Consider the following 72,089-nt stretch of genomic DNA (forward strand, 5'->3'; position numbering starts at 1 on the left):
TCACTTGGTTTGCGGGAACCATTCTGAATTAATTTCATACAGTAGATGCATTGGACAACTATTGGTAATATTTTAATTATTTTAGGTACCATTTAATAAAAACATTCTGCTTCTGTAGCATTCTCATCTCTCAATAACTCAAACTTACTGTTTGAATTCAGAATGGTCCTTCCTAATGCAGTTGCACTAGAACTAATTTGTGCTTCTCACTCTTTCCTTCAATGTTCTGGTTTTATTTCTAGATAAATGGCAGTGCAAAGTGGGAAGTAGTTCCTCTGAAGGAAATCAAAAACTGAGAAGACAATCTTAAACTCTTCCATGGACCCACACCAATGTATGTTAAACTGTCTTCTTTCTCCTCAGCTTCCTTTTCCTCTTTTCTCCTCAGTTTGCTTGCTTACTGTAAGTCATCACTAATGCCTTCCAAAACTTTATCATAACTGGTGAAAGAGCTTTGTGTAAACTACAAGCAGTAACGTCTAATGCTGAAAGCACATCCAGACACAGTCTATAATATATTAAAATGAGATAGCAGATTTGGATCCAACTATTAAAAATTGACTTCATTTTTCATCTGCCTCTCTTGAATCATTAAATCACGTAGATTATATCAGTGTTTGAAAATATGGGGTATAATGATTCATTAACACTAGTGCTTTCTGTTATGAAAATCTTCTCTTGGACTCCACAAGAGCTGCAGAAATGCTAACCACCTGTCAAGATCAAGCCTTGGGGAACTGAAACTGCAACTCGTCTTCAAGTAAACGTACAGGTTTGGGATCTGGCACATGTTCTTTTGCTTCTTGAACTTTGTACTCTGGCTCTGTGATGTCTTTCCTTTCATTAACAACGGTACTTGTACACTTGCATTAATGTTAATTCCTTTTTATTCAATGTTTTGATGTTATTTCTATTTGCTTCAGCACCTCAAGTCAGAGTTTTCTACAACTAGACAAATCTTCAGTTTTACCTGACTGCAAATGATTCATCCTTTCTTTAACAATAATATTTATCTCGACATTCATTTTATAAGGTCTTAGTCTGTTGACACCAGCATGGTACCATTACCAATATATAAACAAAGAAAAATTATCAGACTGAGACTGAACCAAACTCATGTTGTAGTGTCTGTGGTTAAATTTTAAGTGGATGCAGCTCCAGAGGGCTGATCCACATAAAAGTAATAATTAACATTCCTGAAGTAATAACTACTGGGCCACATTTCATATTGCTAGCTCAGACATTTGCATGCTTCCAATATGAGCACGATATGGCTCAGCCTTAAAGCTGCCAAAGCACAGCAGGTTACTCAGCATGCATAAAAAGAACTGACATTACATTCGGCATAGACTTTATCTTGTTTGAATAATCCTCTCTACAAGATTACTTCAGCATGCGATGTGTTTCATTTAAGCAAAGTCAGAGAATGCAAAATAATATGAAATAATTGTACTATTAAGTGTTGCTATTCCTTTTTTTTACACCTTCTATCTCTGCATAAATAGTTTGCTTAAAACTAAAAATTGCCAACAGCAACTGCACCTCTTGAGTAACCTTATTAAAATCAGTGAAATTGCCTAAAGATTGAGGTTGGTCCTTTATATCATTATGCTGAGAAGTAGAAGAAACAGAGGAATATGTTCTTCACTTCCCATCAATATTAGCTTGAATTTCTAGAACACCTCGACTTGAAATTCTCATTAAAATTCTTGTCATTTTGCAAATCTCTTCATAATAAAATAGTCTTGTTTACCGGCATCTAGCAAATAGCTAGTAATGCCTCTTATGGAAAGATTCATAGCTGCAATTGTGTTCTGGAGATTAGCACCTGATCTAGATGTGTCGATGTCAACAACTTTGGTTAGGACCTCATCAAGCTCTTTAAGATAAACTAATCTGGTCAGTAAACACAAATGACTCTCCCAGGTAGCTTTAAAGAGAAACTGATGCCTAATGTTCCCCAGTAATTTGTGTTTTGAAAAGCCCTCCCAGAGAGGCTAATTAACTGCAATTCTGTAGTTTCAAATTCATCCCTAGCGCTCAGTCCAGGCATTACACTGCAGGAGAACTTCCTAGGTAAATATGAAGGTAAATATGACCTTCTCAGGTCTGATGACAATCTCTTACAGAAAAATGTAATGAAGTAACAGGTTTATTAGTGACTGTGGATTATTCACCTGGTAGATTGTAATTATCTCTGATAGGTCTTTGATGATAAGCTATGTTCAACATGAGTTTGTAATCTCCTTTCTTCTTACTGAACAGAATACTGCAGTGGAGCACTACACTGAAAGAGCAGCTATTGCTGTTTTTATTGGAAGTCCCAAGGGGGCCTTCTGGTCTTAAATACAGTCCATTCGTAGCCAAGATCAAGGTATCCTGGGGAAAGTAAGAGAGAAGAAACTCAGCCAGGGTTCCCAGTTGACAACAATATAATCTTACTGCTGTCCACACAGAAGTTCATAAGTACTATGTTCACTTCTAGAAGTTATAGTACTTTTTAACAGTTTAATACAAACACTTTTTTGCCTTCTTATATTACTTTCTATTTAATTTCACAATTTTTTCTAGTATATAAGCCCACACTGGAAAACATTCTTTATAAGTATGTCATATATTGCTGTGACAATGTCACATCACTTGTTGTAGAACTGACTGGTCGATGACAGCTAGGATTTATTAGCTGGCAGGCTACTTACTAAGTCCACCGGTGAAAAATCCTATTTCAGACTTTGTGAATGACTGTATTATCCAGTGAATACCATTTGAGCAGTTATGCAGAGCCAGTCTGCTTGTACCAGCTGATATGAATGTGTCAATCTGGTAAAGCATTAATACGTGTATGTAAAGTTAAGCTCCTGAGCAATTACATATGAGCTCAAGTGCTGTGTTGGATTGGAGCCACAGGATCTGAACCAAAACTCATGGAACTTGATCAGAGTATTTTAAATAACTTCAGTGGATTTTGGATCAGGTCCATGCTGTCTGCTAGAGGTATTGGCTACATTTTTCCAAATAAAAGAAGTTAGGAATAATACATCAAAACCTTTGATCCAGGACTAGCAGGCCCAGGAATTAAGGTTCAGTCCCTTTATATGATGAATTTACAGATTTTCTGACTTAGGAAAGTATGAAAAACACTGACAAATACTTATGTTGACATACAAATAAGTACAGGAGACCAAAGGGTAGAAAAGGTATTTTAATCCTCTAAAAATATTGAACTATTCCAGAGCAGAGAGGGTCTAATGATTTCAATCCACAGTTGTTTGTATAGTCCTAAACCCTGTATCCAAGATGACATTTCATTTTACATCATTTGTTTCTTTAATCAGTTGTATTTCATAAAAGCACTCTTTCAGCCAGGTCAGCAGGGAATGTGCTGAGCTACCATTAGCAACGACTAGAGTCACTGATTTCATTTGCCTGCTTAGTGGACTGAACATGTCAGAGCGATCAGGCCTCAGCTGCATGGGGATCTCTGTCTGAAGTCTGCATGTATCCCAATCCATTATCCAGCTCAGGCTTTCAACAGCAAGATGTGTTTATTCATCCCTGACTGTTGGTTTAAGAATACTCTAAAATACGGTTGGGCTTTTTTTATTTAATCCTTTCCAACTGGGCCTTCCAAACTGAACTCATGCAGACATCTTTTTAACGCTGGAGGAACCCTTTGTCTGCCCGAAGAGTGCAGCGTTTGACCCTGTCCCGTATTCCTCGCGTTGGTCCTTCTAGCATGATAACCACTGCAGTCTTTGAGTGCCTTGCAATACCGTTAAATAATGTGACAATATCTCTTATGTGTTGTTTCTCCTTCCATCTTCCCCCAAAGGAGATATGAATGCAGCAGAGCCTCTAGAATGCAATGTCTGTAGCTTGATGTTATATGTTTTTACAGTTTTCTCAGGGGGTGTTTCTCTTATACTGTGAATTTTGAGGCCCAAATGGTGTAACTCTCTAACAAGCTAGCTGGCTATACTGAGGATGCTTCATTCACCAAAAGCACTTATCCTCATTAAAATAGGCTAACAGTATGAGCAACTCAACATAAAACAATATATTTTTAAAGGATTAGTTAAGGTTTCTTTAAAAAATAAGAATCTAACATGCCCCTTAGATTTTCTTTAATGGGTCAGCTACTAATCAGTGCTTATAGCTGCTAACAAAAATGTTTTTGGCATTGAACCAAACAATCCCTTGGCTCCAATTACTGTTACCCAGAGAGCAGCTTAGAAGGTGGCAGCCACAAAGAAAGGAGGCCAGATGGAAAAGGAGGAAAATAATTTATTGATTCTTCTGACCCCTCTTAGCCTCTTATTACAGCTAGATAGTTTGAGGGGAAACATCCCAGCTTCTCCTGCCTCTACCTTCTGCTTGTTCAGATTTCTCCAGAACTGCTCTTCTTAAAAACAGCCAGCAAATAACTACCTATGTATTTGGAAAGGGGGGGAGGCAGTTAAACAAAATGACATCCAGCCAACCATCTCCTTTAGCAGGGTGAATGCTTGCTTCTGCCAAGTATTATGAAATTCCTTCCATCTTCTGCCATCACACCTGATTAAACATCACATACATACTGTATTTCATATATTTATATTATTTTTATGCTAATCACTTGCATGCTGATACTAATCCAAAGGCTCCAGCTGCAATGGCAAAAACACTGACCTTACCATAAAATGCAAACAGAAAGATGATTTCTGCTCCAAAAACTGTACCTGATTTAAATTGGACATAGACAAATGTCTTAATCTCTCCTCTGCTGTCCTTGCCCGCATGACCTCCAGCATAGCTTTGGTGGCCTGAAGCTTCTCCAAAAGCCCTACAGCCCCTCGTGACTATTTTGAGGCAGCCGCAGTGGCTGTACAAAGCCCTCTTGCTGCTGAGCCTCCTGTTGAACTCGCCTCCCTTTCCCAAACGCAGGGGCATGGCTTGGCACAGGGACGGTTAATCTGACACGTCTAAGGCTTTCAAGTCTGTATCAATTTCATGTTTGATTTACAGTTGGAGTCAATGGGCGGGAACTTTTTTCCTGGAAAATTAACTTTGTGATTTTAACACAAGATTGCTGACTAAGAAGAGGAAATAGAGTTCAGTCTTTTATCAGGATTATTTTGGTTGCATCTTGATACCAAGTAGTAAAACTAAATAAAATGCATCTCTCCCTGAGTACAAAATGTGTTTTTTTGCCTAACGTGTTAACATTCTGATATCTGATGGGAATAGAAAAGCTGGGATGAAAAATTCAAGATCCAATTTCCTGTATTTTAAAACCTTTCTAAACTGTTTAAAAGGCAAAAATACTACTTATGTTTTAGCTTAATAGTTAACTTTTATACCTACCTGCCTTGAAAAAATACTGAATCTACTGCTTTTGTTTGGCCTGCTGCCTACTTTTTGGTCATTTGTTTCTTTTGGTATTTTGATAAAATGTCATGCTTCCTCTGAAAAATCTCAAAGATATAAAACACAGTTGTATATTTCCCGAGTCTAAAATGACATTTTCTCAGATGGCGATGCTATCAGCATGTGGTACAAATACACCAGAGAGAAATGTTGCCCAAATGGCATTGAAGAATCTGAAAGGAACTCAGGGAGATGCAAAACTCGCTCGTTTATATGCTTGGGTTGCATTTGCAAACTATAGTAGCAAGCAGTTAGTGTTTACTAGATTTCTACCCATTGTCTAGAGCTTGCACAGGTGTCAGAGGGCAATATTTGGCCTGCAGGCGCTTTATTACTGTTAAAGATGACTGAGGGGGTAGAATGCCATGTAACCTCGGTGACATGCATTTATCAAACTGGCAGCTAAGAGAAATCTATTTATAGGGTTGTACAAAGATCTGGAAGATAACAAACATTCAAACCCACAAGCTCGTTTTTGTCATTGTTTTTCAAAGCAAGGCTGTACTCCAAGGCTGGGAAGTCCATGAGAGACCATAGGAGTGTTTCCATGGAGTTTCGTGGGCTTTGGCTCAAGCCCTAAATATCTAAGTCAATGACAATATGGAAAACAAAAGATGGCCAAATGCCCAATGAAATCATCTAGTGCCTGGATGAGCTGGAGATAAGGCTAATGTGACATTCAAGATAAAGTAAATGCAACATTTTAGTTAACGCATTTTTAGCTCCTATCACAAAGCTGCGCTTGCCTTCATAATGGAATACAACCTTGGTTTTAAAATGAGCTTTCTCTCAATCAAAGTAGCTTTCAGTAACCAATTATGGGGGGAAAAAAAACACGTATTATGTTTTAATAAAATAGAACTAGCAGACATAAAAATATGGATTTTGAAAGCCAAGCCTTGGTCTCCCAGTGGGAGGAAGCTCAAGTGCGCCGATTTCCAATAGCTCTGGGTTTGGATGCTGTGAGCATGCCTGGTGTTTATTGACTTCTAAATTAAAGCAGTCAATCTCAAGGAAAAGCAGAGTAATAGAGGCCATTCCTTCTGCTTCACACCGTGTGTGTAAAATAGCAACAATCAGCAAAGCTTTGCTAAATGAACTGCCACCAGCGCCGACATAAGATATTCTGGAACAGGAAAACACCACCAGGCCAAATGTGCCACCCCTTATTTGTTTTTCTTATTCTACTTTTCTGTTTTTTTCACTCAATCAATCCCATCCTTCTCCACAGCTAATAAATAATCCTACTTGTCTCTTGGATTGATTTATATTTATTACTGACTTCAGTCATTCTCGTTCATTTGCTAACTTTTTCCAGGTGACTGTTAGTAAAGCTGTGTGCATCGTTCACAATGAATAAATTTATAAGCAAATGTACCTTCTTGTTCTATGCAGGTTTCCTCCAACAGGTTCTTTATCAGGAAGTGTTCACCCACTATGGGCTTGCATGGTCGGTAAATGCTTGTGTAACTGCAAAACAGTGCAGTTAAGCTGGAAATGTAGCAGAGGTCCCAGGCTTATCTTTGAGGCAAGACTATTGCCCACCAATTATCAAGAAAAGAAAATCAGTTGAGATATCTGAATGCTGCTCCCCAAAACTTTTCTCATCTGAGGCAGATGAGGAGAACATGCCCTTTGCCTTTAGACTATCTCTCCACTCCTGTTATACCCCAGCCCAGATCTTACAACCTCTGATATCTTTGCCTTGTCACACTCTACTACCTTCCATTTAAGCTGTGCTGATTAGTTTTGAGAGGATGTCAAAGCTACCAGCAGGCTCCCTTCTGTTGTATTATCATGGCTTAGAATCACACAGGCACAAAGCCAAAATTTGCTTTCCACAATATTGTGCAGTTTCCTGCTTCCATGACTGTTCCTATTAGAAATTCGAATATTCAGGCTAAGTAAATAGAAAACACAAGGGAATGAACACAGAGCCCATTGAAGTTGTTATTTCAGTGAGTTTTTTCCTAGTTATTGCTCTGATAAATGCCTGGCTTTGTCCATTTGTTTTTTTTATAAAATAATATACATAGCATCTGCATCAGTTTCCTCACTCCTGTGTAACAAGAGGAAATTCTGTACTGCTCTGAAACCTCATTCATATCAATAAGATCACACAGTGAAGATGCATCTCCATCATCCTTAAAACTCCCTTTTTTATTTTCCCAAGGTTCTTCTCTAATCTTTGAATGAGAAGTTTTTGCAGTTTATACCTTCTTATTTTACGCAATTTGTAGAAAATTAAGATGTGCTAGAAAGGCAGGCACTGTAGATATTACAGCATTCCTCAGAGAATATATTACTTACATGTCCTGTGACATACATTGCTTAGGAATAATTAGCCAAGCCTATCCTCGACTACATCTGTGTGTGACCTCCCTCCACTTGCACATTGGAGGCAGGGCAACAAGAAGCTACTTATTTATTAGATGGGCTATATCTCCTAATACAGTGACGTATTTGATCTAACATGAACCCGGGCAGCTGGACTTTGTCAGCCATAGTACAGACAGATGAGCTGGTGGCACACCCAGAATCTAGTTTCTACTCACAGGTGAATGTTTGGATTTCATAATGTGTTGGTTTGCCAAAAGTCATGCATGCATGAAGGGGAGAGTGGAAATGGAGATCACCTTCAGTTCTCCACTTAGCTAATCCTTCTCTCCCACAAACACTGTACTAGGAGTTTAGGACCCCCCAAAAAAGTCATTCTCCCCACCTTGACTCCTTGACCTCATTTCTAAGTACCATATTTTCCATCCTTGTTCAAAAATAATATGACAGCCCTCTCTGACGACTGTTTGGTCTGGAACTAGATGTCATTCTGTAGGTTTGGGGGCATTTGTTGGGTCTGCAACTGGTATTAGCCATGGTATTGGAACTGCTCAGTGGAAAACGAACAGGTTGATTGCCAGGCCTGTCACTCTAAAGCTTGCTGAATATGAAGCTTAAAAAATTTCTGTTGCTATCTAATTATGTAGCATGTGTTACTTTGGTAGAAAATAGACATGACATTGAATAGAGCAATAGAAGAGAAGCCAAGCATATCCCAGTTTGGTTCAATAGGTCATGATTTGCAGTCATTTATTTCTGTATTAAATAAGCCACCACCACCAAGCCCTACACTGGATAAGTGTATTTCAGTGGAACAGACTTCCAGCTCTGGTTACTGGAGAGAAGCTGGCATTACTTCAGATTTACATGAAAGGAACTCCGAAAACCTTTTGTTTGTACAACTTTCAAATTTAGTTTGTATTTCAGAAGAGCTATTGTGATTTTCATAGAAACTTTACACAGAATTTTGGACATGTTATTTGCACAAACAAAATATTGGAAATGTTATTTGTATGCAACAAATTATAGAAGATGATTCTGCCGTGGTTGGATAGGTAACACTCTTACATATAGAAGATTGTTCCATGATACATAAACAAGGCAGAATAAATACGTCTTTGGCCCTCCTTCCTTCAGCTTCAATAAACAGGTGTGGTTATGTTTAAAAGAAACAGCCTGAGTCTCTGTTCTGCTATTGACTCATTAAATGGTGTTTAGGAAACATTCAAAGGTAATTCAACATGGAACAGCCTGTGGTTAGGAAATTCACTGGGAAGGATAGGTCTCTGCTCCAAAACCTATTTACACATTTTAATCAGTGACCATAAAAATCATAAACATTTATTTAATGAGGGACTAGGTCTTCACCCTGTCATCTAGCTAACCTAAGCGGTGGGGCTACACAGACATGCTTTGCCTTCTCTCATTTCTCCAGATCATAAATTTTTTAATTCTTTCCTTTTTCAGAATAACACAGTGTCATTAAGAGAATTATATGCCACTCATTTCCCCATGGCTTTGTGGTTAGGCACACTTAGACGAGAAATAATGTGGGTTTGAACCTTCTCTGAGGAAAGCAAAAAAGTCCTATCGCCCTCATTTTGGCAAGCAGTCTGACCACGGCATTTGTACATAACCAGTGCATACCATCAGCATGACCATCTCAAGAGAAAGCGACCACAACTACATTTGGTGAGGGACTAGCTCATTTCCCTGCATGAGTGTCTAGAAACACCTAGAAGATAAGGCCCCTCAAGTGACTTCAGCAGAGTAAAACCTATTTTCAGGATCTAATTTGGACTGACTGTGGAGATGATTACTAAACGGGTCAAATAAGGGCTAGTTTGATTTTAGACATCTACAGTGAAGACATTTTAGCTAAAGAATTCATTCCTTGAAACTCTATTAGGCTAGTGGAGAGAAATAGATGTTCTTAGGCTTCCAGTACTTTAGGATGATAAATTATGAACTTTATTTACTTGACTTTATTGTTTTATCATTTTTTTGCTTTTCCATTTATTTCTTTTAGCACCTACTTTAGAAGATGAATCATGCCCTAAAAAAAGAGTTCATTTCTTTCCACTCACTGAAGATAATCTAGCTTACATGCAGTTATCCACAATATTGGCATAAGTATGTTTTGATTAATCCCTCCCTAGACACACAGAGAACTGAAAGGTACTTTACTGCTAGATAGCAGCTGAGCAGGCCTTTTTGAATAGTAGTTTTGGACTTAGACCCTCCAGTTCTATCAAAATCCTGCTTCTAAAACTTAAGTCCTGGACCCAACCTTTGCTGACCTTGGGGAAGAACATTGTGATACATGAATAAAATGGTATATAAGTTCTTATTGTGTAAGTATATATTTCATACAGAAACACTGTATACTGTGTTGACAGAAATTGTGGTGCAATCTTATATTTTATTTCCTAGCATAGGAATAATCATTTCCAGGTTTTCCATTTTCATTGTGACTTAAGCAGTTTTGCTTCATTTGAAGTTCATACGCTGTGGGGATAGACACAGTTTAGAGCGAGAATGACTGTTTTAAGATGATGTTGTGCTAGAATGGAAAATGCTATGTTACTTTAGTAGTTAAGCATCTGAACCTGCTTCCACATGAATTAGACTTTTCCAGAGGCCTTGGCAGACCCCAGCTACACACAATGCTCATTCAGTTAATAAAAAGCACTGCACTTTCTCTCCTGACAAATTTGACTCCTGAGTGCTTATTAATACACCGTGTCGCAACAGCTCACCTTCTAGCTTTCTACTACAAGCCAAAACTGCAGAATATCAATTTATAGAATTTTGTTCATTAAAACCTCACTTGCAAAATGAAAGAAGCCTCTAGTTCCACATTTTTCAGGGCAACTAATGTATAGATTTGCCAGACCTATCATTTTAGCACAGAGCCTGGGTTTGTCCCTTTAACGTCACAAGCATTTGGAACATGCAGCTATAAAATAAAATTCAGATAGCTCTTATGGTAAAGTTTGTCAAGCCATTTTTTTTCCTCCGTAGAAAAAGTATTTACAGGATTGCACAAAAGTTCCACTGAGATGTGAACTGCTGAAGTATCAATGGGCTGGTGAATTTCAAGGAAACACACAATTCTTTATTTTAATCATCTTTTCCTGTGCACTGCTTACCTTTATAAGCATATTTGATTTGGAAGCACTCATAGTTTTCATACCTTCATTAATCATTTGGAACGAACACTGGGGAGCTTTTGGGAAATTTAATGGGATGACATCATCACCAGTATCCTGAAAATAATAATTAAAAATGACAGGTGAGCACAGCTGGGAAATAGAGCTAAATTGATAACATATTTTGTCTGACTAATTACAACTTTTTAAGCCACAAACCACAGCGAAATTATTAAAATACTGCAGTGCAGTTCCTCTTCTATAAGTACATCTTCAGTATGAAACTATATGGAAGATATAGATAAAATAAACAAAACGTTGGTAAGAATGGATCTAGCCTGTGAAAATTAAGTTCAATGTCTTCCTGGCTATAAGTCATCCTTATAAAGTTAAGGTAGCCTTATAAGGTTAAGGTAAAGTCAACTCCATCTGTGTAGTGAATTTATTAAATGATCCAGTCCTGTGTTTGTATTTCTTGTTCTCCCCACAGAACCAAAAGAAGCAGTTTGCCTTCTCCCTGTCCTCTTCACTAGTTGCACTGAATCTTACAGTAGGAGCATTCAGAAGAAATGAGAACTACTTATAGGGGAAAATGGCAATATTTTTACTACAAGAAAATGTCTTGGGTACCTGCATGCAGTACATTGTATCCAGCAGTACGAATTACAGGTCTCTGAACTGGCCTATAAACAAACAGTTGTTTAACAAAACTAGTAGTTAATGCTCCTCTTATCATAAATGACATCATGAGCATTTCTAGAATTCTTAACTGAGCAGAGAATAGTTGATCCATCCTGCATAGAAATATAGCTGAAAAGCATCCAAGATTTTATTACTTTTCCAGAAGAATAATATGTCCTAGTTTTTCCAGCTGGAGACTGGGAAAATTCCATTTAATGAATGTTTTTAAATCTCCCAAGTATTAACATTAGAACAAACACAAGATTCATTAGCTTATTGTAGTTTCTAGAGGTGCACTTGATGGGACACAAGCTCATCCATGATGCTCAGAGGACATGGCAGATTACTATTCGTACAAAGGGCAACTATTTGGTAACGTATTAGGAGACTGTGGAGCTAGCAGTTGAGATTCAGGACAAAACTGTATCTAAATAAATGGTAAAGTTTTAACATTCTGACATTGCTCTCAATTTTCTTGGGTTTTCATCCAGAAAGCAGTGATTTAAAGACTAAAGGCTCTGTTTAAGAAGAATGTTCCACTGCTTTTGCAATGCTTTAGCCAAGAAGGTCATGGAACAGGTTTTTGGCACCCAGATGAGCCATTAAGCAAGCAGCTCAGCTGGGACCCCAAACCAGGTGCCTCCTGCAGAGAGCACTCAGGAGGTAGTGTTTTCATGTTAACAGCTCTCCCCAGCCTCGCTCTCCTCCCAAACTTCATTCAGGAGTGCAAACTCCATCTGCAAAAGCACTTTTCAGAAAGTAACCTAGTCAGAGACAAACAGTCTTCCTCTGCAGCTCCATGCCATCAGTTATGTGACCAGGCTGACTTCCTCCCTAAGATACCCACCCTAATTTCCTTCTTGCTACTGTGATTCCTCCTGGCTGTTTACACATGCTGGGTAATTGCACAGACTGAAATCAGCATGACTTCTGGATGTGAGTAGAGTGGTGGTTAATCTGCAGCTACTCCAGAGACCTGCCTGCCCCCTGAGCTGAGCTCTATGCACATTCTGAGAGTGTTCAATGGGGCCCATTTAGTCTTTTTATCATTAGCCAAATTTCATGTAGTCACGAGGAGAGGCAAATCAAAAGAGTTCTTATGAAAAAAATGAATATAAGAAAAAATAAAGTCTTAGTTTCACAACTATGATTAAATAAAAGAAACACTTCTCCCATTTGATTAGATGTGAAGGAATACTTCCAAAAATACTTGCTGACAGTCATCTAAAGATTTCAGCTGGGGGAAAGGGTGCTGGGAGGCTTAATGAGCCTGCGTTGTTTGTGTTTTTGACCTTTTTTCATTTTCTGGAAATATGTTTCAGCAGCATTTGTCAAAGTAGTAGGCTGTAAATCAGTATCACACAACATTTACAGAATGGCAGATTCAGGATTGCGAGTGTTCACATGTGAAATTATGTAGAACAGTCAGGCTTATCCAGGAACCAGGAGACTGTTGGTGTCTCCTCAAAATACCTTCTGTTCTGAAATGTTCCGCATTTTACCTTACAGATAAAGCTATAATGATTTTAGTATAGAAGACACTGTTACAACAGGCTGGTGGGAGCGTTAACACGTAACTGAAAGTGTTTTCTATCTTCTGTTCCTCTTAAGAGAGTTACAGTCTTCAATTGGGAACATCTTTGAATTTAACATTGATACATTACTCTGGGAAAATGCTCTTGGATTTGTTAAAGTTTTCAGCTCAAAACAGGAATACTTGAGAAAATTAATCACTGTCCAAGCAGACAGGTGGTAGGACAAAGCTTTTTTCAAGAAGGGCCATATTAGAAGAGGAAGCAATTTAATTTGTTTTAGTGCCAATCAGTATTACTTTCATGGAAGAGTGTAAACAGAGGACTCCCAGGCCCTTGCTAATTAATTCACTTAGAGCTATTGCTAACAGGTGGTAAACATATGATTAGTCATGGCATACGAAAAGGACTGTTCCATCAGCTGCAAGAATTGTACAGTCCTCAAATTATTTGCAACCTGTAATGTATTCCTGTAGTTAGCAATGATAGCGTTGCCCTGCAGAAGTTTGGGTGCCAGGAGAAGATCGTTCTGGCTGGCAACTTGAGAACTGCTCCGAGCAGGGCAAACACATGTATTTACAAATGCCTCTGCCTTTGGAAAAGCAGTTAGGTCCAATCAACTCCATTTTCTGTTGTGAGATAAATGTCCTTTGCTTAAGTGCTCTGTTGTGAATGTCCCTACGTTGTTTCCTCTGTTCAGAGACATGGTGAAACGGGCAGACCAGCCGATACAGCTCACGCGGGCAGACTGCCTGCCAGCCCGGGCTTCATCTCTGTGCCGAGAGCACACACAGGGAGCTCCAAAGCATCAAAGGCTCTTTTTAGAAGTCTGATCCTGCTCTATAGACCAGCTCCTAAAAAGCATGTAAAATAGGAGTAAGTGGAGCCCAGTCTGGCAGCTGTGGAAACCTCCTCTGCTAGGGCAGCCCAAGCTGATGCTTCGGCTGCGAGCGGCATTCAGCAGAGCAGCCGCAGACTTGCGGGTCGTCTCAACACTGTTGTCCAGGGTGGCAGACAGGGGAGACAGCTGTGTGCCCTGTCCACTCTGCCAGCGTTTAGGTATGTTGTATTTGGGAGTTGTTTTCGTAAAGCGACAGAACTGGGAAAGCACATGATAATAAATCTGGCACATTTCAGGAGGAAGATATTTAAAAGAAACAGCATATAACTAGATGACAGCTCAAGTGAGCCCAACCTTCTTTAGCATATAAACCATACACCAAGCCCTCGTATGGCTGAAAGCCATGAAACACGCACCACAGACCTCAGAGAGGAGACGAGGGCCTCCTGAGTGAAGTAATGGTGGTCCTCTGGGAGCCCCTTGGCTCCTTCCCGGGATGGTCCAGGCTCAGCACGCAGCGGGGTCTGGGGTGACCTGGGGATGGCAGTGCTGGCAGCCCCTCTGACTGTCTGCTGACAGCTGTGTTCAGCTGCTCCAGCACACTTCATTGCTGGTTTCTTAATGGCCTCAGAGGAGAAGTTCAAGAGTGAACCACTGCACGTGCACCAGTGTTCAGTCAGCTCTGTTGCGGGGGAATACCTGACCACATTAGTGGCAGGTGAAGAAGAGAAGGCCAAAAGATGAGAAATCTTTGAACTGAAGAGAAAACACTTCTGAAGACACTCACCATGCTCTTTGCAGCTGAGACAGAGCCTGAACCCAGTGGGAATTCTGCTTCAGTGGAGCATGTTTGAGCCTGACACGCTGCTAATACAAAACAGTCACGACAGGCCTGAGCAGGCTGGCTCTCCCACTTGTAGGACAGATGCGGAGAGCAGGATAACAGAAATAGCATGCAGAAGTTAATAGCAGTACCAAGTAGAGGGTGCTTGAATGGGAATGCTGAACATCTTCTGCAAGTCAGACTCCTGCTAGGTCTCTGCTTTATCCAGATCAGTATTAACACATAGATACGTGCATAATATTAAATAAGTTGCAGCTTTATGTACGTTGGTACTCAGTAAGGTAGAATAGTTTCATACGGTAGCTAGTGAATGGCAAAACCACAAGTGGGCTGGGCTTAAGTGAGTCTAACCCATTGCGGAAAAAAGCCATATTTACTCTCCATGGATGGAATATTCCTTTTATATTAGGCTGTGAGGATGTGTGACATGTTTTGCTTTTTCTACTGCTTTAAATGCATATTTTATCATACATTTCCAGGCGATTGCCTATGCAAGTTCAAAGGAGGCTGGAACTGCTGAGCAGAGTTGTTTTTCCTGGGTGATAGGATGAAATATTGGAAATGCCTTGCAAGTCTAGCCAATAAATAATAAGAAAATTCCCATTAAAAGTTCACATTCCAGTCCATAGACTCTATTATAAAAGTAGGAAACAAATGATATATGTAAGATAGTGTGTGTTACAGAAAACGCTAGTAAAGAAGGCTTGTCAGTGACTACCAAAAAGGCATTCCTTTTGCTTTGGAAAGAGTCATTAAAACATTTCATGAGATAATAGAGGACAGTACAGAAGACAACAGGTAAATATGACACAGGCTTTTTCTTCCCCTGTGATCTCTTCTCTGAACAAGTATTTCTAGTTTTCAGCCCCTGTTACCTTTCTTTCCCATACTGGCTCCAGTAATAGTTCTGATTTTTTTTCAGGGTTGGCTAGGAGGAAAGAAGTCACAGACCACCTCTGAGAAGCAGAAGAGAATCAATGTAGCTTTTGTACCTTCTGGCCCTGCAGGCATTGCATTTCCCAGGATGGTCCTTACTGCACCCTTCCAGTGCTAGGTCAAAGAGACTTGGCTGGAGAGGCATTTATGGACATCCTAAAAGCCCACAGCCATTCAGAAAAGGCATTTTTCCCTTCACAGAGAGCTTTAAATATAGCTGCTTTTACTCAGAACGAAACCAGATTTTTGTACTCCTTTCTGGCTGCCTACCTATACACACAGGCTGGGTTAGCTTATCCTCAATATACAGCATTAAAGCTGGTGAGAGAAGAGTTGGCAGTTATGCTCAAGATGTAATGAACAAATCAGGTTGTCATCAGTTTGTAATGGTCCAAACATTTTGAGTATCGCAAGACAGCTTGAATAATATTATGCTCTCCAAAGTAAAATGTTAGCATTGGTTAGTGGCAACAGTGGGTAAAAACGAATTCTTGTTCCTGGAATGTTACATTTCTGTGAGGTTAACCACACTTTGGCCAGAATCAAGCCAGAAATTAGCTGTTGGGCAGCCTGGACGCGCAGTTTCGATAGAGTGGTTCTAGTAGTTTGGGCCGATTCAGAGGTGGGACCAGGGAGTTCAGCATTAATTTGCACTTGTTTAAGCTAGGTCTGCAATTGCCCCCACCCCGTGTTGTAAGTACAGAAATATGGCCTGTCTGCCCACTGTAATTGCGTGTGTTAATCAGAATTCCCGTTCCTGAAATGAATGCGCGTGACGCCGGCGAACGACAGCTGGGGTCGAGTCCGAGCACAAGTGGTTAGAATCAGATTTGCCTTTTAGGCAGAGCTTGTGGAACCGACAGCAGCCAGAGCTCCTCATACCTCCCTTTGTAAGGACCAGCATATTTTTAAATATTTATAAATTTACTAAATTTAAATCGTTCAGGCAGAATAACTTATTGCTGAAAAATTTGTTCTACTTATACGGTTCATTAAAGCAACAAAGTTTTGTATCAAGTGTGCTAGTGTGTGTCTAAAAAATTCAGATCCTACTAATGATCTGGGCAGGGTCACTGATTTTACGGTGAAGAAACATCTGTATTTTGTCTGTTTTCTTTAAACATTTAAAGAATCTACAAGAATTTTTCTACTCTACAACCAATCATTCCCAGCCGGTGACATTACAAAATGTCTGCACATGCTGGGCGCTGTATTCCCAGAGTAGTTCCTTTGAGTCTTCACAGGCCTGCGATTTCTGGTTGCTGATTTAAAAATTACGTTGAAAAGGGAAAACGGTTTTGCTTTCAAGAAGATGAATCATAATCTTAGTTTTAATATAGGTTTCTTTAACTTGAGTGAGAACAGTGGCAACACCTTTGTCATTGCCTTTCTTTCCTAAAAAAAATAGTGCTTACAACTATCTTAATGTTTATCCTAAAGATGATCTGTTATCTTTGATTTGTATCAACCTATCTGAGAATTCTGAATTATGTATGGGAACATACGTGTGGCCATGGTATTGTGTACTTTTGTATTGGTTCAATACTGGTTCAAAACCAGTATTGAGCCTTTTGTATCTAAAGAGGAATTTGTGGTCTGACATACCTGATGAGCAAGCTTAGCAGGTATTAAAGACTTATTATAGGAGAAGGAGTTCACCTAGGTTGTCAAAATTGAACATGCTGATGTTTTTTCTGTCTGCCCTTGTGTTAGGAAAGGACATATTTAATAAGAGAATAGAAGAGAATAAAAACTGCTGGGTTTACTGTTTATTAAAAACAGTCAGCATGTGTGAGACTTTTTGGTAAATCATTAAGCATGCCCTGCAGACATAAAACCAAACCCTGGAATTGTTAGCTGGTCTGTAGCTCTTGGGAGGAAGGAAGGAAGGAAGGAGGGAAGGGAAGGGAAGGGAAGGGAAGGGAAGGGAAGGGAAGGGAAGGGAAGGGAAGGGAAGGGAAGGGAAGGGAAGGGAAGGGAAGAGCTGTATCCTCCCTTACAAAGACAATTGCAAGGAAATAGCTAGAAAAAAACATGGCCATGGGATTACACTTGAGAAAGGCATTTATATGCAGTTTTTATTCTCATAAGGAAAATTCTACAGTACTCTTTTTTTAGATTTTATGAATGATTTAAGAGGGGTTGTAGAAACAAAAAAGGGAAAATGAACTATAAGTGTTCTTAGAAAAATAAACAGACTTGTTGGTAAACAAGGCAATGAGGTATCCAATTTGGACTGATGTTTTTTGAAATTAAAATTCCCTTTGATTTCTGTAGGAGTGAATGAGAGGGAGGAAAATAAATTAGTAATTATGCAGCCCTTTAAAAACTTAGGAAAGATCTTGACCCTACTGAAATTAATTGGAGTTTTGCCATTGACTTCAGCGCAATCAATATCCTACCTGTTCTGTTCAGACAGCTTAATACACTGTAATAAAAGAATTACCTCCATATGCAGACTTAACACAACAGGACACGATATTAATTACCTACAGCATAAGGACTGATCTTAAAATGTGACTCTCTCTATCAGTATTAAGAAAAGAATTTATTCAAGTATCGTTTATATGAGTGTGAGAGACACTAACAGACCCTCTCTAAAAGCTCCCCTCTCAACACCTTGGGCTTAGATGCTTTGAACAAGGAGATTGTATCTGAAAAAAAATGGATTAGTTTTGTTTTGCTTTTAGCAGATGGAGGTCAGATGTGCTTCAGAGTGAATCTGAATGATTTCTACCTACTCATGACAAACCTGCAACATAAAGCAATATCCAGTTAATTTAGAATTACGCCAGTGTAAACGGTGCTCGACTGTCAAAATCTTAGTTAAAAATTTTTAGACTCTCTTTTTAAAAGGCACTTACAGGAAGTAAAATTTCAGTACGTCCTTTTCTCGTTGGTGTCAGATGGAATAGCCCTTCCACTCCTAACTAGGCAGCCACCCAGTCCAAGTGCTCCACTGGGTGTTGGGATCCTTTGCACCACGTATGAACACACAGTGTGGGAACATGCGGCTACTTTTTTTAACCATATGCCAGTCCAACTCTGAACAAAATGAAGAATTCTTTATTCCTCTACAGGTGTTTCTCAGGTGCTTATTGTCATAGGAGCTGAATATTTTATGAGCGTGTCTGAATTTATTTTCCAGCACCTACTGGAGTACGGCATAATGTTGTTTCTGTTTTAAAAACAGTGAACAACCAAAAAGTCTAAATACCTAATGTGAGATGACTTGGACCTGATTTTTCAGTGTGCTTAAGATTTTATAGCATGCTATAGTTTCATAGCAGCACTTCTATTGACTCAGCTGCATTTCTGAGAGCTCAGCACTTCTGAAAGTCAGACCTCAGGTATCTTGAACTGGGCTCTCAGATCTGAGGAAAACACAGTCAGCGACCACCTGTGAAAATTTTGGTGTGTGATTTGCCCACAGCTACCAACAGCTCATTAGAAGGGCAAGCGAGAGAATACAATTCACCAAGGTGGTATCTGTTGTCTAAAATACAAGATTTTCCATTCTCTTTATGAACATCTGCCTTACCTCTTAGCTATATTAAATCATGGGCGGGAGTCCTTTGTAGTAGGTGGCATGCAAACATTGATAGCCACTTTTGCTAAGGGCTATATATTTGATATAGTTTTTTTATGTGATAATACAAAGGTTAAAAAAAAAGAAAAAAAGAGAAAAAACGAAAAAAAAAAAAAAACCTCTGCAAGAGGCTGTGAGCTTTCTACAAGATACCAGGCATGCTCAGTTACTTCTGAGCTTGGCTTGTTGACTACTGCCTCGGTTGTGCTGAATGCAACTTTGCAATTTTGAAAGAAAAACCAGCCCCTGCATTTCACTTGCACAGAGATTAAATATAACACAATCATGCAGAGCTCACGGCAAAAATAAAAATAAGAGGCATTTCTTTGTAACACACCATTACAACAATAGGACTTGATAAATATATGATACAACTGATACAAACATATTCTTTATTTACACAGTAGCAAAAGAAATCAAATTCTACACTGAAGTGATATTTTAATTAAAATATGAATTTATAAAGCCATTTATATAACCTCATAATTGCTTTATAAGAAACCTGAGGACTTCTACTTTGCTGAACATTTTGCGCTGAGTCTTTTCATTTTCACACGCTTGGCTCCTCCTTACACAAATCAGATCTTTTCTGCCAGCAATGGTAGAAGATAATAATAGCAGAGGAACTGGTCAGAGCAATGGCAAGAATAGGTCTGTGGAGACTGCCAGATGCCACATACCTTCACCCGCAACAGATCTCAAACACCCGAGCTACAAAGGACACTCAGTACCTGCTAGCTTAGCTCTGTCACAGCAGCTGTCCCATCTCACCTGTTATTTCCAAATTTCTGAGGCAGAATCTTTAATCTAATTTGGATTCTGTGAATAAATATTTACGTATTCAGCAATGGCTTACATGATGTGCGGATTATTCTTTATGAGCAACTGAGCGGTCTGAACTAAAACCTTTTGAACTCTAAAATCAGGAAAAAAAATGTTAAGATTGCTTATAATAGTCAATACTTTGAGGTAGCGCTGTGGATCTTCTATGCAGATAGCTGAGGGGAAAAGAGTGTTTTCTCTTCAGACACAGCAGAGGGACAGAGGCATTTACTTTCATTAGCCTGCCTTGTCTATGCCCAGTCGGTTAGCCTTATATCACAGGACCCTTGACAGCATAATGAGATAAAATTGTTCAAAATGTAAAGGAAAGCAAACACGTATTTTGAAGAAATATCTGCTTAGCACTCAGTTCAAGTGCCTGCATCCCCGAGCTTGGCAATAGCAAATTATTCCAGAACAAAGTATACATTCTGCTGGAAGGGTGGAAGGGCCATGATGTATATTTCTAGCACATTAAATTCCTACCTTCATGAATCTTAATCTTCACATTAAAGTCACAGGGGCTACTATTGTTCATATACCTTCCATTTTCATCCACCATCTGAATATATTCTTCCATTTGAAAAAAAGAAATAGTAAGAAAGGCCTTGACACATGCCTGGATACAGTGAATTTGAAAGAAAGAAGTTTGGTTGCTATTCCTTCCAGTTGCGAAACAGGAATTGCTTTTATATGAGGCTGGTGAGACTAAACATTTTATAAAATCATGTAGGGATTGAAATATAGCGTTGTGGTTGCTAACATTTTGCAGCAGCATATCGAGTTTCACGTTTCGTCAGCTGAATAGAGCCTGTGTGCCGGGCTATTGTGGTTCGGTAGCTGACAGCAGTCAAGTAAGTGCTGCTCTCTTCCTGGCTTAATCATTTCTATTACACTCAGTGTCAAAACAATAATGTCAGTGAAATGGGCTTGCTGACATTGTAGATTAGAATTGAGTGATTCTGAATGTCCTGTGACTGAATTGCATTTTATTTCTTGAAAATTGCATATTACAATTGCAAATTAAAGAGCTTAGATCTCAACAGGCTGTATCAAGAAATATGTAGCTGCGGACTCCAAGATGCCAGGGAAAGGACCGTCATGAAATCCTTAAGTTTAATGTGTACCAACAAGTGAACGAGCACCCAAATACTCTACCCTGTGTTCAGGGAAGATCTGAAAGAGAATCAGTTTTTTTAGGAGAGCAAGAGAAAAAAGAATCCCTGAGCTAGAGATAACCTCAGAGATATAAAAGATGTTCCAGAAAACCAACAACAACAACAAAATCTCTGTTTTCTTTCTTCCATCTACCAGCCACCGCAGTTTATGAAGTTGTATCTCCTGACCTTCACTTGAGGAACATTTCCACAAATCTGGAGAGCAGTCACAGCAGCAGGCAGCCGAATTGCTGAGTGATTGACAACTACCAAATGACAAGTGGTAGTATTTAATGACAGCAGTCATCAGGGGTCTTCCTGAGGAAAAACAGGGCATTTCTGTCATCTGAGGAGCTGTCCTGTATACGGCATCAAGAATAACTGTATCCCACCGTATTCATGTATAATAGCCCTATAGTAACCAAATTTAAAATATACCTGCAAAAAATACGAAAAGTCTTGAAATATGAGATATACTCCCTCTTTTTCTTTTACTTGAAAATCAGCAAAACAGAAGTTACTCTGGTATTTGTGATATAAAATAAAGTTCCTTGAAATTAGCTAGTGAGATCAAGCTTACTAAAATTACAGTACTCAGTTGCCTTTTAAGGAGAATAAAACAATCAAAGCTTTTGTCTTGTTTTAAAGAAGAAAAAGAGCTGCTGCCAAATAGTGGCATTTATTTCATTTAAAACAAGAAGTGAACTGGAAGCCATACTTCAGGCACTTGTTTTTAAAGAACTGTTGATTCCTTTGAGGAAAGAAAATCTGTAACAGCAGATCTGTAAATTAGAGAGAAGAGGACTGTTAATATCCTTCTTGGAAAAATCATTAACTATTTGATCATAGGCTGAACTGTGAGTCCTTGAAGGAATAAGATTGCATTTCACAGTCTCACATGGCTTCTGCAAGCTTTGAATCCAGGTGGGCAGAAGTAAGTGTAAGATGAAGATTTTTTTGTTCCTTTTCCTCCAGGAAAAGCTGTGAGTATGTGCTAGGGAATAAGTGAAATCTGAGCATCTTTTGCTTTCTTTCCTGGTGGTAGTTCAAGTGTTTTCTTTTATTCTTCTGTGTATTTTCCTTCTCTTCTCCCCCCCTGCCCAAATTTCTCTCCTAACTGATCATTTCAGTGCATTTTAAATATCATTTTCTCATTCCGCTATTTCTCTTCTCTAAAACTGAACATAAACATAAATTCCAAATATATACAAACACATACACATACAATGTTACCTACTTAAGATTTTTTGATCAGAGCAGTGGGTCATTTTTGTGTTCCTCTTACTACCCCATACCCTCCCCAAAATGCACTTTGTGAACATATGGAAGTTCTCAGATGACAAAAAGTGGGAATTTCCAAGTTACACCAATTCTCTCTTTCTTCATTGCTTTATTTTCTTTTCCATTAGCAACTATGCTTTAACTCTATAGTCATAACCAGAAAATGAATTCCCAGCGGCTGCTAGTCTATCAGCTAAGGGAAGATAAATATTACAAAGGTTTATTTGTTTGTTTTTATACACATTCTTCTGTATAAAAAAGGCCAATTCATTTTGCCTGAGCAGTAGGAGTTTCAATTTATTCATAGCCTGTGAAAGTTTGTATGAATTCAAAATATTATTTGCAAAAGCTGCCCTATAAGAAGAAAAAGTGACCATATTATTCATACATGGGAATATATACTTCCAGGAACGAGAAGTAATAAGCCATCCCTTTGAAGGGGAAGCCATCCCTCTGAAAAGTCATTTAACAAGTAAGCAAAAATAATACCACTAAATAAGTAATGAACAACAGATTCTCCAAAAAAAAAACCAAAAAAAATCTACGGAAGTGAGTTTACAAAACTGAAACTAGTAAGGAAAATAAGCAGGAAATAGCTGATCTTAATATATTTTGTTAATTCCTAGAAATATTTCCAAGATTTTAATGTGCAAGTGTCCTGTGAGTAATTTGGAAACAGGAAAGAGATTATGTTTGTGGAATAAATCAGTCATTGTCAATAACATGACAAGGTAACATTTATGAAGAGCAATTAAAGAGAGCTGGAGAGCACAGAAAGAATGTATGAATTCATATAATTCATTGTGTTACAGAATTAATCTTAAAAGCAAATAATCTCTGCTGCATGATGGACGTTGTATAAGTTTATCAGTTAATTCTCATGATTACCAGCCTGGAGTTCAAAAAGCAGGAGTCGGACAGTGAAAAGCACATATTTACCTTTAAAAATTCTTATACTTTTATATTCTTTTCATTTGTTTGATAGTTTCTGATCAAGTAGGACTTGGAGATATATATTCAATATTTTGTCTGCAGTCATAAATGGTAGATACACTTTTAAAAAAATCAAAATCAAGAGGTCAAGTTAATTCACAAATCCAAGATGAAATATACAGATTTATATATAAATATATATATATATATACACACATTTTGTGAGATTCCTGACGTAACTGGGAGAAAAGGAATTCTAGCCTTCTGCCAAAGATCGAAGCGCCAGCTTCCATCCCATGAACTTAAGGATATACATGTTAGTAACATAAGATGCTGACAAATTTGCCAAGTATGTTTTGATATGATTTTTGCAACAGCTTTGTTGCTTTTGCTCAGTGAATGATTGCTAAGAATCCACAGCTTTATCTAGTGATCTGTCTGGCAGCCTCCTCTGTGTAACTGAATGAGGAAGTGTGTCTTCATTTCTAATTTAGCAGCAAACCAGTCATGCACGTGATAAAGGTATAGTTTTTAGCAACGAATTACATTTGCTAGGGACACAAATATTTGTTACGTGTAATCATGGGACATCTGTTGCTCTCTCCCCGTGGGTGGTCCAGCTCCAAAATATCTGCAGCGTTTGCACCTTTTGCTATGTAGCCAACATAAAGTAACTCTATCCAGTATCGTGATTAGTGCTGCTCGCTGTTTTCCTGATTTTCATGGCTGAACCTACTATACAGGGTCAATAATAAATGCAAACACCTCGGGTTAAAACAAGAAATTGCAAAAGGACAATTGGATAAAAATACGTAACCTAGCTATCTCCCACAGGTAGTTTTGACTAATTTATTTTTTCAGTTACAGGTATGACCTCTGTGTTTTCTATCACTGTCTTCCCAGAGTTTTGTCGATAAAGCACTTCTCTTTCTTCTATTCATAACCCTTGTGGTGGTGGTTTTTTAGATCACAGAGTTAAAACTGACCTCACGACGGTAAGTACAATCTGATCTTTAGAAGGAAGATTTAGCATTAACTCTGCCTCTCCCTCAGCCTCTAGCTGTTCTTCCTCTTTATACCTCTCTTCCCCTTGTGTCTTCCCCCTGCTGCTCCATTTGCTTCAGCATTTGCAGGATAGAAGAGGACTCTCCACTCATAGCAGAGCGCTAAAGATCTCTCCAGATCCTGCAGTCATGCAATACCTTGTGGGTATCCCTCTAGAGATGCAATATAAGGACATTTCTTTGTAAGAAAGATGTTAATATTCAGCTTTGTTAGTCAGAGGTTGTTCTTTTTTAGTAAATGTGGCAAACTCAAGAGTAAGAATGATAACAGAACTAATAAGCTATAAGAAATCCCACATTTATGACCTGTAGATTGTGATACTATTTTATTATGAGGATGGGTAATGAGAGAGACCTACTGAATCTTTCAAAATACATAATGCCTGGTTGCAGATGTGCGCAGTGACTGACAGTATACTTATTTTCAGCAAAGGTTTATCAAACCCTTAAGCACTCCTCAAGCACACCCTTGCCCCCACAATCACTCTTGCCTTCTTCCTGGCCCAAAGGTTAGTCCATCCCTTTCCCCTCTCTATTTGTCTCCATCACTCTTCCCCTCATTGAATAGACACAATGAAATCCAGAGGTACTTTGGATAATTTTTGCAACAAATCAGTTTCTCTTCTGGATCATTTCAGGAAGGGGCAGAGAGGCTGAAGTCAGCCCTCGCACTGACCTGCAGTGCCTGGGACAGCTTGCCCAAGTAGCCCACTGACCCACCACAGAGCAGAGGCAAATGCTGGGTCCTGGGGGCTGCCAGGGCTTCAGTGGGACTCTTGGGGTGCCACTAAACAGTGATCTGACTTCCAGTCTTAGCAGGGGTTTTCAGGTCCGGACTGTCCCCCTGGGACCAAGACCCTTTTCAAAATCATCAGATTTCAGAGCAAACTGCAGAAACACATTAACTTTAGGACACGCAGAAAAAAATTACCTTTAAGGAGAAAATCTTTTACATTGAACGAGAGCTTTTTACTCCTTTTACACAAGGAGGGCTCCTGCGCTCCTATAAGGCATTCATTCACATACTAATTGACCAGTCATGTTTTAAACCAGAATCCTAGGAAATCTATAGATTTTCCACTCATTTTAATGAAAAAAATATCCCATTTCATTTTCAAATACAGTATTATGACTGAATTAATCTTTAAAAAATAGAATATAAGAAGCAATGATCTTTTTGGAAAGTCCTAATTAAGACCAGGTATGGAATCTAGGAAATACAGAGCTGTGTAACCTGGTGGAAATGATCATTTTCAATTATCAAGACACTCCTGCTTTTTTTCTCCCCAGTTGAAAATCCATATGGTTTCCATCTGTTCTATATAAAATTGGTTTCTCCCCTTTTCAAACGTGAGCATCATGCTCTCTATGTTTACCCGTGACTCTCCAGCACTTAACTCAATAAAGTCAGCCCCACCTGGAGTAAGGATGCATCAAGATGTAAAAAGGGGAAGGATGTGGGTGTTACAGGAAATTTTTTCTGGTGATGAAGGGACATCACAAACTTCAAAAGGAGGCATCTTAGTTGGCACATGAATATAGCAAGCTTCTCTGATTCAAAACTTAAACTACTTCAGTTTTAATAACTGAATTGTTTGGTTGGCAGCCTTGCACTTTCACATCCTCTGCACAAGTTTTGTGCTCTGTCCTGACAGTATACATCACATGTGACCTGAAAATTTCCCAGGATGAAGGACAGATAATTCTCAATGGCTATCTGTTAGCAGTTCTTCAATTTGTCACCAATAGTGACATTTATTGAAAAGACTGAGTTTTTGAGATCTGATAAAAATATCAAACTCTTCTCAGTTACCCTCATAAAGATATAAAATGATATCTATCTTAAATTCAATATCCAGAATTGGGGTTAATCTTCCTTCAGGAGACATGAAATAATATCCAGCAGGAATATTAAAAGATGGGGTTTTTTTTTAAAAAAAAAAAAAAAAAAAAAACAACAAACAAAACCTAATTACTTTTACAGTCTAGCAAAAAACGTTTCAGAAGTGTGTGTTGAACAGTAATTTACCTTCCTTCCTGGTGGACAGCACTATATGGCATGAGGATGCATATCACTTCCTTGCTATGGGATGCTAAGCTTGATGCAACAAAGGGACCAGCCAATGGGCCATATCAGCAAGGGTGCAGCCAGCAGGGTGAGGGACACGATCCTTCCCCTCTACTTGGCCCTTGTGGGGTTATATCTGGATACTGTGCCTAGATTTGGGCTCTTCAGTACAAGAGAGACATGGACACACTGGAGCAGATCCAGCTACTGAAGACCAAGCTGGTCATGGGGCTGCAGCACACAGCAGGAATGGAGAGGCTGGGGGAGCTGGGTCTCTTCAGCCTTGAGAAGGCCAAGGGGAGATCTTATTGCTGCCTCCAACTACCTGGTGGGAGAGCGTAGAGAAGACAGACCCAGACTCTTCTCGGAGGGATGCAGGGACAGGACAAGGAGCAACTGAAACAAACTGGAAAGTGGGGAATTCTGATTAGCTGCACAGAAAAGTTTATTTACCGTGAGGATGGTCAGACACTGAGAGAGGTTGTGGAGTCTCCTTCCCTGGAGATGTACAAAACTCAGCTGGACAGAGGGCCCCAAATACCCTTAGCTCTGCACAGGGAGGTGGACTGGAGACCTCCAGAGGTTCCTTCCTACCTAGATGATTCTGTGATCTGATTTCCAGGGTGTTTCATTTTCTAGTAAACAAAAATGTAACTGTGAGGCAGACAGTGGTATAAAGATTAGAAAGGTCAAGAATCTTTGTTGGGTCATTTGCTCCCACCCATGGGAGAGTGGTCTCCCCAGAACAGTGTGCAGAAACCAGGCTCATGAGCATAGCACTTTCAAAAATGAAACTGTAGATCCACCCATGTGCCTCAGCATCATGACACTCAACATCACAAAGCTTAAGAAACAAGACAATCACCCGTTAGTTATCACATTCAAGACAGCTGTTTTGCACTGTTCAAGAAAATAAGTTTTACATGTCAGGGATTCTTTATGGGAAAACAGGAGATATGAGGAATGCTAAGGGGAGGGTATTGTCCTTTGGGAACCATCTGGTAACATGGAGGCCCTGACAAGCATCTTTTTTTACTTGATACTGATATGATTGGGTTGATTAAGGAAATCAAAGCTTTTTCAAAGCAGCTGTACTCATACAACCACTGAAATGGGCAAACTGATGCTGCTTTTAAAATATGACTTACTTCTTTTTTCCCTGATGTACCAGATAGTCTTAGAACAGTCCACACCACAGATGTGAGCGATACCGCTTTCCACCGTTGTGATACAGATAAGCCGCTACTATATCTTTGTGCAGGAGGCTCTGCACATGCTATTGCAAATGTCGGCTATCACGATCACACAAAGAGGATTTTTCTCAAAGAACATTTTCTAATTTTCTTTTCCCTATTCAGAGCATGATCTGTGCACACTAGCCAGAGTCTAGCTTGAATAAGAACAGCTCTCAACGCTACCCATGCGACCCTAACACCATGCAAACAGGAAGAGTTCAGCCTCCGAAGACCTAGTGTTGTTGGGAAGGTGGTGGCAGTCCGGGGGAGCTTGCATGCACTGGGAAGCACCTACACCACTTCTGCCCCAGGCAGGGTGAGCACAGCTGCTCCTCCTCCTTCACATGGTATTGCATAACGATGGATTAAAAGGTAAAATCAACTATTGGCCATCAGAGTCAGAATAGGCTTTCACTGATACAGTTTTCCAATCAATCAGTTTATTACAGCGACAGATTACAGATTTGTGATTGCCAGTGATAAGTGCACTTACTGCTCAGAAAATTTCCTACACAAAGGTAAGTCTTATCTAATCCTGAGTTTCTTCTGACAGGGTGGAAGGTGCAAACCTTGCCAAAGAGGCATCTCTACTTGGGAGGGAAGGGAGTGCCAAGCCCATCAACTCAACCTACGCATCCGGAGCTTCCCTTCTCTGACTGTGTTCCTCTTAGTTGCCAAATTTATACTTTTTTTGGAAAGGGAGGAGTGACTGTGGTCAAATATGACCGGTTGGCTTTGTGTATGCTTAGTAGATCTTACCTGTCCATTAGGTTATTAGCATATCATTATGCAGGCTTGAGGTGTGATTTTTAATATGCAAATGCGGGATAATGAAGTTCTTAGGTACTTTCAGTCAAGTTGTGTCACATGATTTTGTGACTTGGTGATGCGTACTTCTCCTGTGGTCAGGGTAGGACCATGCTACTTCAGTATTGCTTCCTCCCCTGCATATGTGACACAGAGAGTAGTTACCTGGCCTCCACGTGACACGTTTCGCAGTGTCAGCCTGAAAGAAGAACATTGCGGCTTTAATCACATTCCCCCGGTTTTCAGCACCTACTCCCCACCCACGGCACCCACTGGATACAGCTGGAATAGGTGCCACCAAGCCAGCTATGAGGGGCTTCGCCAAAGTCAGCGAGGACACCCGAAAAAGAAACAGAACCCAGAGTTTCTAATTTTTACATCCAGTCTTTGGATGTACCTTCCTATTTCCTCACTCTTAACTTGCTCTTCAGAAACTGTGCACCTGCACAGTGAATGAGGTTGTCCTGCCATCAAGTAAACAAGGCAGGGCCTTCTCATGGAAGAGAAAAACTCTGTGATAATTTAAGTAAAAAATATATTGTCAATTCCATGCACAAAGGGGTACAGTTAAGGTGCAGGCTGAACAAAACTGGTTTCTAGGATAAGAGTGATACTCCTGCCAGATTTCTTTGCAGAGGTGCTAGAGCTGTTAAAAAATCTTAAAATCTCGTACATAATAAAAGTATTTTTATCACTTTTCCTAACCTAAAAGCTGTTCAACCTTCCTTAACTTACATTTGAGGAGAAAATTACTCTTTGTCTGAGAGCAAGCATACTGCTGCACAGGTTGAGAGAAATCTAAATGATGTAGAATAGTTGAAAGATAGCAATACTTTTTAGCATACAAGGTAGAAGACTCAGATGGTATACTTCAGATTGTTATAAAGGTTGCTTTTAGAGACCCACATCATTGACATCCGTTGGCACATCTGTATTAGTTCGAATCAGGACCATGTTTTTGAAGAGAACGGTTGCCCTCGGTTGCCTTCATTTAGTGTCCTTTGGTTCACATCATAGAGCAGTCTTGGCATTGGATTTCCTGGATTCATTTCTGAAGATGTGCTCCAGGAGCATACCTGATGCACTCTAGCCAGAAACAGTCATTTGGTCAATGGGACCAGGCTGAAATTAGTCTGAAATTAAGTACCTTGCAACATATATAACATGGACGTCAAGTTCTTGGTATCTGTTGCTTCACTGTACACAGCCCCTCCTATTGCTTCTCAATGCTTGCTAGTGTAGGAATAGCAAATAATAATAATGAATAATGACTGTATGACTATTCCTGATAGCAGTGCATACAATATGGTTTCACATTTGACATTATTAAAAAAAAAATATGTGACAACCACCTTAATTCTCATTATTGTAATAGGGCTCAAAGCGAGTGCACAGGAATAAGTTTATCCATAGGAATGAATGTGGCTGTGGTATTTTTGTTCTGGTGCTAGAAGTCATGGATTTGCTGTATCACAACCCTTTGGAGAGCTCAGACTATTCAGAGAAGTGGGCCCTCCGCTAAACCAAGAGCTACCTCCGATTGACGTGCTTCCGGGCACATAGCTGCACATTTTGCAACACTGTCACTTTTCCTTCTGCCACCCCTGCTGCCCAGTGGTCTGGAATATTTTCTGCCCAGTGCGGATGCTGGTAGCAGCATTTGCAGAAGAGGCCTTCGTATTAAGGGCTTTGTGCTAGTGCTGCAAAAGTATCTACAAAATGTACCACAAGCATTCACTGAAATGCAAAGGTAACTTACATTTACTGTTACTAAATGCTCATTTACCACAAGCATTCTAGGTAACTAGATTACCGGCCAAAATCATTTGGAGAATATTTTTTGAAAAACAAATATATTCCAGAAAACCACAGATTTTCTATGGAGAATTCCCCCAAGGACATGCAATGAAGATTGCCAAGTAAATCACTGCAAATTATTTGTTCACTCAGCTTTCTACCATCTATGAAGTGGGAGACAGGAGGGAGTACAGGACTTTTTTACATTCTCTCTACATCTGATTTCAGGGTTAAGGGGGAAAAACTTGTTGACAAGATTTTATGTTTATTTGGTGAGAAGCAAATTGAAAGCACACTTAAAAATCAACAAAAATAGCAACAACAAAAATAATGCAAAATCAAGCCAGCAGCTGCAGCAGAAAATTTAGCCTGGGAAAAATAAGCGGTGAAATACTCTTGGACTTTTGTTGTTTCCACAGGTTGTCTGTAAGCACACACACAGTCACAGGCGGTCACACACACATGAAAGACTGCAAACTAAATAATGAGCTATCACCTAGGATTTCATTCACATGTGTGAGAATAATTGTTCCTTTGTAAGGTGAGAGATGTCCTAAGAATTAGCTGAGTTCCACAAATCAGTTTTACCTTGAAGCATGGCAGTCTTTTACACTGTCTAGTCAAGAGCTCTGTTTAGGAAGGCTGGCTGTGTGAGCACTTCTTCGGTTGCAAATATTTTCTTCTGAGAAATATGGGTGATCTTTTTACACCTATGTTGTCTTTGTATTTGTCACGATGGCTGCTACAGTTTTCATGGTAAAAAGAACAGCTCTCTTTCAATTATTATGATAACCACACATCAACAATTAATTGTAAAAGGAATTATATGTGCATGATGGCATAAAAGCAGTTCTATAGCTTTCCAATAACGAAGGTAATTTTGGTGGTGTATCATCTGGATAAGATGTTAATTTTATGAACAAGGGTGCCAAAACACTCAAACTAGTAGTTCAGTTGCATTACTTGGGAATGCAAGTGCCATTTTAAGAGAAATGCTTAACTGAGTGTTTATTATTAATTAGGAATGATGTAATCATTAACTTTTATAAAGAGAACAAAACCTGCTTAGAGGCATGCAGTACTACTTATAAATTCTCAGATCTACTTTCCTCTTACCCCCCTTGCCGTGACTGAAATTAAATATTGATATCACATCTGAGGCCTCTGATTGGCCCCCTTGTTACTTCTGTCATTGCTATGCTTTGATCAGTTGGTGCTACAGAAGACAGCTGGTAAATCCAAAATCCGGGTAATGCAGACAAATATCGTACACAAAGAATTGAAACTAACCCAAGCAATGAATCTAGCTCAAATGTGTGGCCATTTCGGGACATTCAAAGTGGTATTCATATCATCAGGTTTGTAAAGGATCACTCTGCTTGCTATCCTTGGGTCTAAGAGCAAGTTAAAAGAGGAAGGGCAGAAGGTTTAAAACTGTGTAGTAAAAACTGTGATAAAAGCATTTTCCTCTACAGGAAGCCCTAAAATTCTCTGTCAACAGAAGTAAGTAAACGGATACTGTGCAATTGTTTGGCATTGCTGTTTGATGATTTAAAAGATCTCATTAGATCAGGTGAATAATTATCTTTCTCAAGTGAAAGGATTATGGATCAAAAAATTCAAAAACATCTCAGTGGTTCAGAAAAACTTGAGAGGCTACAGACAGTGTGTGCAAACACAAATGAGTGCAAACAGTTTTAGAAGAATGTGTCTGACCGTCAGGGGAATGGAGTTCCACAACGACCTTGTAATAGCAATATGAGAATGGGGGAATGAGATGGAGCGAGGGAAATCACCCAGCTACCTTGAAAATCAAGATGAGCACACTGATGTACAAAATAGTATAATGTAGGGTAGGAAGGCAAATCCAGTTCCTAAGCACTGAAAAAAATATCCTCGTCGTCTTACCAAGATCAGACACGAAACCAGTAGTCACGATGGAATAACCTGTTAATATTCAAGTATAAACCTAGAATGCTTATTTGTTGTACATGTCTGCACATCTCAGTACTAGCAACTAAAGTATTTAGGGCGTTAGTTTGTTTTGACCACAAAGATCACTGCTTTGATCAATGCCTGGTTTAGGCAAACAATAAAGCATAAAGTGCTGTGGAAATTTCAGTATAATTAAATATCCTAAACTGTTGTCACTCTGTTACTTCTCAAGTTCATTGACGGTAACATGTCTTGAGATACTCAAACATCTTTATATTTTTATGCTTCCTGAAGAACTGTAGCAGGTGACTGTGGAAAGCCAAGCAGGGCTGCATGTTTCATCTGCAAATCTTGACCTTTGATTGAGGGATAGTTCTCTGAGAGCTACTGAAGTCATTGACATGGGGAAGACCCAAACTGCTTGGGACGTTATAGAGTTTTCATGGCTGGAGTTCTTGAAGAATAGGCTGTACAAGCATTCCCCAAAGAGGATGTTGGTATAGCTGATCCTATAGTTGAGCAGCAGAATGACTGGTACGATCTCTGCAGGTTGCCTCTGGCCATATTTTCTCTGATGCTACCTAGATTTCTTAATTTGAAGACATACAATGTTAAGAAAAAGCATTGAATACAATGTTTGATGACCTCCATTACTTGATTAATGAAACATTTATAGTTTGTATTGCAAAGCTGTTAATTTTTTGTTGTTTCCACGTGCTGAAAACCTGCTTCAAAACCGCAATAAAACTCATAAATTATGTGTTTTCAATTTAAGCAAAAGTCATTAAGTTTACCACTCTGATATCTGTACACGTCTTTTTCCCTTTATTGCAGTTCGAGATTTTTTTTAAAGTAGCAGAGCAGATAATCCATCTCTCGCCTAATTCATGGTGAAGTATTGGGCTGTTGGAATTCTTCTGTGTTTTGTAGTTCAGTGTAACTTTGTCCACTGCTCCCCTGGCTCAAAGAGACCAGGAAATGGGAAACAGCTCCAAGATACAGTGCTGAGAATTGGTAAAGGCTTGCCAGTTCCCTATTCACAAATTAGAAACAGTATCTAAGCCTGGGGTTTGGAAGGCATTTAAGAACAGGAAACAAAATTCGGCTTTTCATCAGTCTCCTTCAGCTGTCAGGCCTGAGCTAATTTACCTGGTAAAGTGTTGCCATCTAATGGTGGAGACTAGAAGTAACATGAAAGGTTGAAGTACTTTAAAATAAAATAGGTTCTATTTGGTACAGAGCTCCTAATGAACCCCACAGAAACTGATTTTTCTTTTTAATTTCTCTTAATAGAAGTCTGATCTGGAAGCTCCCTTAGAAATTAGGAGTCTTTCATTAGCTTCAAATAGTGTATCTTACCAGAATCAAATTCTGGTGAGATTGGTTGCATGAATTACACCCATCACAACCTGTAGACCACCATATCTTGTGGCTAGTAACTGAGGCTTGGGGAAAGAATATAAGAATATAGCGATTTAGTGATTTTCAGCTAAAGGCTGCATGCAGCAAACTCAGTAAAGTCTTCAGTGAGGAAAAAAAAGCTTTCTAAAGTTACAGTAATGAGGGTGAAACTCTCTGTGACTTTTAGTAGGGAATTTTTATTTCCAGCTAAGCTCCTCTTGTAAAAAAAAACAAAGTAATAGTAACAAAAAACACTCTACAAAACTCTAGCTCTGTCGGTCACCTTCTGGGAAGTGTTAAAAAGAAAGATCACATTACATAATATTGTTATTTAAAGCTCAGAAAATCAATCAGTCAAAGGAAGTTGCAGGACTTCAAACTCCGATAACAATATTAAAGTAAATGAGACCAGGTCTCAAGACTGATTTGTCAAACAGAAGTCAAAGCAATACTTTCACTGATGCTTGGTATATATGCTAGAACCCCCCCAAAATGTTCCTTTTCTTGCTGGGCGAAACATAGAATTGTATCTAAACTGTAAGGGAAAGGATTACAGAAAGAGCATAAGCACATGGACTGTCTAGCATACTTACTTACTCCATGTTAGTTTTCAGTCTCTTCTTATTTTCAGTCTCTTCTTATTTTTCCTTACTCTAACGTTAAGGGTTAGTCTGAGGCCAGTTTATGAAGTGTGGAAGCAGTGGGAACAAACTGGGAAACACCATTTTGTCACTGCATAAAACCTCAGGGTGCCCACACCCTGAGTGTAGTGTGCGGTTTGGGCCTTCACACCTGAACATGGACATGGCAAAATTAGAGAAGGTACAGGAAAGGCAGCTAAAATGATTGAGAGCATGGAGCAGTTATCTCGCTGGGGAAAACAGAATCATAGAATCAGTAAGGTTGGAAGGGACCTCTGGAGATCATCCAGTCCAACCCACCTCCTCAAGCAGGGCCAACTAGAGCATGGTAGACAGGCTTGCATCCAGGCAGGCCTTGAAGATCTCCAGAGAAGGAGACTCCACAACCTCTCTGGGCAACCTGTGCCAGTGCCGTCACTCTCACAGGGAAGAAATTCCCCCTCACGGTCAGGCGGAACTTCCTGTGCTTCAGTTTCTGCCCATTGCCTCTTGTCCTGTCACATGGGACAACAGAAAAGAGTTTGTCCCTGTCCCCCTGACACCCTCCCTTCAGGTACTTGTCCACATTGATAAGATCCCCCCTCAGTCTTCTCTTCCCCAGGCTGAACAGGCCCAGCTCTCGCAGCCCTTCCTCACAGGGCAGATGCTCCAGCCCTCTGATCATCCTTGTAGCCCTGCGCTGGACTCTCTCCAGTAGCTCCATGTCTCTCTTGTTCTGAGGAGCCCAGAACTGGACACAGTACTCGGGAGAAGGATGGGGACTCTTCAGTCTGGAAGGGGGAATGTGGAGAGGGATATGACTGAAGTTTATGAAATCATGAAGGGTCAGACAAAGTACAAGTGGGCCCATTATCCATTGAATCCTGCAACACTAGGAACCATAGAAAAAAACAACAGAAGGTTAGCTTAATACTTGCATGGTATGTACATGACACATACAATTATTTGGAAAATTTGTGGTTATTGAAGGCTATGGAGGTAGATGTGGCCACAAGCCCAAGAATAGCCTAGGAGATAGCATGAAGACTCAATAGCTGGTGTTGCGTGTCCTCTGCATCACAGCTGGGCAGGCAGCAGGGGCACCCATGGCTTGTTATCTACACACTGGCCAGACTGCTTGGGAACACACAGCTTGTGAGCGTGGGGGTAATAGAGTGTAAGTGAGTGAAATCGGTTTTATTTTAGGGCAGAATCATATTTCCACTCATAAGGTCTTATGTTGAGCTTTACTGTATTGCTGCTATAATGTTGCAATATTAAGTGCTACAGGGGTAGCATACTTAAGCCCACACCCTACCTGAGAAGTAAAGACAATCATCTAGTATGCCATGAGATTCCTGGAATAATGAAAAAAAAAAAAAGATTTTGTTTTGCTTTTGTGTCAGCTGGAAACAAAGAAGGAAAGTTTACTAAAACTTCACTTCATCTTTGGATACCAGTCATGGGTGAGACACAGGCTCTCTATAAAAGCAGCACAATAAAAAGTATTGTTTAACAATTAGCCAAGAACGCCGAGGCTTGCTGTTGTTCCAAGGAAGACTGAGGAGCCAGAAACGGGTAACAGTTCAATCACTTGCTTTGCAAACAGCGTGCTTGCCCTCAGGTATCAATAAAAAAATCTCTTTTTCTAAGCATACACAAACATACAAGAAAAGAATCTGTAATTAAATTTTTGCTCCCAGCAACTCAATTACACATCACATTTAAATTTCGAATGCTAGGTTGCAAGTAATACAAACTTGCACGTAAGAACTGCCAGATATTTGGTAGACAATCAAATCTGAATATAAAAGAAAATGGTAAACTTTACAGAAAATTCTTAAATATTCTGTAGCTTTGCCAGAGTTTGTTAGGATTACACAAGACATTGATGTATTTTGGCACACAGGATTTTAGTTGAGTAACTTTAACTTGGGGTACAGAGACGCTCCTTTATTGCTGTGAGTAATTATTGCCAAGCCATGCCAGCACGTGGGTGCAACAAGCCCCAGCCAGGACCGTGGGATCTCACACTTCTCTTGTGGGATCTTTAGAAGGGCAAACAGAGGAAAAGCTCTATGACTGTATTATTACATTGGGGTTACCACTAAAGCCAAATTTGCAGAAAAATCCTGTATTTTGTACGTCAGTTTTGAGCCTCCCTGTTTCTGAGTCAGTTGAGTGACAACTCCAGGGAAAACTGCAGCCCTTCCTAATCCCGAAGTGGAGGTGGTAAATCCACCTAGCAGCCCGAGGCCACCGGGGAATGGGCTCTGGGTGTGCAGTAGCACTGGGGTTGTGAGCAGAAATGCTTGGAGTGAGCACTGCAGGGTGTTTGTGCAGTGGCGCTGGGATGCCACAGACACGCTGACCCGTTCTGTGCACTCCACTGCTTAGACGAGTATGGAGAGAGCCCCTTTGCCCAGAAATTATAGACACCTACCTGGTGCCAGCAATGACCCCAGTGCTCCCTTAGAAAATCCACTGCTGTTAACTCAGTCCACTGTCTCAGGGCTTTTAAAGTTCATGATATAAAGAATATTATCCTTCATTGTTTTCTGTAATCCTTCCTCGAATCCTTCCAGTGTTCATTTCAAAAGCTCATGCACCATGAAAAGTAACGGTTTGAACTTTCATCCATGTTTCCCTTTTTTTGAGAAATCTTTTTTAAGGGAAGGTAATATCTGTAATCCCAAGTCACGGTCAGTGCTATGCATACCAATACATAGAAAACAAACTGTTTGCATGCTTTGTTTAGGATTTTTTCTGTAAATCGTGCATTCTACCAAACCACCTCAGCTCATTTTAGATCATAGGCTCGCTGTGATGAATACCACATCCTCTGAGTGACCCGGAATGTTTGTTTTTGTTGGCCAGATGACAATACATGGGAGACAATGAATACTAACCACATTGTGTAGTGATTTGGTCAAACTATAAGGTTCTCTTTCTCTCTTTAAGAGAAACAGGGAGAAGTTTTTAGACCTCTCACTTTATGGCAAAGACCTGCTGGGTTCAAACTGAAGAGGCATCATAAATTCAATGAGATGACTGTCTTTTATCCAGCATGCTGGTATACATGAAATATTGTAAAGGGAAGAAAATGTGTAAAGGACATACAGGCTACTTGAAGAAAATGATCTTCTAGCCCGTTTAAAAAACGTTTTTCATTTAAAATCACTGCTTTTTTTTTCCATTTTGAATTACACCTTTGATGCTAACCCCAGCTGGGGTATAGCTGTTTTTCATGCAATGACCTAAGAAGGAATGTGTTCTAAAATGACATCCCTGGATGTTATGTCATTTTTGCTATTATTTCATAATTTACATTTATATAATCTAAAAAGTAACCAAAAATCAATCTTGCTGAAGTCCATCCAATTTTTCTTAAAATATAGTCCTTCATACTTTAAATAGCTTGCATACAAAAAAATCTCTATCTATCTACCATCTTTATCTATTTATATGGTTCACTTTAATTTGTTGAGAAATTTACTAAATCCTTCTTGTGAATAATTCTTGCTGTCTAAATTACCTATGAGCTTCCTGTTGATGCTATTAATATATTATTATTTTTGTATTACAGCAAGAGTCAAAACGTGCTATATACTTTTCCAGGTGTGCTCCAGCTACAATTTCTGCCCCCAAAACCTGGAAGTCTGGGAAAGTGCATATGATATCCAACAGGCAAGATGTGCTTGGCCATTTTGTCTATTCCCATTCACATAAGGAGATCCCCTTGCATTCACAAATTCAGAATCCTGTTATCCACTCCTGTCAGTAAATTAATTTACTAGACATTCATAAAAAAACTACCTGAAACCAGTACAAATTAGTGCTGACATATCCATAGTCTCTCCCCCTTTTTTTAGAACTAATTAATAAATTAATCAAAACTAAAATATTAATATATAATTAACCTAAATTAACATAACTGTCATCATCTCATTCTTAATAGCTGTCCTTTGTTTTATCTGGTTTTTACATTTATTCTGATGACAACCTAGTGTACTACGTCACGCAGTCTCCGAAATATTTCTATTTTGAGAAGCAAAGTTAAATATTTGAATAGTGAACAGTTTTATGACTTCTGTGGTATATTAGCAACTTAAAAATCAAGTAGTGAGATTTGGATTTTTTTTTAAGCCAGTGCTACGGGATCTTATTTTCCAAAAGCAAGTCAGATCTTACAGTTTTGTGTTCCAAAACACCTTTATGTTCTCATTTGGCCTGCTGAAAACATCTTTTGCTGGGGTGATATTAATTTTTAGTTCCTTTCTTTGGGAAACTACACCAGCAACACGGTCTTGCTAGATCCATTCAGGAACAGTTCTGTGTTGTGTAGGGACATGTGCATGTGCAAAACTGTCCAGCGCATGCTGTGTCCTGCTCCACTACCAGTGGATGATAGCCATACAACTGTATTTGCACTGCCTTGCAGCATTCACACAAAGTAAACACATCTGAGATCTAATTCTCAATGCAGAGTACAAAAGAGAAGGTAAAACTCTACAAGGGTCAGAAAGTCAATCTGACAATATTACACGGATTAATTGGATCCCTGATAAGAAGCTATTGCGGTGGGAGAGCTCTGCCTCTCGGGAGATGAGCCCTGAGGAGCTCTAACAAAAGAAGTCCCTGGTGCAGATGACTGATAGTGCTCCGAGGCTGTGAGCAAAGGAGGGATTTCAAAATACGGCATGAAGAAGTATCTAGGCAGAGAGACAGACGGTGGCCAGTGTGCATAAGGACCCACGGCAGCGGGGAGAGGGGGAGGTCTGCACACTGTGTAATAAACCGTGCAGGCCATCGAATGCCCTACATTTGGAAAAATATGCAGGAACTACCACAGCTGATATCACCAGGAAAGATCTTGCTGGAGGCACATAACACAGGCAAAGGTGGTGATATCAGTCCGTTTGTTTTAGAAGACGGTCTCACAGGGGCAATAGACAACGTTTTCAGAGGAGATTCATGGATCATCAGTCTGGAAGCAAATTGGACATACTCATTTGAAGTTGGGCACAAATGCCCAAGGCCAAATCGTGATAGAAACAATGTTTCAGCACTTGGAGAAAAGCCCCTGGTGGTTTCAGGATGGAGATCGTGCAGTGCCAGAGTGATCTCTATTTTTGGTGTGTACCTGAAATAAAAGATGAAATAACTATTAGCATTTTGGGTGCATTTTGCACCCAAAGTGTTTCACCGTGAACTAGAGCATGTTTCTAGCAGTACAGAGAGTACCAAGGCATACACAGTGGGTGCCTTGATTTTGGGTGACCAGCACAAAACAGAGCAGACCAAAAAGGAGTAGGGTAAGTACCTTTCAGACAATACAATTTAAGCTACAAATAGGAAATTTGCAGCTGGGTATGGATAAAAGTATGGATATTCGTTAGACCACAAACTTCCTACCTTTCCTTTGTGCCCCTCTTTCCCCCAGCATTCCTCACCTAACCTAGCACACAACTTTAAGAGAGTCAAGGGAACATATCTAGGAAAACTTAGGTGCACTTCCTCATAAAGATACATGGGAAAATAAAACAAATTCCATACCATTCCTCATACAACCTTAGGGAGATTTACAGCTACCAGAAAACTGCAGTTGTGCTTGGCCTACATCTAAACCACCTTGCATAAAAAAGAGGCCAATGTTTTCTCTAAAGTGCGCCTTTTGTTTGTTCGTTAAGAGAACGGAGTGGTGAGGGAAGTCCCAGATTTATCACCACTTTGTAGTTCATCAAGGTGGTGTTGCCAGGTTTCTCTCCTGCTGGAATCAGCTAAGCAAATCAGGCAACCCTGTATCAGCCAGGCTTTGCGAATTCTGAACTACTTTAGTACAGAGGACCCACAGATAGCAGGTCTAGTTCTGTGTATAACTGATAAATATCTAACGTGCTGCTCTATACCTAGGACTGGCAGGCTTGATGGTGACAGGTAACTTTCATCTGCTAGTCTTTGCAGGAATCTAGGTTGGCAATAAATCCAGCCAAGAATAAAATTATAAGAAAGAAACTTGATGCAAGTGCTCAGGGAAAGCAATTATCAATTTTTTATTGAAAAATTCCAGGCAGTAATAACATAACCTTCTCTCCCATGCCACTCATCCACACACACACACACACACACACACACGCACACCCACTCACCCACCACATATGTACACCCCCCCCGGACATACACACTCACATATTCTACACAAACATATATATATATATATATAATGTATGTATGCATACATATATTCATACACATTCTTAATTAAACACATAAGGTCAGCATGATCTGTTGATCTGAGGAACACGGGAAATGCTTCCAGACATCATAGGATTATCAACACATAGGATGTATCCTCTACAGATCAGCCTTTGCCAAAAAAAATGATTCTTTGATAATTCTTTGACTTCCCAGTTCTTTGAGGTCCATTTCTAAAGTAGAATTAACTCCAGAGTCCTTGAGAGAAGATCAGTGAGATGTAAGACCTCAGGGAGGGGAGGACCTTCTGTTTCTCTCCCTGATTACTGAAGTGAGGGAAAGCTATGAGGTGAGATTGTTTTTCAGTCACTTCAAATGATGGTGATGACGATAAAGATTTATGGAAAATGCACATTAGAAAGAATAAATGAATATCATTCAGTGATTAGAAGTGATACTGAGAAAGATGTTAAATTCTGTCAAAACATCCTAGTGAGGTCAATTGAAAGGTCCTAAATTAATAGCATAGCAAAAATTCTTCCAGGAGCAAAGGCCACAGATTTGCTTATAGTACAAAAAAGATATTCTCTATTTTCTCTGCACTGCTTTCTCACAACCTTGAAGTAACCTAACTAGAAAATACTCAGGTAAAAGGTGACATATGCAATAAAAAATATGATATGAGCACAGGATGATCTATGGCATTCAGCTGGCCACCTTTCTTGAAAAGATCTCAAGCAGTTACCTCAGGGACATAGTAAAGCCCCAGGACATTACATGATAAGACATTAATATAGACTACCTGATGGCAGGGTTTTCCCACTGGGCTGGGAAATACCTCAGCTGGTATTTGTACACTGTTAATTGATGATGGTAAGTATTTTAAATTCTTTGTTATGATGATATCAACTTGTTAATTTTTGCTATGCTTGGACAGAGATATCAAACCTAGGAAACTTGAATTTTAAAAATTTCAGGTCAGAAATGAGATGAGCTATGCAAAAAAACTGATTAGATACAATTCAGTCATCAAACAAAGCAAATCTCTGAGTTCTTGACTTGGTGAACACTGGCCAATACTGATACCATGAACTGTTAAGACTCTTTGCCTAAATCTATGCCCAGAACTGCACTTGAGCAGTTCTTAATTTTCTATGCTAGTGGTGTTTCTTTAAGCTTTTGCTGCAGCTTTCATCTGTAGAAAGAAACCATCAGGCAAAAGCTCATAACTGAGAGATGTCATTAAATGGAAGAGACTGTGAAATCTTGTCAGATTTTCCAGTATCTTCAGTCACAGTCTATCACTCAAACCTTTATTTATTTTTCACCTAATCCAGTTTCATTTGTCCTAAATAACTGTCAGCTGAGCATGCAGGCAGCCCTAATAGATAGCATGACTTACTGAGCACTACTTAGTTCACCATACAGGATATTTGGAAGAGGAGTAGGAAGCTTACCTCACCAGAATTGAAGAAGGATCTGTGGCGGCATTAGGATCACTATCTGTTAATAAATCTAGCATCATAACTTGCCAATTCTATTAACTTGTCTAGGATGTGAAAATTATATATCCAGCTGGGGTTTGGCCGAAAAAACAAAAAACAAACAGGCCCCTGAGGAGCAGCAGGTGAAATAGAAAGCCAAGCAAAACAGGGTAACAAAATATTCCAGACACATATGAATATATTGAAAAGTGTTAGGATATTGTCTATGAAACCAGAGATGCTTAATGTTGTTTAACTGCAATATTGTAAGAGGTTATGTTAAAGTATCAACCAGTTTCAAACAACAAAAGACAAAGTTTGCAAAAGCCTCTCATCAAATACATTTTAAACTGAATGAATGAAATAGAGGGGAAAGGGAGAAGTCAAAGAAATATGGACAGAAGCTCCATCAGATCCAATATAGACCTACTTACTGACACAGTAGGTCTGTGACCTTTTGACCTAAATCAAACCACATTCTCCATAGGACAACACTATAACTACATTCCTTAAAACATGGCTTAAAAATGCTTCTCTTCTTAAGACAGACATGAGAAGGCAAGAGAGGAGAGGAGGGAGAATACAGCCTGAGGCAGAACTGTTTTTCTAGACCTTTATCTAGCTCCCTTGAGGAACAGGCAAAACAGCTCAGTCCTCTGGTTTTCCTTGGTCCCTTTAATCTCATTTTGCCCATTTTCAGCCTTCTGGCTAGAGCATATGAAAGCTTACTGCTTTCTGGATGGTGAAAAAGGGACAGAAGTGGGAAATCAGAATTGTTGTCCTTATAGTCTTTGTTTTGCCTCTGATGGAAAGATGGCAAGTTACACTGCAAGCAAGTTTAAAAATATTGTTCGTATTCCTCTAGCCTCCCAGAGAATGACTTAAATAACATATTAAACCAGTGATTTAAAGGTTAATAATTTCTCTATTTTTCATCCATGGTAATTAATAAATAGGCTATCCATATTCAAGTTAACAGTATATGAGCAGTAATAGCTAGAATTTAGTAACTTTCTTTCTTCAGAGTGTGCATCCTAAATATAGAGCTTTTTAAATGTTGCCTTGGAAATGATGCATCCACTCAAAAAAAAAAAAAAAAGTCATTTGATTCTTAGCAGGTTAGATCAAAATCATACGATAACTATGTCCTTAGAAATGCTTTTGATGCTGTCTTAAATAAATTAAAATAGACTGTGGTGAAATTGTCATATCATGGGTGCACAGGTGACCCAAATATTGCTGTTAAATTGTAGTCATCAATGGTTTACTCTTAAATTGGTGGGATCTTTTGAGTGGAATCTGCTCAGGGTCTAGTTTTCTTCAAAAAAATAATGCTTTGGATAACAATCTAATAATCTCAAAGGGGCTACAAATGCTTTGAAGGACCAAATCAGATTCAAAATGATCTTGAAAAGGTGGAGAAATGGCCTAAAATCTGAAGGATACAGTTAATACAGGTACGTGCAAAGAAAGACGGAAAGGCCAAAGCAATGATATGCCATAGGATTTGGGGTTTGTGGTACATCATGAATTAAATGTGAGTCAACAACGCTGGAGAAAACAACAATGAAGAAAAGTCATATCCAGCCTATGGGAGATGACCATTGTCCTCTCCTCAGTACTAGCCAGATGCTTTGGGCACCACGACTGAAAGAGATGGAGATAAACTGGGGAGGGCCCTGAGGAGAGTAATAAGAATTGTAAGAGGTTTAATGTTTGTTTGAACGAAATGAAAAAGCTGAAGGCTTTCTAATGAGTCCTTTCTAAAAGAGGTGACTGCAAGGAGCTAAATTGACAGCTTTTCAACATGGAATAGTAGATGCACAATTGTTCCTCCTGACCACAGTGGAAAGGAAGAGAAGAAATCTGCTTAATTTGCACCAAATACCATTTAATTTCAGGTTAGGCATCAGAAAAAAAACCTATCTAGCTGCAGAAATACTGAAGGACATGGGAGGCAATGAAATATTCTTTCTGAAATATTTTAAACTGAAACTAGACCATCACAGACAGACACCTGTCTTTGTCAGTTTGAGCTTATCCCTCTGCAGAAGTGTAGACCAAATGACATATTGAGGCCCCTTCCAGTTCTTCATTTCTATGAACCTATAGGGAGCTCTGAGCTAGCAGGCAAAAGAAACAGCAACAGCTACTGAGTAACAGCTCACTTTGTTGAGCTGTTCTTCATCCCTGCCACTGGCGCATGTCCACGTTCTGAATTTACAGGCTGCTGAATTGCATCCAAATAAGTGTCTACACATAGTTACAAATATGTCCTGTAAGCCAAAATAATTGTTTCTTATAATATGAATCATCTTGAAGAGTGTTTTATTATTACAAATGAGAAAGTTTCTAAAAATATATTATGCCCTATTTGGCATGGTATTAGAAAAATACCACGGTATTAGATTAGAAAAAGTCTCAACCATGCCAAATCTTACTCAAGTTAACTGGTGTATCTGAGGGCAGAATTTGGCCTACTGTAATTAAATCCAAACATTGCATCAGAGCTTAGCTAATGCAAGACCTTGCTTTTTTGGTTTAAAGACAACGGCCTTTTTTGGTGTTTTTGGACTGTAACAAGCCTTCCAAAGGTATCAGTCATAATGATGGACACAATTCAAAAGTAACACATCTACCCAGCATGAAAGAATAAACACATCAGTGGGATTAGAAAGGCAGAATCTACAGCTAGAACCAAGTTTTTCCTCCCTACTTCCTGCTCTCCATGTCTACAAAGAGAAGGCTCTGATGCTAACTGACAGAAAAATGCAACTGAAATGTGTTGATAATGCCTAATAGGGATTTTGAGTTACCAACACGTGGACTCCTCCACTAATATTTATATACTTCTTGGCCATTATTCTAATGGGAATAGCCTACCTTAAAGCAGCCTGCTCTAAGCTGAACATATAGAGATGGATTCTCAGTCTCCCAAGTTCATTTTGCAGATCTTAAAGACTGCAAAGCAAATGGAATTTTCTCTCTGAGAACTTTACCCTATGCTGTGGGAAATGTTGTTGGTATAACACTGGGAGAAGGCTGGTATGGGATAATCACTCTATGCTAGCTAGAAAAACAACTTTTTGTCAGCATCAGAAGAAGGAAAATAGGTGGTATAAGAAAGGGCTGACAGGAAATAGGTAAAAATACGCAAAGGTAAGTTTGAAAAGAAAAATTGAAAGAGTGAGCCCATCTGTATCACATTCTTCAGCTGAACTTGTTTGAAGTCCCCAAACCTCCACCATTTTAATATAGACTATAATAAGAAAAGTTAGAATAAATGCCTGAGGAAAGTCTCTTTGTGCTTGAAAAAAAGAGTCTCTTTTTCAGTAGGCAGAGAAATGCTCTTGGAGGCATAAGGCTCCAAGGATAAAAGAAAGAAATAAAATGTCACTTTATATATTTTTTCTTGAAGTGAAAGAGATGTATTGGATAGATAACCAAATTTTCTAAACGAGGTGCCTGAACAGAAAATTTTATTCTGAAGGGAATGTGCAGGAAAAACAAAATACCCATTGAAAGAGCTACCCAGTACATGAAAACTATTTCTCTCTTGACCTTTCTGTCAGGATGCCAGTGATGTACAACATTAGTAGATATAAATATATGACTGGCCATATGATATTCAGATATGTTATTCTAGTCACAGAAAAAGGGAGATGTGGAAAGAAAATGCAGAAGAACATAAAATAGGATTAGGCAAGCCCCACAGATTTCTGTGTAGCCTGAAAGGAAAATCATATATTTAAATCTCACCCTTTTGCAAGTCTAGAGATATAAGGTGAAGGTGACACTGTCAGCCTATACCCTTTGGCAGAGTATGTGGAAATATCTTGATTCACAATAGTTAACCAAGACTCACTAAAGAAAGCAGCAAACACTGCAGCTGCTTTATTAGGATAATAACTATCCTAATTATAGAAAAAAATGTATTTTGATATTGACTAATTAGCACAAAAGTGGCCCAGAGTCTGGAACCATATTTCAGCCCCTGCCCATAAATGGACAGCATAGTAGGTTACAACAGCTAAACCTTTGCTTCTATTTTATTGCCTCAGTCACAAGGTTTTAAGCTCTATTTATACAAGTGGTTTGAGTTATAAAACGCACATTATTACTTATAAGTAATTGAAAATAGCCTCCCAGACAAACAGAGATTTGGCCACCTGACTGTAAGTTTGCCTAGCAAAACTATAATTTGATAGGTGTGCGACAAATGGTAGATATCCGGCACTAATTCTTCTGCATGTCATTTGATACAAAGATATAAGGAAAACAGTAGCAGAAGTATACACAATTATTTTGAGTTTAAGTCACTGGGAAAATTATTGGGAAATTGCAAATGTCTCCCATTAACTTTTTAACTTTATTAGTATGTTTTCAATTTAGCTGACAAGCTCCTCCTTTGCAGGTCCTCCAGGAATGTGTAGAAAAATAAGGTACTTGATAAAATGCTTCCATGCAGAATTTGGTTTCAGCTATGTAATAAAATGTACAATAAAGTACATACTCGAGGGCAGACTTAGGCTTTTTCCTCTTTGGGCTGGTGGAAACTAGAAACACTAGAGAAAAAATGCTCTGCTTTCCAAAAAGATAAGTTTGTTTAATAACACTCCTCACATGCCTAAAGAGAAATGTGGAAGCTAAAATTTGCAGAAAGAAAGGAAAATATTTCCATTAAGAGCAATAAAGAAATTTCTAAGTCTTTTACCCACGAATGACTCAGGACTTAATCCTACTGCTGTTGAAGTCAAAACAAATTTTTTAGATCAAATAGGACCGCCTTCGAACACAGAAATAAGGGCAAGTACATCTGGAGCAACTTGAATAAAACCTATCCCAAACGTGTGGAATTCTCTGTGGCTACAGCGAATCTCGGGCAACTTTAAGTCATCTTCTGTTTCTGGAAGCCTGGGTAACATTTTCAAAGTCAACTGAGCGTCCTTGAAGTCTAACTCCTTGAAGAGACTTAGGCACTTCAGAAAATTTTGCTCCATACCTCCTTCCAAACCACTTTTGTGCGTTTCCCTCCAACATATGCCCTTTAAATTGATGCCATGAGCACACTTTGTGCTGGAATGCAGACAGCAGCCTGCAGTATAAATAGCAACTTTGCTTAATTACAAGAGGGACGTTGTTTTCTTTTAGACTCCTAAAATAATCATCATGAGAAGACAGTTTCAGGAAATTTTAAATTATGAACTTTACATATTCATTTAAATTTAAATAAAATTCTGAATTTGTATCGTAGCAATGAAATACAATTTAAGTTGCGTGTTAAAAAACAGTATTTGTGCTTTCTTTGCTGCACAGTGAGTTTCAGTAAAAATTAAGATAATAGATCTAAATCTCTGTAATCATGGTTGCTTGTCATGCTAGCAATTGTTTTAAGTGGAACCTTCCGCCAATTCCAACAGAAAAGTCTTTCAAATTCTTATCATGATATTACTTTACTCCAGTTAATAGTGTCCATTGTGAGTACGCCAGGCTGTGTTTAAGGTGACCAGTTACACCTTAGCATACCCTAGAAGGAAAATGATGCTGTTACCACTTTACAGATGGCTGAACAGAGTCAGAGAATAAGCTATCTCCCTTCATGCTCTCCTTCAGATCATATTGAATACCACAAAGCTGACTTTTCGTATTTCCGTAATTAATATGCTAGGTTACAGAGCCACGTGCATGTGCACAAAGCCTAAGCACTACTTAACCCCCTAAACACTGCTTAAAGTCCTTTTATTGATTAAAAGCAAGCATTGTATTTTTTTTACCACCCTAAGCATCTCTTAGTCTGTAGGACAAGTAAAACCTGAGCAGGGTTTGGCTAAACAAGTGCATTTTTAGCACCAACGTCAACTTTATTGAAAAAATACTGGTAATCTACACTTACTAGCACTACACTGGTAGTAGATTAATGCAGTATCTGCACACCATTAGTTGGGGATTTGGTGATTTGGGAAGGGAGGGGACAATCTACTGCACAGAGTGTTTCATGGGCTGAAAAATTGTTCCTGTTTGGAAGCAGATCAGGGCCAAACTCTGCAGCCCTAGTTCAGGCACAGCTCCTGCTAGCTTCATCCAAAATGTTGCTGGAGTCAGGCCTGCTGGGGCTCTCTCGCTCCCGGGAGAGCCCGCTCCGCTCGCCCCGGGCCTGGCTGGAGCCCGCAGGAGACACACGCACGACCGTGGTCTTTAGGACCACCTAGTGGGCCAGGCACACAACTGCACGACTGCAACACGGGCAGCACGCTGCTTTTAATTAGTCGCAGGCGAACTTTTTGAAAACAAAAACGAGGTGAAACTTTCCCTCCTGGAAAAAATGTTGAAAAGTTTGATATTTCAAAACCTCATCGGACTCTCACAGAGCTCTGCAGGAAAACAAGTTAGAAAGGTGTGGTTTTCTTGCAGTATTGCAAACATCTTAGACAAGGAGACACAGAAACTTGATTTCCAGACCAATTAGTTTTCAATACATATCTGACTATGTTAGTTGACTGAATTCTTGGCCTTTTAAAGTTGCCCACCCATCCCTTCACTGATCTTCTCTTCAAAGCTCCATGGTTATTTAATGCGATAGCTTTCTAAAATGTTGCAGGGGAAGTGGGTCAGTACGGTGTAGTACCCATATGGTGATCATAACTCTACAGTGCATGAAGGAACAGACATCAGAATCACATTTTCTCTTTAAGATATTCTCTTTTTTCCCAGAAATCAAGCTGTATAATTGAGCTCAGTCTCCCATCATCCGTGAATAATCCTGAGAATGCTACCAAATGATACAGGCAGCTCTGAATATAAGAGTTGGGATTATAAAATTTTACACAGCTAGCACCTGGGAAGAGGGCAGCTAGTGCACCCTATGCAGAGCAGCACCAGAACTCTGGAGCTGAAGACTTTGAGGGTGTTCTAGGTTTTTTTCACTGGTGTGAATAGAGCATTATTTGTCTCCAGAAGATTAGCTGTGTGGGATGCAGTTTCTCCAGTTTAAATCATAGCCCACACTTCAGATGCTATCAGTGTGCGTTCCCTTTGTAGTCAATAGAGAAAAAAGAGGAATTTTTAAGCATGACTCCTCTATTTTGCATGACTACTTTGTAGGGGGATTAACCGTGCCCTCAAAGTACTCTTCTGTGCTGACCATAAAGTTAATGACTAGTTCACATGCTGACAACTAGAACACAGTTATGTAAAGTTAAAAGTGAGGAATCCATTCTCCATGAGCAATTTCTGAGTATTCCTCATAAAGGAGGCTTGGATGGCTAGCACAGATATTGACACCTGCAGTAAAGATATTTGGCTAGATAAATCATTCCATGACTGGCATCATCCACAATGCTTCTTTATTATCGAGTACTACTACGACACCTTCTCCATTCCAGCTTTTTCTCCAACCTTTAGTTGTGCCTCCTACTTAGGAAGCACCAGTTACTCATGACAAACCCCTCTGCTATATTGTCAAGAATGTTTCCTTTCATTCTTTGTCAGATTGATATCTCTGAATTTATCAGAAACTCTTGAAGGCTGCTTCTTCTGTCAGTCTCTTTCCCCACTGAATGCCCTTTCTTGCCACAGTTCTATTTCAGACGAAAATTGTGTGCATCTCCCAGACATTCAAAATCCTAGTCATGTTCTCACTGGGACAAATCACTTCTGACAGGGGAAAAAATGTCATATTTCTTGTTATTAGCTGTCACAGTATACAACCACAGTTGTACCCAAACTGATGATTTTGCAAGGGTGCCACACACAAAGAATCACTCCACATAAGTTTTGGCACCTACAAAAGGCTATTCAAAAAGGAAACATTTCATTTTCTAGGCTGACTAGAGAGCAACCAGAGGCAATTATGCTCCTACTTGTGGTCTGGAGCTAGAAGAGATGAATTCAAGCCCCTGAGCTCTCCCAGATTAGACTTTGTTTGTGTACATATTTAGGGCACTGAGGAAAAAGGAGTTCAGAGCCTGGACATGCTAGGAATGGGGAAAGGAAACAGAGAGGGCACTTTGAGTGCCACTCTGCCTTTCTCAGGTGTGTCATGGTAGGCAAAGAACATCACCAGCATGCGTGATGAGGCCTCAAATGAGCCTCAAATATCCATTCTGGGCCTCAAATGCTACAAGTGCAGTTATTGGATCTGCACTTTTCACTTTAAAATAAATTCCTGCTTTTAGTGGGGTGAGGAGAAATTTTAAAACACCAGTGACAAGACCTAATACAGCTTTTCTGGCTGTGATGTTTTTGTGATGGAGAAAGAAGGAATGATGCTGCTTATATTCATGTCATTGTATCAAAAGACTTTTTTATACTTTTGGGGTACAATATATTAAAAAAGTTGCTGATCAGTTTTTTACACATTTCTATAAGCTATAGAGGAAGTTGCAACGGCTACAATACGGCTACAATAAAACCAGGAAAGATTTCTTTCTAGAAAGGTGTAGCAGCCCATAAATGATTAATAAAAACAATCTAATATCACACTACTAACGGAACTTGGAAAGATTATGTGGGGACGTCTTCACCTAAAATCTTGAACCAAAACACTTTTGGTGTTTTAGAAAGCCTAGATAACAGAATTACTTTCATTTATTTGCCTATTCTGGCGTTTTGAAATTCTAGTGCGCGCAGGAAGTGCCAAAATACCACAAAAGAGCTGATGCTCTAATTCTACTGGCTCATTGTGATCAGGGAAATACCAGAAGTATCATGGGACCTTTTTCTTACAACATTTGCAGAACGAAACAGGAAAAAAAAAAAAAAAAAAAAAAGCTAAGGCTGAGTTAGTGAGTTAGTCCCAGAGTTTCTGAGGTTTCTTAGCGCAGAGCAGGCAATTTCCGTATATTATTGATGCCGGGGCGCCGAGGGCACTGCCAGCCCGACCGGCCCGCCCCAGGACCTCCCCCAGCCCCGGCCCCATCTCAGCCCAGCCCGCGGCCGTCGCCCGCTGCTCCGCTGCTCCGCGGCGCCGCAGCGCTCCCGGCTCCGGCCCTAGCCCGGCCCGGCCCGGCCCGGCCGGTCTCGTCCCCGCGGTGGTGCCCGACGTCCCCTGAGGCTGGGGCTGCCCGGCTCCCCCGGCGTATAGAGCCCTGACATAGCAAGCCTTAATTGTGTGCAATATGCTTATTCCTGACTTTAATTATTGATTTAAACATAACATTTTAATAATGTCTGATAAAAGCATGAAAACAAGAACTGATTTTAACCGAATGTCAGTACAACAGGCAATTTTCATACACCCCCCCCCCTTTTAGTTAAAATCCCTTGATGTATTCTATCAGAGAACGTGCATTCCTAGAGCCAAAATCTCGTACCATTTGAGATACAGCGGTCCAGGCTCGGTTCTCAGAGAAATAACCACAAGGTGGAGATGTTACAAGCTCTTACTAGGAAATACAAAGCACATTGCCTAACACTGATTTATCCACTTTTTATCTAGGGAAATAGGATCATATTTTGAGTTTCAATTGTCTCTAGGTAAGAATTATGGTTTAATAAGCATAAAAGAAGACTGTAACCACAAAATAATGGAAAGAGAGGCTTTTGTTCTCTGTTTGCATCTTGACCTTGAAATCAGTCCTTCATATTTTATAAAATTTACTGATACTAACTTGATTATTACATTCTACAGAGGAACATGGTTTACATTAATGAAATCAACTGTGTATCTGTTAATTACATAGCCAGGCCACAAGTCAGCTTTGCATGGTCATCCAAATATCCCTTAAGCTCTTCACATGGCCGTGCAGAACTCACCTTGACTTTGGCTGTAGAAGAGGAGAAGAGAGAGAGCACATCTGCATTTCAGATCAGGTGTATTCATCTGTGTGAGTGAAAACCACCACTTCTCAAAATATCAGCAACAAAGGAACTGTAGGTAACTACTATTGTGCCAGGCTCAGGAAACTTCCAGTAAAAGTGAAAGGCAATGATTTGTAAAGGATCACACTCACAAGGATGAGGAAGAGAAAAAAACAGTCTTAGCATTTTTATATTCTCTACCTAGTAGTCAGAGAACTGATGAGGTGAGAAAAACCTGTATTGTGCTTCTTCCTTGAAACCTTTAAAGTAGAAATTTAACTACAAAAGTCTGACCATCATACTGGTTTAGGACGTATTCTTAACAAATGGAAGTTACGGATTCAAATTCTAGTTTGATTAAAAGAGGAAGATGAACTATTCTACTGGAACAGGTGTAAAGGAGCCACCACCTGAAGCAAATTAGTATCCCGGTTTTTATATTATTCATTTTTAGCATTTTTCAAACGTGTTTATCTTTCATTGCCCACATTTTCAGCAGTACAACAAATATAAGAAGAGGTTTATATGACTGTTCCAGAACACTGAAATTTCTAGGACAGAGAGGGATTTCTATATCCATAAAATATTCTACCATTTCATATAGACTACTGGGATATGTCCCACAGGACTTTCCGAAATGTAGTATATTACCTTTGCCAGCAATCTCAAAGTTTGCAAATGCAATAAATATTTTCTATAGGAGCGGAACTGCATCTGACTTGGAAAAGTATGACCCATCACCCTGAAGAGTTTTTACGCCATTATCTTCAGACAATTAAGTCATACGAGGTATTCTGAGACATGAAACAAGTCCTTGGGGAGTAGTACTGGTGTTATCTACATCTGTTAAAGTTAAAACTTCAAAATCATTTAAACTCAGGCATAATTCATCTGTTCTTTGCCTGGAGATACAATCTGATACAGAAGGAAGTCTAAAAAGTTCACGAAGAAAAATGGTTCCATTTTTTCCATAAAATATGCCACAATGCTATCTAACTTTGACTAAAGTTGTGTATATGCTAGGTATTCTTTGCTAAGAGTTGTAAATTTACCTACCACCATAAATTCTGGAGCCAAGTTCTACCAAGCTGATCCTTCAGACCAGCCAAATTATCTCTATGGATTTCTCATTTTACAGAAAAAACATAGCTATGTCTTACAATGAGAATTAAAAGAAACTTGCTCCTGCATTTCACGTGTACCCCCTGTGTTCTTCCTCTGTAGTAATTAGTCGACTAAATTAGGATAATGCAGGTATGTGGTTTATATTGTACATACATACATATATATATTTAAATATGTTACATTTCTGTTTAATTTTTCAAACAACTTCATCATTCTTAGGATGTAAGAATCTTTATGGACAATCTTTATATTACAAACACATTGTACAGCTTACTATCACCCTAATAGTAATAGGTGGTTACCACTGCTAGTATTAAAGCTCCTTTGAAATCCCCCAAACTCAGGATCTTCTAATTTAAATTACTAGATTCTTACTTCTCCATTACAGTCCTACTTTGTTTTATATTTAGCAGTTGGATAATGAAGATAAAAGAATTATACGATACGATAACTGGACTGTAAAATATTAACTGAAAGCGAGACACCTTTCCATGACAGAAGACAACTCATATATTGATTAAGTGTATATGCTGCCTCTGGTATGTCACACAAATTTTCTATCTAGCCCAAAAATTAGATAGTTAAGGATGACTCACACAGGTAAGGGATGCAAATAAAAAGAGGGTTATTGCAGGAGGAAGGAGTATATTTGTGTTTTATTCTTTATTTTCTCTACAGGTCACCATATCTGGAATGTTTGCAAACACATCAGACTTAGTGTTGCCAATTTTCTTCTTACTGTATATTTCTAACATAGTTAAGGAGGCCCACTAAAAATACGTCTTTGTGTGCTGATTGGCAGAGACCCTTACGAGACAGTAAATCCTTAAAATCAACAAAAGTGTGAGCTGGTAGCTACTGTAATTGCTAGCAGGGAGTCATGTAACAGAGAAATGGTGAAATACGGCCTGTTTTATTATTATTATGAGGGGCTATAGCTAGATTTAACTGAAGAATATAAGGCTCATGGGAAGCCTCATAAACACTGACATAATCAAGTATTGGTTTTAATACAAATTCATAAATTTTTATAGGTGTTGAGTTGTCAGGCAGATAATATATGACCAAACTCTGGATAAAGTATATGGGGAAAAAAAAAAAAAAAAAAGCATTCCAGAAGGACTGCAAATATAACGTGATACAGTGTAATGCCACAGAGGCCTGAAACTTTGTTGGGACACTGCTGTAAATGAAGGGGTGCAAAAAGCATTCCAGGCAGTGCCTTTAGAAGACTAGCTGTCACCTGAAAACCTGCTGTATCCGTAGCAAATTTTAGAAAGTTTCTCTGAAACTGTTAACAAAAGTTAACACAGAAACAGAGTGCACTTTTCACAGATTTTTTTTTTCTTTTTTCAGAAGTAGCATTTCCCATACAAAGAAATGGGAATAGGGATGGAACAGGGATGGACTGGAAGCTTTGCAAAAGTAAATGATGGGGCCTTGGCATAAGGCAGAAGGCTGAACCTGGTCCAGAGAAGCAGTGATTTGTGTGCAGCTTCTAGTCATCTCTTATAGTCACTGGTGAAGTCTCATCTGCTTAGCATAAAGCACCTCTTGTAAGAGATCTCTGCAGCAGAAGTGCAGGTCAGCTCTCCCTCAGCTTTAGTAACTGGGGCTCTAGCTTCGAAGTCAGCACAAGTAATGAGAGTGGGTGGGAGGGAGGATTCAAGCTGGTGCTTATCACTCTGGGTACGGACAGGGGAAGGAGAGACTGAGTGACCACTGCTAAGCAGCCAGTTTTAACATCAGGGTGAGCACATGAAGTGGAGGTTTAAGAGCACAGATGGCTGCAGCTTCTCCCTGACTCCCATTTTGCAGCATAATGCAAAGCTGGACCCATCGCCTTTTCTCTGCCCTAGCTGTTCTGCCTCCCTATGACCCCCCTGATACTCCAATGCACTGGCCATTAGCCACACACCACCTCCCTCTGGGCAACCAGAACTGCAGTTGCAGCGTGGAGGTGGGAGAGCGTCTTGCCAATTGTGCAGTATTATATTCTAACATAATTCAAGACATGAAGCTACTGGAGAGAGTCCAGTGTAGGGCTACGAAGATGATCAGAGGGCTGGAGCACCTGCCCTGTGAGGAACGGCTGCGAGAGCTGGGCCTCTTCAGCATGGGGAAGAGAAGACTGAGGGGGGATCTTATCAATGTGTACAAGTACCTGAAGGGAGGGTGTCAAGGGGACGGGGACAAACTCTTTTCAGTTGTCCCATGTGACAGGACAAGAGGCAATGGGCAGAAATTGAAGCACAGGCAGTTCTGCCTGACCGTGAGGGGGAATTTCTTCCCTGTGAGAGTGACGGAGCCCTGGCACAGGTTGCCCAGAGAGGTTGTGGAGTCTCCTTCTCTAGAGATATTCAAGGCCCGCCTGGATGCAACCCTGTCTAACATGCTCTAGGTGACCCTGTTTGAGCAGGGGGGTTGGACTAGATGATCTCCAGAGGTCCCTTCTAACCTCAACAATTCTGTGATTCGGTAATATAATCTCTTAATGTAAAATAAAAACGCAGGCAAACAGCAAGCAGAATGGCTAATAAAATGAAAAGACACAGGCAAGGTCGCACAAGGAGAGAGAAATTCTAGCCTTGTTCAGATCAATGGCAAAATTCCCACATTCTTCAGAGGGCCAACATTTCACCATAGATATTCATAACCCACTCCACATTTTAGCTACATTTTTAGATATCTAGTTTGGCAAATTGTACAGTGTTTCATGCTGTGTGCATAACCTCGGGATTTAATTTCAAGTGATTAGGTTTTGAGCCTTTTTAATATGGGTGCCATATCAACTCCAGCCTAAAAAACTTACAGTGCTTGTGACAAATTACAGTTTCTCCTGAGAAATATTAGCTCTTTGTTGCTGAGAAGAGGTAACACGGGCTTTGGGATGGCTACCAACTCTCGAATGTGTTGGCACCTCAGGCTCGTCACAAACTCTATACAACTATACTTCTGTACTGCGTGGTGTAGTCCGTCGCCCCAAGCGTGTCCCTAAATAACCCACAGAGCCTCCTCCCTAGCGGCTTCAGGACACGCTGAGACCGTAGGTGCTGCATAAGGATATCAATTCCAGCCTTCAGCACCTGTCACCCCTTCCTCTGAAGACATCATAAAAACACTTTTAAACCCAGAAGCAATACCAGCACTTCACTCCGACAATTCTACATTTTGATCAACATTATAAAGAGATCTGCCACATTTATGTGCCCATGCCAATCCACTTCATCCTGTACCACGACAACTCTGCGCATCCCCCATATTGCACTCGGCTGGTTCTCAACGACACCAAACAGGTTATATTCCAGTACAGCGCGCACCAAGTCAGGCAGGGAACTCCGCAGGTTATTTGGGTCTGCACAAATCCCACACTGCACTAGGCCAAAAAGGCACCAACTTTTAGAGAAAATGGTGCTACCTGTTGTTAGGACTTTTGACTGGAAACAGCAATGAGGAGAAAAACTGAGTCAAGTTAACTGATCACTTCTGCAGTACATCATGTGCCTTGGTGCTCTCTTCAGTATAAAATTGCCCTTCATCTAGAACTGGTAATGGTTAGCAGCCTCTGGTAAAACTGAGTAGCAGTAAATAATTCAAACATAATTTTGAGTTCTTTTAATAACTGAGTTTGTTTGATGAATTTGTCTACTTTGGACAGTGCATTAACCATGTTTTACTTAAACTTTCTCTGAAGCAACCTTATATTTTATACTCTTAAGGAGAGACAACTTATAATTTATACCAATTAAATATATATTACAGTACATTATAGCTAACATAAGCCCTTTGTTCTCCCTCAGAATGTTACAGCGAGCCATATTATGAATCAATAAAATCTGCTACCTTTTCCCCTCACACAACTGTATACACCTGGGGCCTGGGGCAGTGCCAAAAAAATCAACACATTCCTATGAAAGTCATAAAGAAAAAAGGTTGACATTTTCTCCTGCCACTCATTTTAGCATGGTTAGTCTGGCTAGATGCATAATTTACTTTTCAGTTAATGTGCTAGTTGACTATTATTGCTCACCTTTCAGCAGATTTGGGGGTAAAATTACCTAGACATTTTTACCAATACCTATATTGTGTAAATACTTGTTGTGTCACAAAACATTCATTACACAAGGGCAATTTTTTCCTTCTTAATTTTTCTGGAATGAGTAGTTATGCATTCTGAAGCTCATTCTGCAGGGAAAACAGAAAAGAAAAGATAGCAAGCAATCAAAACTTTCCACTCTTTAGGGATTTCTTATTGAAAGTTCCTAAGAAACAGCATTGTTTAGTTTAGGACTAAAGGAAAATCACTCACACGAAACATATGTTCCATGCCTAAACTGCAGCATTTATTAAATGTTGCAAACCATAGCACAGAGCGAATGTGCTCATTTTTATGGAGCGCTACTTCACACAGAGCTGCATTCTTGTAAGAGGACTGTCAGCACCAGAATATTCAGTTCTAAGTTTCATTTTCTAGACTATTCAAGCCATGACTCCTCAGAAATTAACCAGCTCTGCTCGTGTTGAGGATGGTAACAACCATTTTATTTTCAGCAGAAGCGGTTTGAAGGCTGAGCCAACACAGTCAAGAAAGCTGGATCTGATCTGGGACCAATTCCTGCATTTCAACAGTTAGTTCACAAGAAAATACTGAAGTTCCAGTGTTTGGCCCAAGTGACTGCTTTAATATCCTCTAAAGTGAGAATCTTACCCTTGAATTCAATAGAGTTGGATTCAGCTCATATTTCCTAATTTGTATGTGCATCTCAAATTAGCAAAAAGCATTGAAAAGTAAGTTTGAGTAGTACTCTGAAAAGTGAAGCACCAAAACACATCTCCAAATGCTCTTTCGTATCATGGCAAACTATAAGCAACTGTAGGAAGACCTGCAGAAAACACAAAAATAGCTCAAAATATAATTCACAATTTTACAGTCTAAATGTTCTAGGCATTTTCTAGGAAAATAAAGCAGAATCATTTTAAGTGTTATAATTAATCAGATCCAGAAACTTCAAAAATCTTGTCCCAGCAATGTCCTAACAAATTACTGTGGTTTTAATGTCTGGTTTACAAATCTCATTCTGCAACACAGCTACTACACAGCTGCTCACATCATGGAGAAATAACAAATGACCTTACTAAGTCCAGTTTTTCTGTCACTTTGCCAGCACTCTGTATTTTCCTGTGGGTCCAGACCAATCCCATCACTGAGATGTTCTTCCCATTGACTTTAACAGCATTGGAACAGGTCCATATTAACGGGAAAAGTACAAGCAGCAGCAGGCCTTACATTTGTAATATGTTTCATTAATATTTTCTTTAAAAATGAAAACACACAACAATGCATAAAAGTTCTTCTGAAATGCTAAGAAAAGGCAATACAAAAACTCAAACAATTTTATTTTGCAAATTTTTTTGACTTAGCGGCAGAAACGGTCCCGTTAGAGATAAGTGAACAGTTTGTTATAGCATTATTCCAGTTGTACCTATTCTGTTGAAATAACTATAAATGCAGGTGTCCCTCTGCTTCTTTTGGGATTGTACTCAGTCCCTTGACGCACAAACCAATATGGGCCCTCAAAGCTTCACACATGTGAAAAGAACTTTTTTTGACCGAGTGATTCGAGATTGCAATTTTCACTTACGCAATTCACAAGGTCGTTTCAAAAACGCTGTATTTCTTCCCTTTGCGTTTTGCAACACTTGAGTGCAAAACTGTTTTACAAGTCCTCGGTGAGGTGCAGCCTTTCTCCGACCGAACGAGCAGGGCCCCAGCTGGGTGCAGGACTGCTCGAGGTGCAGAGTTCACGGCGGGAGAGGCGCAGGCGACAGCTCCGAAGCCCCAGGCGCAGCTCCGGCGTTGACGCTGGAACGCCAGGAGATGGGCAGCCTCCTCCAGAAAAGCTATTCGTTTTCAAAATCTGTAAAAACAATACCACCGAGAGAGAGGAAAACGCACTTCTCTTTTTTTTTTCTTCAGAAGAGCTGAGTGTAAAGCAAAGCATAGGATTTTAGCAGCCAATGTGTGGCTGCTTTTTGTTTGCCTAATTATGGGAATGACGCCTCACTGGTCATTTGCACAAGAGTGTGCTTTCCTAATACAGACCTTAGCAGATTGATCATGACACCATGATTGTTTTGGAGCTGGCACCACACTATTCATTTCACGCATGCTTATGTTTCTGCAGTTTTTGATCGGAACGTACAACATTTAACTCCCTTAAGGATATTGCTGTTTTGAAAAAAGGCATCTGGTAACAGGGCAATTGCAGGGACTAATCAGTCCAGGATTCTTCTGTGCTGAGAACACCTGCAGATACCAAAAACATCATGTTTTTTTTTTAATAAAATGGGGGTCAAATGATCGCAGGAGATAAGTTTCTGATTACACTTAAGTCTTAATCAGAGATAGAAATAATTCCCATTGACCAATAAGCACAATATAGAAGTGAATATTGAGCACTGAGCAATTTCTCTCTCAATCCTGACTCTTTTCTTTAAACAAATCTATTAATTATTCAATGCAGGCTTTTGAATAACAAGCCTCTGCATGTATTTGCTTTTCTAAATTTGCTGCACCTGACAGAAAAGGTTGAAAAAGCTTGATCCACATCACCATTTTCTCTCCAGTTGTTGTCAATCTTTAAAGCCTGCTGGCAGCTGACTCCTAGCTATGCAACTACTGAGTGCAGAAATTACCCACTATGTGATCCTCTGCACCTTCAAGTAAATTTGAATATTGCCTTTTGCAATGTGGAAGAATTGGAACCTTAAACCTTATTAATCTTCCTCTAAAATAAATTTCTAGTGTCAGAAGGTTGTATGCTGGGAAACAAAGAATTCATATTGAATGAAATTAAGATGTTTCCCAGAAGAATAAAAACCAGCATTCAGACAGGATGAGAAGTATTCAGGCAGGATGAGAAGTAGAATGATATTTTATTACCCATCCTATCAAATAATTCAGTGCAAATCCCTGAGAGAATTCTTGAAATGTGTGTGTAACTCCACCATAAATAATTGCTGTTTCAGGAGACAGTATTTCTAAGTGCAGGATATCATCGTAATACAAAATAAACTGCATATTTCACTACTGATGAATGTAAAATGCATTGGGCCAAGTCTTCACACTCCCTCAAAAGCACTACTAAGATTAATTTTTAACCCAATTTCTCCATTTCCCTGAAGTCATTCCTTCCATAAAAAATAGGTATTCACTTGATTTAAAATTAGTGTTTACAGGACTGGATTAATTACGGGAGAGCAGGTTCTTTGCTTAAACAGTCACCATCCAAAAAAGGCCCGGAAGATGAACGAGCCAAAGCAGTTCCCGCAGGGCATGGCAGGACGTACGGTACCTTTCCTCGTGCAATTCTTTTCTCAGGAATTCCACGCGAGTGCAACTCAGGCATCGTTTTGCACCCTTCTGCACATTTTGCACGGCACTAGGCCCTCGAGGAAGAGGAATGACGGGGGTTTTGCAATAGGGATATGGTTGCCAAAACCTAATGCATCAGACAGCTACAGGGGGAATAACACCTTAGCTGCCGCAGAGCAGCTCTGTTGTTATCTTGTAACCGCAAGGGTAGCAAGCTTGCCTTGCTCTCATCCAGTGGAGCCTATTCTTACAAAAATAGAGACGGGAATTTGACTGCAACAGTTTAGAAGTGCTTCATCTTTCATTTTCTAATCTAGTGCAACAATTACTTTTGAACATATGAACCAGTCCTATGGTAAATATTAACTCTTAAAAATCCACTTTTGACTTCAGCAAATTCTTAGTACAGACAGCTTGTAATAATCCTTGTGCTATTCTTTTAATACGGTTGTAGCCACACGGCCTGCACAAAACACTGTGGTACTATTTTTATAAACTCTTTCTCTTTTGCAGCCAAAGACATTGGCCTTGGTTTGCACTGATAGTTGCACAGGGCAGAGTGAAAGAAAACTCCTGCCAAGAATCTGCCTGTTTTAGCTCCAAATTTATTTTCATGCCTTGTAGAGCTAAGGATCATCTGAAGACCATCTCCGCACTCCCAGGAGAAAGAAAAGTTCCTGGTGGCTTGTAAATATAGCCTAGTAGAATAGATGTTATTTTTTTACGCTCTGTAAACATGTGCACGTTGCGCTCAGTTTGCAGACATACATCTGCATACTCTCTATTCTTCTTGGTACTTAGGTGCTGGGTTAGAGACTTGAGCAAGGCTAAGCAGTCAGAATATTTTGTGTGTGTGTGCTGAATCTGCTTGAAATCACACAATACAATTTCAGTATGTCCAAAAAAAACAGTAAAGGCCATGTTGGCTGCAACTGTATGATAATGGGGAAAAAAATGAACTGAAGACCATTCTGATGATAACAAGGATAAAACTTTATAATAATAACCACAAGGGTTACTGGATAAAGTGTAACAGGCTGTAACTTCAGACCCATGTCATGTTACTAAGGACAGAAAATAAAGATCATTTTGTTCCCAGTACTCCTTTGTGTCATAACATTATTAAAGACAGATTGCCTTATTTAAAAAAACAGGATCCCTAAAAAATGAACAAAAGGAGACTCTCTTAGCAGTGTGCTACTTACAATTCGCATCAGAACTGTTTCTGCCTTCTGGTAGGAAGCTCTGGGTCGGAGATGTCCTTGCCAGTCAATTCCAAAAAGACTTCTTCAGAGCCCTGATATATTTATTAGAAAAAAGTCTTGCCCTGCAGCACTCCTTTTACACCTACAACCCACCGACTGCCAGCAAAATCATGGCTAAGGCAAAAGCCGCCTCTTGTCTCAGGCTGGATTTTTTTTGGTGAAGTGCCGCATGTGGTCTGTGGCCAATTTGGTCAACTGAAATAGGGACAAGCTTTGTGCACTGCAGATCTTAACTCTCTCCAGAGTAATACCACATTAATACTACATGAGAAAACTCAGCATCTCTAAACCTCACCAACCGTATATACCATGGCCTTTCAGAGCTTTCATACGGTACTCCTATACGAACAGAGTAAGTCCCCAGCTATATTTCATCCTGCTGGAAGCAGGACACAGGGATATCCTCAGTTAGACAACCTAGTCTAATCTCAGCGGGACAGCTGCCCCGCATCTGCCTACGCCAGCATCTTTACTACATTCGTGCCCTCTTGTCAGTTCAAGGCTTGTGCTTTGCCAGGTACTTAAGAATCTCTGAAGGGCAAAATCAGAGAAGGCTCTTATTCATCTGCTCCTGTACACCTTTTTCCCTCTCGCTGAACTGCCAAAATGGAGATCTGGAAAGCAAATTGTTATTTTCGTGCAGTTTAAAACGAAGCACATACAGGAAACAATTTCTGGGGAAACAGTAATAAGCAAAAACTATCTGAAAGAATGTACTGGACCCCCTCCTGTTTTAAGTTTTTCCAGATGTGGGCCAGGTGTCTTTATCCATGCATCACTGAGTGGATTACAACTGGATTCTGCACACTAAATATCAAATCACTTGCAGATATCCTTTATACCACTGCAGCGCTTCAACATCCACCTGGAAATTCCAGGAGGTAACGGAGCTGAATATCGCTTAGTTTGAGTCAACATCATTTTCTCATTCTTTTATCTTTCATTACTTTGTCCTTTCTTTAGGAATAACTTCACGAAAATTGAGAAAATTTTTCCAAATGTGTGTTTTCATTCGTCCCTCCCTCCTCTCCCTCAAACTTACTTCTTTTGAGTTCAGAGAAGATTCATATCGGAAGGAATGGGAGGAAAACATTTCTGCCAACACTTTCAGGAGTGGAATTGGCCTCTCTAGTGCTGGACGTAGCAAGAAGTGAAGCAGGACACTGAAATGCTGTACACAAGTCAAAGCTTTCTTGCTCCTCTGCCATTATACAACCATTATTCCCACCTGCGAGGGAAGCAGTAAAGATCCAGAACGAGAGCTGGGCTTTGAGAGGGAGCCTTTCAATGCATCAGTTTGTTTCCTTACTTACTCAGATCTTGAACTCTCTGTAATAGGATATTGTTGTAAATAGGCATCACACTAGCTTCACCAAAGTTCACCCATCGCCACCAGGCCGTTGTTTGTCTTTCTCCCTTGCCTTGAACTTGGCTGCTTGCTACAGTCACTATTCCAGCTGGTTGAGTATGAGTGTTGCTGAAACCTCCTCAATGTCTGTTTTGATTTCATATCTGTTACATACCACATGGTACTACCCAAGTATCAGCTGTTTACTAAAAACTATTGCTTCATTTATTGCTTTTGATTCAGCTGATGCACCGTTTGCTGTTCAGTGATTTCTGCAAGTATCCTCTAGCAGGATGCATGTGGCTTGAACAGAACTGGGAGGACAAAAAGAACAAAACCCTTCCAAGAACTGTAAAGTTTTACGTTTCTCCAAAGCTTGAATGGCAAGCTGTGAAAAAAATGTATTCTTCCTGAGGGGAAAATATAGATTCAGATAGCCTACAAAGGAAGGAACTGCCTTGAATCAGTTCGGATGAACTGGGGAAAAGCGGAAAATAACTGCTGATGAATTGCTGGTAAAGAGAATGCCAGAGAGAAGCTGATTTAATGGGCACTTGTTTTTATGACTTGATCAGAAAAACAAATGTGTCAAGGAAAACTTGGAACTTTCTATGTTTTTCACAGATACCCTGAGCGTACTATCTTTTTCTGGCTTGGCCATTGGGTATGTTCAACCTCTCAGACTTCTCAGCTAGATTATTTTACCTGTACAGTAGTTTCCAGGTCATTTCAGCATAAGATTTGAGTGTCCTTAGAATTATATTCTGTTTGCCTTTGCTTCATTTACAACACACACACATACAAAAATGCAAAAATCTTTATTCACTGAAGGTTAATTCCAGAAAGTTACTGATTTCTCCATACCCAAGAGCCACCATGTACTTGCACTCTGAAAGATGTATTTTAGATGAAAGGAAGCAGGTGAGAAAGGACAAATTTTAAAGGCCCCAAGCGCGAGTGCATTTCACACTCTCCTTTTGGGTCAGGCTGTCTCAGCTCCGTCTCAGGGCATGCCAAAGAAGCAGACCCCATATTCAGTAAGGGGATCAATGTAGACAAAACAGAAGATCAGCGATAAACAGTGCCCCTCTGTGTAAGGCACATAACTTACTGAAAGAGATAGCAGTCCTTGTCCCAAAGAGCTCACAGTCTAAATAGCAAGAAGATGCATAGCCACAGTGGTCTTCTTGTGGCATAAACCACTGGATATGTTTCCAACAGAAAGAAACAATTTGTCTTGAAAAATATCCTGTCTGTAACAGACTTTTATACCCAGATGTCATATTGAAAAAAGGAATATAATCCAGGCCTTATGGAAGAAAATTCCATAAGGTGTTCAGCAGGCAAAAGTTTACAGTCAGAGCAGTGTTCTGGTATCTGTAAATCTTCTCTGGCAGGTTTTCCTGCTGGTTCTTTACGTTGTCGATTCAGAAGTAATGCTCTTGTCATTTTGTGAGACACGTTATTCCATTCACATCTCTGAGCAATGAGTCCTTATAGCTGTACTAAATAGGCCATGAAATAGCTACGTACATCCTTTTCAGATCAAGTGAGCACTTGGATACTCCAACACTGATCATGATATATAGAGATGTATAAACATGATCGATATAGATATCACTAACAAAGTGATAAAAAAACCATTACCCTCAAAGTGGAGAAATGGAAAATTTAGGTTCTGAGAGCACCATCATTTATTTTATATTATTTGAGACTAGCTTATTTTATTCGCTTATGCTGTGGGATTCTATGGAGTTGCTGCAACTCAGAGAAACTGTTACTCAAAGTGTTACCCTGTCCCATGGGGTATGCTGTAAATCACAGCCATTTTAGTCTCTGGATTAGAAAAAGTGAGTGTGTTGCAAGGTGAATAGGCATTGGCTAAGGCTTCTGGTCTCTCAGATAAAACAACTTCCTTAAAAACATATTTGGTACTGATTAGGACTTTATAAAAATATTTATCAAATACGCTCATATATATGTTCATATATATATATGTTCATATATATATAAATATATAAAAGTCACCTAAGAACTGTTGAGGCCATGTCATACATTTAACACATTTTCAGATACTTTGGACTCTTAATTTTCATTATCTGAAGCCAAATTCATGTGGGATTCTTGCATAAAACATTTAATGCTAAGATAAATGCATATTTTGCATCCTAGAAAAGTCCAACATCATTTTAGAAATAATGGCCCCCCAAATCACGTGAAATTCTTAACCATCCTACTTGAGTACTTTTCTGCCAAAATTATTTAGCATTTAGTCTAGGCATATGCATAATGAAATCTCAGGTAGAACCTGGCCATTTGCAAGGTGAGGTGCATAGGAAAACTCCTCAAGATAGTACAAGAATATCATGTCCTGACGAATATCTAGGAAGAATGTAAGAGTCAGAACATAATAGCTCATGTGGAAATTTGGGTAACACACCAGCTATCATAATCCTGAAAACACAGTTTCTTCTTTTAAATAGAATTAAATTGATACTATAGTCTGGAACTGGTGGCATTCACCTTGCTGAGGGTGAAGGCTGGAAGACTGATTTGATCCTGTAGAGGATCCATTAGGTCACTCTCCAACATTTTAGAGCCCTAGCAGACTGGTTCATTGAGGTCATGATACTCAAAGAAGTTGCAAATCAATACAAATACCTCAGGTCGAATTATAGACAGCTGCCAAAGCTGAGTACAGAAGATTCTGTGTGGAATCATTAACCAAGAAGATCACAAAACTTTCATAAAACCAGAAAAAAATCAAAGGCCTACCCTAGGCTTCTGAAAAAGTTTCTTAGAAAAATGTTTTGTTTTAATGGCTACCAGGCCACTAAAATGGAATTTAAATAACAGCAACACAGCAGCCTGACACTACTACAATGTGAAAGCAGTCCATATTGTGCTGGTCATGAGATGATTCACTTCATGATTCAGCCAAAGCACAGACTGAAGCTGGTTAAATTTTAAAATGCAATGCATCAATTTGAAATGTTACACAAAAGCAGATGTTTTCACCCTTATATCACCTCTCGAAGCAGAAGCTGATGAAAAACCTGTTTTCCTCTGCTCTCAAATGGGAATACTTAAAAAAACCCCTTCATTTGACATCCAAAATATGTTTAGTTTGGGCATTTGGTTTTCTGACTTCAGGGATGTGTGAGGGGGGATTCCCAACACTGGCACTGGCCATGGTGAACCACCAGCTCAGCCTCAGGCTCTGTTAGGTCCCCTCTGCAGAGCATCTTTGGGAACTGCCTCCCTCCACTCTGACTAAAGGATGTGCCAAAGAGGCCAACTTTCCTTCACAATGTCACCTTTTCATCCCTTTTCTATCTCCTTTTGACTGTTCACTGGCGAATATACACTTTACCACCTGATGAATGAGAGCTGTCATCCCACTGTCAAATCCAGGAATTATTGGGATCCAGCCTGTGACTACTGAATAAAAGGTTATTTCCTAAAAATGGAGAGGGGTTTAAGCAGCAAAGTCATGGTCAAGAGCGTTAGTGGGTGCTGGAGCACAAGGCTCCTGGGCTATCTTCTGCTGCTGCTAAAGGTTCTAGCCCACGTATGGGTATACATACCTGAGTATGTATACCTCAGCACCTATCTATAGTAGTCTATATTATTTTGTTGCTTTTCCTTTGCTTGTGAAATTCAGTTCCCTTTACAGCCATGCAAGCTGCAACAGAGCTCTGCTCATATAATAATCCAGCTGCATCTCTGTATGATATTAATACAAAAATTTAATACCTCAAAACTTCAACAGTCCTTGCCAGATTTTCCCTCGCCCTTCCTGGGTTAGTACTGCAGCCAGTTAAAACCACACTGAAATTACCTTTTAAACGTGCCTTTAGGCACAGAGCTAAATCAAAGGTTTGGCAAAGCTCATCCAAATCTTAATGCTGTAATGCCGTATTATTGCTACTCATTGAAAAGCTTAATGCATTTAAATTCAACCACCATGCCAAAATACACTGATGTTATTTAAGAGTTTGCCATATGATTTGAACTGATTGCATACTTATTGTTGAAGCGTTCTCAAACAATAAAGCATTCTGGTTTCCTCAGACGCACATAGCCCTCTTACACTTCGATAGTCTCATCCTACCAGACTATCATTCACAACAAGATCAACAAAGGAATTCTTTATTTGATAGGGAATATTTGCATTTCTTCTACCTTCCATCACTAAGATTTGAATTTGGGGTTCAGCTATTTTTCTGCTGAAAGGGTAACAACAATCAGCTGCAGTAACAGATTTCAAGTTCTCCTATTTCAACACATCTCACCCAAGGCAAGCCCTAGGGAAGAAAAGAAAAAAAGGTCCTTGTACAACTGCATTTTGGAATGGGTCTATGCATGCACAGCTGAAAGATGATCTCCTTTCTTTACAAAAGCTGCTAAGAAGTGTATGAACTGCAACAAATATATTCTAAGGATTGTTCTTTAATTCCTGACGTGATTTTTAATTTGCAAGGTAGGCACTAAGAAACTGGATAGATGTCAATGGCCACCTATTCATTTAAAAAAAAAAAAGAGAGATAAAAGAGTGCCTGTGTGTGTGCATGCAAGACAAGAACACACAATACAAGACTTTGTTTCTGTGTGAATAAAACTTTCTGATCACATTTACTATTTTACTTGAGATCATTTTTTCTCCTCATTTTGAAACACACTTTGCATTTCTAAGGCAAATGCACAGATGTTACTTAAGAACGTAACACAATAAATACTGATAAATACCACCTACACCCTCAAATTACACTTGGGTAGCATCCAGTGACTGTAGGTTACTACAAATCTTTCAGCAGCATCTTCCCAGTTGACCCAGTCTGTCTCAAAAGCATGTGCTCCACTCTTCTTCCTAGCTTCTCCCTTTACTTTGTGATACCCCTACTGGGTAGAACATCCTGGGTAGAACATACTGGGTAGAACAATCTCAGAACATCTGAGATTTGCTAACTACTTGAATGCCTTTTTCATGTTCCTTCAGGAAATGCTTCACTTCATCAAATTATTCTAGCTCACCTACTTGAAATATCAGAAAATAATTTTATCTGAACCAACATCCAAGCACAGCAGTGCCTTATATCATAGATATGAAAATAATTCTCCTATACCAAAGAAAGACACGTTCAACAGTATTAACCTTTGTTCTCACTCTAAAAGGCCTCCTCTTGGCAGTGCGATGAAGGAGAGAGAGACGGTCTCTGCTCAGCGAGAACAAGATCAGGTCTCCAGTCCCCGCTGTCAGTTCATGCAGAGGTAAATCACAGAAGGCAAAAATGCACTTTGTTATACTAGGGCGTTCCAGCCGGCCTCCATGGAGTAAGACCAAGAGAAGCATTTGACCCACTGTGTATTTAACAAGATCTACGCCAGATTAAAAAGAACAAGAGCCCACACACAGTCCTCAAATCTATCAAGCAAGTACCTTTCAAGAAGTTAGAATCAGTGAGTCTTTCATGGGGAACAACTGTATCGATGCTGCAGATCATCTCTTCCATAGCATAATATGGGAAGGAATTTGCATTTCTCTTCATTATTCTTCCTCCCCTTCTGGGCATGTGGTTCTGTTTCTGCCCTGCCAAGGGACAGTTCACAAGAAGCCACAGAGTCATCAGATCACGCTTTGCTGAGTCTATTTAACAACTATTGATCAATCAGATTACACAAGATACATGAAGCTCTTTTTGTGAGGCCTCATGCAAAAGTGGGACTGTAGCAGGTTTACAGAATGAGGCCCTTAATTTCTTTGAATATTCCATTAGCTGTGAAGTAAAATACATCTGCAGGCTAGACTAGAGGAACTTTTAGACTGGCAAAGGAGAATAGCACTACTGGGATATGGGAGGCATGAAAAGAAACGGACAGAAATCAAAATGTACTGAATTGTGACGGTATATTAAAGAGCACAGCATTGCCACCCAAACGGAGGAGAGCAGGAATCCACAAAACTCTCAGCTTCAACCACATCCAAACGTGCATATTTCACAAAGAAAGCTTCTGTAATGATCTGCAGTGAATCTGGAGCTACCCACACAGGGGGTATTTTGTTTATTTTAAACTGACATGCTCCTCTCATTGACTGACAAATGAATAGGAGGTGGAAGTGAAAGGGAATAAATAAACCTTTTACGTAAATATATCTTCCTTCGTTGTAGCATCAGGAAGAAAACCCTTGGTAAACTCCATGAAAAGCCAAAAATTAATTTTGTCATAAAACCTCTTTCAGGTTGATTTCTTGGTACTATATTAGCCAATAAAATGATTTTATGGTACTAGTGCTTAAAAATCAGAGGCCAACAACTACAAGAACAGCCTGAAGGTAGTACTTTTTTTAATATCTGGAAGTAAGGAACTTCGCTTTTTCTTGAACGGTTTTCATAAGACGCATTTGCCTATGTCTTATTTGTGTCCCTCTGCTCACCCAGATGCCCCACTCTTTTGAATGCCTTCAGCATTATACAGCTTTTTAATCTCCTCCTTCATGTCTAGGTCCACTCCCCACAAGATAAGATGTAGCAACCTACCTGTTAAAAGAGCAGAGAACAGACTTGGTTAAAAATAAATGTTGGCAGCCAACCCTTGGGGAAACAGACTGGGCAGGTAGCTGGAAACCTCAGCAGCTCTGATGCCTGGAATGGGATTTTCACCGACTCCTCAGTCTGGCAATTCTGAGTTCAGTGAAAATACACTGTCAGAATAGCCCACCGTGGATGCAGCCTCATGCACTGGAACGGCGCCCACCTCTCTGGGTCTTCAAATAGGAGCTGCTACGCTCTGAGCTAACTCAGCCCTGATAACCATTTTGCAATGCGTTCAGCAGATTCTGTATGTACCTTAGCAGGGAGAGAAAACTACATTGGACAACTGTGTGAGTACATCTGATTTTAAATAGTTTATCTGGGTGGTGACTGATGAAATTGAAAAAAAGATTCTGAATTTGGCCCATTTTCATGACAGCATGAGGATGAACTTATGATTATATTGTTTATTAAGTAGTTTTCTGCACTAAATATGATTAATATATTCCTCCCTCAATGCTACCAATTCACTATTTTACAAGTTTCTTCTTTGTCAGACTTTCAAGAAAAGCAAGTCATATCAGCCTTTCCTGAAATTAGGTTTTTTTCCTACTTCTTTACATTCTGACCACTCTATATAGTGTTTTGAGTACCAGTGAATCATAAGAAAAGAAAGGATGGGATCTGCCATCTGGAAATGATTCTGAAAACTTATTGTACTGCATAAATATGCTTCTTTTTCCTGCTAATTCTAACACAAAGCAGAGATACTGAAACAGATGCCAGACTAAACAGTGGAGAAAACAATGCAAACATGAACTTTGCCACCAGCAACCTTAGTACTCAGCCTGAACATAAAGGAAAGGCCAAACTGGAGCTAATGAATATTCTGAAGCGGCTGAAATGATCTGCTAGGAAAAGCAAAGTGAAATTTAGGTAGATTTTTTTTTGTTAACATAAGCAAAATTTGATATCACTGAACTCCAGCGATTAGCTGGATTTGAGCTGCTGAAGTGTGAAATCACAGCAGAAAGATTTAGTTTCTAAAAAAGCTCTAGGAAAACACGCATTTGTAACACAGAGGAAGTCAGAAGGAAATCAGCTACAAAGAATGTCTGCTCTATTTCCTCCGAGACTAAGGCATTTCTCTCTCCAGAAAGGGGAAACAGTCCTCGCTTGCTTGAGCCCTAGCGCCTTCAGCCAGCTCTTTCTTGGTTTTTGTCATTTTCCTTTTTGTTGTTGGTGGTGGATTTTGAGTGAGCTGGCACCACTACCAAGCTCCTTTTTTTAGAAATATTTTTGTTTGTTTAAGTGTTTCACTGATTCTACAATTTGCTGGTAAGATGGTATTGGATTGCTTGGCCTTACTGAAATTTTTTCTCCTGTCTTTCAAATTCAAGTAACTTTTTTATATATTTTATCTGATTGTTAGTTATTTTGGATGCATCCAAAAATAAGTTAAAAAAATTTCATCATCCTTCTAATGCCCTACCATGTGGTAGCCTGAATCCTAGACAAGATTCACAGCCTTCAGTATAAATAGCTGCTCGTCCCAAAGACTTTACAGTCACCGCATAGAAGTGGGAGCGCACTGAGGGATGGGAGGGAAAAGCTACCCAGAAAGCCTACCCTGGGTACAACCAGTTTACCAGACAAGCATAGGACACGATGTCATTTTGATGTCTAATTTATGATTACACAAAGCACATGAGTTTAGCTTCATCTTATTCTCTGTCTTACAGATACTAAGGAGCAGGTACAATTAGCAAGTGGGTGGCAAAATCTGCACTTCCAGTTTTCCCTGTGGCCTCCTCTTCTGTCTCCTTCTCTACTTCCTGCACGCCCCAGCCTGTAATCCTAGGACGCTTGCTGCTGCCTACCCCGTTGCCCACCCACAACCTGTGGAGAGCCCTAGGTAGCAGCCCTCTGCGACCTGCTTTCTCTACACACTACAACAGAGCCCACGTAGGCAGGATCTCTTACTTTTTCAGACTTAATGCATAATCAGAAGCTGGGCTCACAATTCAATCTGTTAGATTTAGATGTGATCACATTAAAGGCTAGTAGGCATCAAGTATTTTAAGTGAGCTGATACACGAGCAATCTGCAAGCCCTATGTAGAACATGCAAGAATGTGTTAGGTATAGGATATCTGGATAGTTAAACTACTAACCTTAATCAAATGTATGTTACAAATATCAGGGGAATACTGACTTAATAATCATAAAAATTACTTTCCATCTCTTTGTCACCTGAATCCCTAGGAGGTAATTTTTTTTTATTTTATCTTCTATGTTTCATTGAAATGCTAGAATGAGATAGTTCTCTGAAATGGTATAAAAAGTAGTAGACTATGAAAGCATAACAAGACCGTGAAAATACAATTTGTCATTCCTTGCCTCACTGCATTTTCTCCAGTGCAGAAGAAAACTAATTCAAACTATTCAAACTCAGGTGGAAATTCCTATGGAAGCTGACGACACTGGTATATAAAGAGGAAACAGAGTTCAGGAGATTGCTTGGCTGGG

This window comes from Rhea pennata, chromosome 3 (genome assembly GCF_028389875.1).
Source record: "Rhea pennata isolate bPtePen1 chromosome 3, bPtePen1.pri, whole genome shotgun sequence".
In the NCBI taxonomy this organism is placed as follows: Eukaryota; Metazoa; Chordata; class Aves; order Rheiformes; family Rheidae; genus Rhea; species Rhea pennata.